Source organism: Anomaloglossus baeobatrachus, chromosome 1 (genome assembly GCF_048569485.1).
Source record: "Anomaloglossus baeobatrachus isolate aAnoBae1 chromosome 1, aAnoBae1.hap1, whole genome shotgun sequence".
NCBI classification, from domain to species: domain Eukaryota; kingdom Metazoa; phylum Chordata; class Amphibia; order Anura; family Aromobatidae; genus Anomaloglossus; species Anomaloglossus baeobatrachus.
Genome location: NC_134353.1, coordinates 744,681,164 through 744,753,252, shown reverse-complemented (window position 1 = coordinate 744,753,252; position 72,089 = coordinate 744,681,164). Strand labels below are relative to the sequence as shown.

The window sequence follows — 72,089 nt, the reverse complement described above, 5'->3', positions numbered from 1 at the left end:
AAATCCACACATAAAACTCATCGTACTCGCAAGAGAAATTAACATGTTGCAAATTTCAAAACACGCACCGCAAGTCAGTTTACACAATGTAAAAAATATAACACTATTATCTACCATTCAAGACCATTTCCTCTCTCAGATGGTAGATGAACCGACGAGGGGAGATAATTTGCTAGATTTGGTCCTGTCAAATAGACCGGATACAATTTCAGATCTACAGGTCCGGGAGCACTTGGGCACCAGCGATCATAATATGGTAAGCTTCAACGTAATATTCAATAGAACATTTCAAAGGGGAAATGCTAAAACCTGGAATTTTAGGAAAGCTGATTTCAACAAATTAAGGGAAGAGCTTAAAGGTGTAGATTGGGACAAAGTCATGGTAACTGGGGATACTGAACATAAATGGGGAAAGTTTAAGGATATACTACTAGAGTCCTGTAAAAAACATATACCCTCTGGTAATAAAACGTCCCGGAATAAAAAGAAACCACTATGGATAAATAAGACTGTACAAAGTATAATAAAACAAAAACAAAGGGCGTTTAAAATCTTGAAGGCTGAGAATACAGGAATAGCATTTCAGGAGTATAAAGATATCAATAGGCAATGCAAAAAAGAAATCAAACAAGCAAAACTAGCTACTGAAACAAAAATCGCCAATGACATTAAAATAAATCCCAAAATCTTTTATAAATACGTTAATGCCAAAAGGAAAACAAAGGATAGTATTGGCCCCTTAAAATATAATAACAAGTTAGTTATAGAGGACAAACAAAAGACTGAGATATTAAATAGGCATTTCTCTTCTGTGTACACCAAGGAACTGATTGTACCAGGCATCATTCAATAAGTGAAAAATCAAAGTTCACCACCCGATATAATTAATTTAACACAAGAAGAAGTACGCCTACGTCTGAGTAAATTAAACATTGACAAATCCCCAGGTCCAGATGGCATTCATCCACGAATATTGAGGGAATTGAGCTCCGTAATTGACAGACCGCTGTATCTCATCTTTTTAGACTCACTTGTAACAGGGTTGGTGCCTCAGGATTGGAGGATTGCTGATGTGGTACCAATATTTAAGAAAGGTAAGAGGGTAGATCCAGGCAACTACCGTCCAGTAAGCATGACATCAGTAGTATGCAAAGTTTTTGACGGCATTTTAAGGGATGACATGAAAAAATATTGCAGAAAATAATATAATAACTGACAGACAGAATGGATTCATGAAAGATAAATCGTGTCTAACCAACCTGTTGGGGTTCTATGAGGGGGTAAGTGCAAACCTGGATATTGGTAATGCAGCTGATGTGATTTATTTGGACTTTGCAAAGGCATTTGATACTGTACCACATAATAGCCTTATACTAAAGCTCCAGAAGCAAGGACTAGGGGAAACTATATGCAACTGGGTAAGGAATTGGCTAAAAGATAGGAAACAAAGAGTAGTCATAAATGGAACATTCTCTAAATGGGCCAGAGTCAGCAGTGGGGTGCCGCAGGGATCTGTACTAGGACCAATTCTTTTTAATCTCTTTATTAATGACCTTGTGGATGGAATTGATAGTAAAGTGTCAGTCTTTGCTGATGACACCAAACTATGTAGGATATTAAAAACTGACCTTGATAGTATAATAATACAAAAAGATCTGGATAAGATGTCAGAATGGGCAGATACTTGGGAAATGAAATTTAATGTTGATAAATGTAAAGTAATGCACCTAGGACGGAGTGATCCTATAACTGCATATACATTAAATGGAAGTAAACTCGGGACTACAGAACAGGAGAAGGACTTGGGTATTCTCATTACAAATAAGCTGAGCAGCAGCACTCAATGTCAAGCAGCAGCTGCAAAAGCAAACAAGATTCTAGGGTGTATAAAAAGAGAGATTATATCCCGTGATCCCAACGTATTGTTACCCCTCTATAAATCACTTGTAAGGCCACATCTGGAATATGGGATTCAGTTTTGGGCTCCACATTTTATAAAGGACATTCAGAAGTTAGAGTCAGTTCAAAGGCAGGCAACTAGACTACTACAAGGAATGGAAGGCCTCCCATATGATGACAGGTTGAAAAAGATAGATATGTTTAGCTTAGCAAAAAGACGTCTCAGAGGAGATCTTATTTATATGTATAAATACATGTGTGGTCAATATAAAGGACTGGTACATGACTTATTTCTTCCGAAGACAATACTAAGGACCAGGGGGCACTCACTGCGAGTGGAAGAAAAGCGATTCCGACAGCTAAATAGGAAAGGGTTCTTTACAGTTAGAGCAGTCAGACTGTGGAATGCGCTACCACAAGAGGTAGTAATGGCAGATACTATAACCGCTTTCAAAAAAGGGCTGGATGATTTCCTCAGTACACACAACATTGTTGGTTATAAATGACTTTGTGACCAAATGTAGAACTGGTGGAGGAAGGTTGAACTAGATGGACCTAGGTCTTTTTTCAACCTTAGTAACTATGTAACTATGTAACACAATGGGTATGAGATGTCTATAAATCCTACCCACTTTGCTGGAACTGTAAGACACTACGTTTTTTTCTGCCTAAAAACTCACCAAAATTTGTGGGAATTAACCTTAGGCCTTTTTGAAACGTCCGTGTCTCCAGTACGTGTTTGGTCCGTTTCCTCACGTACCGGAGACACGGGCACACGTAGACCCATTAAAATCAATGGGTTTGCATTCACGTGCGTGTTCTGCCATGGACCGTGTGTCCGGGTGGAGCATACATGTGTTCGTGTGCTCCACACGTAGACATGTCCATTTTTCTCCAGCATCACGGGTGTCACACGGAACGCAAAAGGGACCAAACAGAGGTGTTCCGTGTGACACGCACCGAAGAAAACACACGTGTCTGAGATAAAAATAACAAAACTTTACTCACCTTCTCCAGCCCCGCTGTCTCTGCCGCTGCTGTCACTTGCTTCCGACCGCCGCTCATTATGCTCATTGCATATTCACTTCACTGCGGCTGGAAGCAGCAGCAGCGGGGAGTCGGCAGGACCAGAGACCAAAGATCAGCACCACGGACAGCAACGCCAGGGACAGATGAGCAGAAAGTTCCCATTCTCCATGTGTTATCACGGATAACACACGGAGAACACACGTGTGCCATCAACACGGGTCACGGAGGGCAATACGCACCTTTGACACGTCCGTGAAAAACGTGCGTGATTTTCACGGACGTGTGAAAGAGGCCTTAGATGTAGAATGTCCATATTTTGTGTTTTTTGTAACGTCCCACTCACAGTGAAGTGAGGAAGTAATCAGTGGGAGGATCAGTAAACAGGCAATATGCTAGGTGGCACTAGGGATACTAGAGACTGAGGGAAGTCAGGCAGGCCAGGATCAGAATCAAGAGGACTCGAAATGACTCAGGGAGCAGACAGGAGAGAGGTTGGGAAACAAGCTGGGGTTCAGGTAACCAGGAGAGTACGCACAAACACAAGGGGCAGGCAGAGAGTTGTCAGGAAGGAAGCCGAAGTCGGGAGCCAGACGGGAACGGAAAAGTCAGGGAGAGCAGGCAGAGACAAGTCAGAGGTCAGTCCGGGGTTGAGTGCCAAGATCAATCGCTGTAACCAGGAGCCAGGTGCTTACCACAACTTAACCAGAGAATATGACTGGCGCCGCTCCGGGAACAAACACTCCCAAATAATGCAGAGCAATTGCCCGAAAGCTGCACGTGTGAATAAGCCCCTCTCACCGCCGGCAAACGACTAAGTGCAGGGAAAGGCCCGTCACAGGCAAAGAATATCATGACGGCTGCACATGGGTAAACACAACAGAAAGTCCCGGCACAGAAGCCACACCGCAAGTCAGGCCCGTGACATTTTTATTGTGTTTCCACTGCGTAAACACACTAAAAACATATCTAATCCTCACATGATGGTACTATGAAAGGTTTGTCAAGGCCATATATTAGCAACTTTTCAAAACAAAGCAGCTTTATTTAAAACATTACATACCAATAGTGATGAGCAAACACGTAGATAATCGAGTTAGCTGAGCCAGTATGGGGGAAAAAAAATCAGTATCAGCAAGTGAACTTAACCCTGAACAACGAACCCCATACAAGTCAATGGGGATGAGATGTTCAGAGCTGTAAAATGGCCATAGTAGGCGCTAGGGTGCTACAAATTGAAGTTAAATGGTAGTAAGAGTTAACTAGTTATATGTGCCGCCCCCGTGCCAGCAGCCGCTGCTGCTCGGATCCGAATCTACGGTACGGCTCGAGGGGTTCTCCGGACCCGGGGGTCGCACGGACACTCCGAATAAAAAAGGGGATGTATTTATATATTGGTTGTAAAATATCTGTGACGCCACCCACGGTGTGTGGTGAGATCAAGAGTAGAGATTGGCATAAACATCTGCATATCGTTAATTCAAATATAGTAATGCACATATACATACATATTTATCATATATAGCGCAGAAAGGACTATATTATATGAACCAAATCGCTAAAGGAACAACCAAAAAAGAGAAAAGAGGCGATCAACGGTTCAATACTTATTTTATTAATATTCATAGAACATGTGGACAAGTGAAGGGAGGAAAAAACGGTGTACATCACCGCAAACAATATAGGTATAGATGATAATGTGTCAATTATATCCCAAATTCATAATGTAGGGTCATATCCAGAAAGGGTGAAGGTCCCATCATTTGGAGAAAAGACCACATCAAGCCGCCACATCAAAACAATTCCTGCTAGATAGATACAATATATAGTATATATCTATATAAATAGAAGCAGGAAGGGTGAGACAAGACCCTTCAATGTGGAAGAGACTCCTTAGTAATCATATAGTCTATATCATCCATAATAGTACACATCCATGTGCTCATACATCACATGAAAAACCCCAGTCAATATACATGAAAGTAACAAATGAGAAGAACAGCAATATGGGGATACCTCACAGGATAATTGCAAGCATGTGTCTGCACATACACACATTTAATCCCACATGGAGATCAATGAATTGATCCCACGTGGAAGTCAATGAACTAATCCCACATGGAGGTCAATGTGTGCATCACAATGACAAGAGCAGCAATATGGGGATACCTCACAGGATAATTGTAAGCATGTGTCTGCACATACACACATTTAATCCCACATGGAGATCAATGAATTGATCCCACGTGGAAGTCAATGAATTAATCCCACATGGAGGTCAATGTGTGCATCACATAGCATGAGGATCAAAGAGATACTGGTGTATACATGTGCACATAGACGTGTTAACAGACGAAGCTGCACCGAGAGGACACACACAGGCTACACCATCCCACATGGAGGTCAATGTGTGTATCACATAGCATGAGGATTAAAGAAATTACTGGTGTATACATGCGCACATAGACGTGTTTACAGATGAGGCTGCAGCAAGAGGACACACACAGGCTATACCATCATAGCATCGTAAGAGCAATAATACAAGGCTCATACATATATATAACCTCACAATGGTGGCCAATCGTGTGTTCACCCTGCGGCAGCAGCGGCAATCACCAAACCACAGCACGTGCAGGTGTCAGTGTGAAATAAGTTATATAACACCACGGGGTAAAAAACCAATAGTACCACCGGGTAACCAAAACTATAGCACCGACACCCCACACATGCTACCGGCCGGCGACCGCCACCATACTAGTACAGCACGATAGAAGCATATGGGAAGAAAAATCCCACAATGGGGGACATCAAGACACTTCCTGGATCAGCCAAAACAAGGATAAGGCATTACCTAAGATAAGTAGTTTGCGGAGGGAATGCGCCCGATGCGCATTTCGGAGTGTACCTTCGTCAGGTGTGTATCCTGACGAAGGTACACTCCGAAATGCGCATCGGGCGCATTCCCTCCGCAAACTACTTATCTTAGGTAATGCCTTATCCTTGTTTTGGCTGATCCAGGAAGTGTCTTGATGTCCCCCATTGTGGGATTTTTCTTCCCATATGCTTCTATCGTGCTGTACTAGTATGGTGGCGGTCGCCGGCCGGTAGCATGTGTGGGGTGTCGGTGCTATAGTTTTGGTTACCCGGTGGTACTATTGGTTTTTTACCCCGTGGTGTTATATACCTTATTTCACACTGACACCTGCACGTGCTGTGGTTTGGTGATTGCCGCTGCTGCCGCAGGGTGAACACACGATTGGCCACCATTGTGAGGTTATATATATGTATGAGCCTTGTATTATTGCTCTTACGATGCTATGATGGTATAGCCTGTGTGTGTCCTCTTGCTGCAGCCTCATCTGTAAACACGTCTATGTGCGCATGTATACACCAGTAATTTCTTTAATCCTCATGCTATGTGATACACACATTGACCTCCATGTGGGATGGTGTAGCCTGTGTGTGTCCTCTCGCTGCAGCTTCGTCTGTTAACACGTCTATGTGCACATGTATACACCAGTATCTCTTTGATCCTCATGCTATGTGATGCACACATTGACCTCCATGTGGGATTAATTCATTGACTTCCACGTGGGATCAATTCATTGATCTCCATGTGGGATTAAATGTGTGTATGTGCAGACACATGCTTGCAATTATCCTGTGAGGTATCCCCATATTGCTGTTCTTGTCATTTGTTACTTTCATGTATATTGACTGGGGTTTTTCATGTGATGTATGAGCACATGGATGTGTACTATTATGGATGATATAGACTATATGATTACTAAGGAGTCTCTTCCACATTGAAGGGTCTTGTCTCACCCTTCCTGCTTCTATTTATATAGATATATACTATATATTGTATCTATCTAGCAGGAATTGTTTTGATGTGGTGGCTTGATGTGGTCTTTTCTCCAAATGATGGGACCTTCACCCTTTCTGGATATGACCCTATATTATGAATTTGGGATATAATTGACACATTATCATCTATACCTATATTGTTTGCGGTGATGTACACCGTTTTTTCCTCCCTTCACTTGTCCACATGTTCTATGAATATTAATAAAATAAGTATTGAACCGTTGATCGCCTCTTTTCTCTTTTTTGGGTGTGTGGTGAGATGTAGCACCACCGCTGCCGTTGAGGGGGCTCCCGGGGACGTTGGGCTGGCAGTTGGATGTTAACCCCTCCGTGGGTAAAGATGGATGTCCCGGGGCCCAGTGTCTCTATGCTGAGGATGGTGATTGCAGGGGCCGGCGCACCCGGTCAGGCCGGGGGTGTTACTCATGGTCGAATAAAGCACCCAAGTCCTGTGGTAAACCAAGGTGATGGTGGCCGGCTGCCGCAGACGGGTGTATCAGGTCCCACACCCGGGCTAGTAGTCAATGCCTTCATCCTCTGCACTTCGTGTTGCTCAAAGATAGACTTCCCAGTGTGTAACACGGGGAGTCCGCTCTCGATCCTTCGGTTGGGAGCCGTGCCCGTCTAACGCTGACCCTTGGGCTCTATGGGCCCTGGCGGTTGCCCTATCCCTCTCTGTGGGTGGTTGTCTACTTTTCAGGACTTAGGTTGGGACAGGACCTAGAATCCTGCCCTCAATTGGTTAATTAGCTTGGCCGTTGGTGCCGGTCCTGGCTTCAGGGTCCAAGTACCCCCTCTGTGCACGGTTTCCTGTTCGGTTCTCCGGTGTCGGCACCCGCGGGCTACAACCCTGTCCCGGTCCACCTCGGATCTCCGGCAGCCGTAATCACGTCTCCTGCTGGCACTGGCTACTGTCTACCACCTAGCCAAGGTGTCATGGCTCCGACCCTGGCACCTGTCAGCTTGCAATTCAAGCCTTGACTGCCTGAGCTCGCCTCCTCCACTCCACTCTGAACTTGACTCTAGACTTATCTGACTGTTTTTCCCGCCCTGGGTTCTCCAGACTCCTAGGTGGGCGTTCCCTTAATGCCTGGTCCCGCCCACTGGTGTGCCTGTCCTACCCTGAGGGGGGTGACTAGGGTTTCAGGTCGGCTGATTTAACCCTGTGTGGGATACGTGTTTTGCGGGGGCCTATGTGTACATCTACCTGGTTTTCCAGGGCGCTACATATACATAGCGTGTTTCCTGGAGGATCATGCTGCAGTCAGACTCACTTCCAGGCCTGCTTATTAAGGTTCATGAATATTAACTGCTTCCCCCGCCAATGCTCTGTGCCAGTGTCTGTGATTGGCTACAGACTGCTATACATGCCCTCCAACCTTTGTATAAATGGCCATTTCTATATCTTCCCAGTAGCCATGTCAAAGAAATCTGATAATACTGGGGACCTACACTGGACTGAAGCCTCTCTCTGGGTGTAAAAGCTCCATGTGTTTGGATGAGTAAGAACATCTATACAGGTATTAAAAAAAGCTGCCTTTCAATACAACATGGTCTATCTGGCTATATGAGCCCCAAGTCCCATTTGGGATGCCCCTGATGAACCCCCTGGCATTTGGAAAGGGAGGAGCAACGCGTCTGGCGTGAGGCTACTCAAGCTAAGTTATCGTGTCATTTGGCACATCTATTATGTGGTGCAAAATTATTTGCCATTGGGCATATTGTGCATTTTGCTATTGAGCGCTATTTGTCATTTGGCATGTATAATAATATTTGCAATATGATCTGTTATTGCATATGACGTTGCTAATAGAGGGCACGTTATTTGTATAGCCATGTCTACACTCTGTTTTTTTACATTGTTCAGTGTTGGGATACTACTAGACGGGTTTTTAGACAGGGAGTATCCCAGACCCATTTTCAAAACAGCTCTGGAACTGACATGGGGACAGAGGAGGGGTGAGCGCCTTACTGCGAGGGAGAAACGAGATGGGACTAGTGACCAAATTAGATTAATCAAAACCTTTGTTAGTCAAAATCAACGGATTTATATATTGAAGAGACATTGGGGAATCCTGTTGCAGATCCGGATATAAAAAGGTTTATACCCCCAAAACCATCTATCATGTATCATATAGGTCCCTCCCTCAAGGACAAACTCATATACAGTCTCTACCAATAACTAACCCCGGAGGGGACATGGTTAGACAGACATATTTGTGGTTTTTACAAATGTGGAAACTGTAGCTTTTGTGACCAAATGAGACCAGGCAAATCAATACGAAGGAGTTCTTTATCAGGGATTTTGCAAATTGAAGACCTCTGGGGTTGTGTATGTAGTTATTTGCACTTGTCCCCTCGATTATGTGGGTAAAAGCTGAGAAGGAGGATGGGAGAACATTTGGGCGATATTCGCCATAATTATGATACCCCTTTAGCGAGATATATGAATGGAATATACAGGGGGACGTTCGACAAATTTCCTTCTGTGTAATAGAGGTGGTACAATAATATAACCGAAAGAGCGGGGTGGTAACCACAATAGACGGATACTACAGAGAGAGAGTGAGTGGATATTCAGAATGGATTCTTTAAGCCCCAAAGGTATGAATGAACAGCTGTCGTTTGTGAACTTTATTTAGGGTCCCTAGTCGATATTGCTTGGTTTTGAATCTGATAAATGTAAGCAGCTGTGGCCTCTGGATTAAATATGGGGGCCAATTTTATCAACTATCTGGTAAGGGTCCATGTTCCATTTAACCCTTTATCTATTATGATGCCAGTATTATCAAAGAGAGGTGAGCCTTATCTGTTCCTGTGCTTTAACCGGCTTTTTCATTGGTAACTATAGACGCCATGGTTGGTGCTGGTCTGATATGCTCCATACCTGACGCGCGGGTGTGCCTGCGCATTGCAGTCCTAGTTCTGTGTTTGCGCGATTGGCCCTCCTGCATGCCAGGGTGGAGCGCACATTTGGTCATGCGCATACCGCGCTGACTTCCATTCTAATGCGCCTGCATGTGATCCTTGTGCTCCAGGGTAGAACGCACACCGGGAAATGTGCTTTGAATGGTGATGCTCTGTCATAGTGCGCCTGTGCATTATCTCACTTCTGGTGGCTTTATGCTTATGCATGAATCCCTTGATGGTTTGGGGCACATGTGCAACTAATATGTGGCAAGTATAGCGCTGATCTCAATGGCGGTTGCTTTGATTGGTCTGGAGAGGGGGCAATGGTACCCTGGACTGCCCTGAATAATGGGAGGTGTTGTTACACACTCCCTTACACAATTAGTGAGAATCAGTATGGGGAAGGATTATGGAAATGTGGTGCCATTTTTAACCCCTTCAGTTTTCACCTTAAAGACCCGGCCATTTTTTCCAATTTTGACCAGTGTCACTTTGACAGGTTATAACTCTGGAACGCTTCAACGGATCCTGGCGATTCTGACATGTTTTTTCGTGACATATTGTACTTTATGTCAGTGGTAAATTTAGGCCGATATGTTTTGCGTTTATTTGTGAAAATTTCGGAAATGTGGCGAAAATTTTGAAAATTTCGCAATTTTCAAAATTTGAAATTTTATGCCCATAAATCTGAGAGATATGTCACACAAAATAGTTACTAAATCACATTTCCCACTTGTCTGCTTTACACCAGCGCAATTTTTGAAAAAAAAAAAATTCCGTTAGGAAGTTAGAAGGGTTCAAAGTTCATCAGCAATTTCTCATTTTTCCAACAAAATTTACAAAAAAAAATTTTTTAGGTACCACATCACATTTGGAGTGATTTGAGAAACCTAGGCGACAGAAAATACCCAAAAGTGACCCCATTCTAAAATCTGCACCCCTCACTCTGCTCAAAACCACATCCAAGAAGTTTATTAACCCTTTAGGAGCTTCACAGCAACCAAAGCAATGTAGAAGAAAAAATGAAAATTTTACTTTTTTAACACAAAAATGTTACTTTAGCCATAAAAATTAGTATTTTCACAAGGGTATCAGGAAAAATGCATCATAAAATGTATCGTGCATTTTCTCCTGAGTACGCAGATACCTCATATGTGGTGGAAATCAAATGTTTGGGCACACGGTAGGACTCGGAAGGCAAGGAGCGCCATTTGAATTTTTGAGTGCAAAATTAGCTGCACTCATTAGCGGACGCTATGTCGGGTTTGAAGACTCCCTGAGGTGCCTAAACAATGGAGCTCCCCCATAAGTGACCCCATTTTGGAAACTAGAGCCCTCAAATATTTTTTCTAGATGTTTGATGTGCACTTTGAACCTCTGGGGGCTACACAGAAGTTTATAACGTTGAGCCGTGAAAAGAAAAAAAATCTTTTTTTACCACAAAACTGTTGCTTCAACCAGGTAGCTTTTTTTTATCACAAGGGTATCAGGAAAAATGCACCATAAAATGTATTGTGCATTTTCTCCTGAGTACGCAGATACCTCATATGTGGTGGAAATCAAATGTTTGGGCACACGACAGGACTCGAAAGGCAAGGAGCGCCATTTCACAGCAAAATTGGTTGGAATTATTAGCGGACGCCATGTTGCGTTTGGAGACCCCCCCTGAAGTGCCTAAACAATGGAGCTCCCCCACAATTGACCGCATTTTGGAAACTAGACCCCTCATGGAATTTATCTAGCTGTTTAGTGAGCACTTTGAACCCCTGGAGGCTTCACAAACGTTTGTAATGTTCAGCCGTGAAAATATTTTATTCTTTTTTTTACCACAAAATTGTTTTTTCAAACAGGTAGCTTTTTTTTCACAAGAGTATCAGGAAAAAATGCACCATAAAATGTATTGTGCAATTTCTCCTGAGTACACAGGTACCTCATATGTGGTGGAAATCAATTGTTTGGGCGTACGGCGGGGCTCAGAAGAGAAGGAGCGCCATTTCACAGTAAAATTGATTGGAATTATTAGCAGACGCCATGTTGCATTTGGAGACCCCCTGAGGTGCCTAAACAATGGAGCTCCCCCACATGTGATCCCATTTTGGAAACTAGACCCCCCCCATACAAAAAAAATTAGTTTGGCGAAATAAAAAATACAGACATCAGTAAAAAAAAAAAAATGAATTAAAAAAAAAATATGAGCGCCTGCCACTAAGACCAGTGCCAAACGTGAGAGCAATGCACGAGTCTCGCATCGCATCATCCACTCCAGTCTGGAAGCAAGCAACTGCGCTGGATAATGCGATGCGAGAGGGCGGGGCGGCAGATGAGAAAGGGCGCAGCGGATGGAAGATGGGAAAGGGCGCAGCGGATGGAGGAGCGGCAGAGGATGGGAAAGGGCGCAGCGGATGGATGATGGGAAATGGCGCAGCGGATGGAGGAGCGGCAGAGGATTGGGGGGAGGGAGGTGAGATGGGGATACCTACCTTACAGGATGGATCTAGGCAGCAGGATCACAGCATACAGAAGAGGCAGCAGATGAAGGAGGCAACAGATTGAGGAGTGTGAGAGGGGGCAGTAGATGAAGAGGATGGGAGAGAGCAGGCAGCAGATCGGGGAGGGGGGCAGAGTCTGATGGGAGAGAGAGATGGCACATGGAGGAGGGTGGGCGCCGGGGGGAGGGGGGCCCCCAGAACATGGAGGGGGGAGGGTGGCTTGCAGCACATGTGGGGGGAGGGTGGCTTGCAGCACATGTGGGGGGAGGGTGACTTGCAGCACATGGAGGGGGAGGAGGTGTAGTGGTGATGGAGAAGGGGCAGCCGATGAAGGAGGCGGCGGCCGATCGGGAACAGTGGGGGCCGATTCGGGGGCAGCAGCGGCTGAAAAAGGTGGGTGCGACGGTGGCGGGGACAGTGGCGAGCGTGGCGGCGGGGACAGTGGCGAGCGTGGTGGTGGGGACAGTGGCGAGCGTGGCGATCGGGGACAGCGGTGGATCGGGAGCAGCGGCGGGGCGATCGGAGACAGCAGCGGGGCTGGCGGTGGCGATCGGAGACGCAGCGGGGCTGGCGGTGGCGGGCGGTGTGATCAGAGACAGCGGCGGGGCTGGGGCTGGCGGGCGGGGCGATCGGAGATAGCGGCGGGGCTGGCGGTGGCGGGCGGGACGATCGGAGACAGCGGCGGGGCTGGTGGTGGCGATCAGAGCCGCGGCGGGGCTGGCGGGGCGATCAGAGACAGCGGCGGGGCTGGGGCTGGCGGGGCGATCTGAGACAGCGGCGGGGCTGGTGGGGCGATCGGAGACAGCGGCGGGGCTGGGGCTGGCGGGCGGGGTGATCGGAGACAGCGCCGGGGCTGGCGGTGGCGGGCGGGGCGATCAGAGACAGCGGCGGGGCTGGCGGGGCGATCGGAGACAGCGGCAGGGCTGGGGCTGGCGGGCGGAGTGATCGGAGACAGCGGCGTGGCTGGTGGTGGCGGGCGGGGCGATCGGAGACAGCGGCGGGGCTTGGGCTGGCAGGCGGGGTGATCGGAGACAGCGCTGGGGCTGGCGGTGGCGGCGGGGCGATCGGAGACAGCAGCGGGGCTGGCGGGGCGATCGGAGACAGCGGCGGGGCTGGGGCTGGCGGGCGGAGTGATTGGAGACAGCGGCGGGGCTGGTGGTGGCAGGCGGGCGATCGGAGACAGCGGCGGGGCTGGCGGTGGCGGGCGGGGCGATAGGAGACAGCGGCGGGGCTGGCAGGGCGATCGGGGACAGGGGCGGGCGGCAGGGGCAGCAACTTACCGATGGGCACCCGCAGAGACCGCTCTCCTCGGCTTTCAGGGAGGGACACAGGTCACCGGCACCAGATCCACGGTGATTGGAGAGATCGGTCACAAGACCGGTCTCTCCAATCAGAGCTGGGGGCGGGTGAAGCACTGATCACCCAGCTCCAGCCAATAGCCACTGATCAGGGCTGGATTTCAATGTTCCAGCCATTTTCAATGGCTGGAACATTACAGTGACTGTAATTGGCTGAGCGGCGTTCGTCAGCCAATCACAGCCTCTGTAGGTTCGGGGAGGAGGCACCACCCCTCCTGAGGTCAGGCAGAGGCCCCCTCCTTCCCGAATCTACTGTTTAATTAAACAAATTGGACTCCCCGGGGCTCCGGGACCGCGATTTCGCCATGACGTACTGGGTACGTCATGGGTCGTTTAGCACCATGTCACCATGACGTACCCAGTACGTCAAGGGTCATTAAGGGGTTAATTACGGCCTGAGACTGCCATTAACCTTTCATGTGGAATTTTCAGCTATCATGCTGTAACCAACATCTGTTAACAATGGTTTGGATGCTATCCCATCATCAGCCTCCTGATGAACCTCAAACGAGAAACGCGTTGAGGTGTCAACTTAGGCAGACTATCAACTGCCGTGGCAAAGTGATGAGTACTACCGTAGCAGTAATGCAATGCTAGAGTTTCCTTATTTATTGTTAGCATTTTAGATTGCAGATGTATGTATTTTGTATTTAAATTTAAACAATATGGGACAGCCCATGTGATGATGTCATGTCTTTGGAAGCTTCTGATAGGTTTATTGGCAACATCAGAGTTAATTAGAGACCCACCTGTGGATATATTTCAATGTAGACCTAAAACATACTGCTTCTATGTGTAGCATCATGGGAAAGTCAAATGAAATAAATCAAGAACTCTGGAAGAGTATTGTGGACTTGCACAAGTCTGGTTTATCCTTAGGTGCAATTTCCAGATACCTGAAGGTGCCTTGTTCATCTGTACAAACAATTATATGCAAGTACAAACAAGATGGGAATGTCCAGCCATCAAGCCTCTCAGGGTGAACATTGGTTCTATGTACCAGAGATGAATGTGCTTTGGTCAGAGATGTGCATATCAACCCAAGAAAAAAAAAAAGACCCTGTGAAAATGCTGCTGGAGCTGGTAAGACTGTGTCATTATCCAAAGTAAAACGTGAACTATATCAACATTGGCTGAAAGGCCACTCTGCCAGTAAAAAGCCATTACTCCAAAATAAACATTAAAAAGCCAGATTAATGTTTGTAAATGCACACAGGAACAAAGACCTTAATTTTTGGAGACATGTTCTGTGGTCTGAGAAAACTAAAATTTAACTGTTTGGCCATAATGGCCAACGTTACGTTTGTAGGAAAAAGGGAGAAGCTGCTTTGAAGCCCATGAAGACCATCCCAACTGTGAAACACAGAGATGGCAGCATCATGTTGTGGGGTCGTTTTGCTGCAGAAGGGACTGGGGCACTTACACAAAATAGATGGCATCACAAGGAAAGAAGATTATGTGGCAATAGTGAGGTAACATCGCAAGACATCAGCCAGGAACTTAAACTTTGGGCAGAAATGGGTTCTCCAAATGGACAATGACCCGAAGCATACTGCCAAACTGGTTACAAAGTGCCTTAGGGTTACAAAGTCAATGTTTTGGAGCGGCCATCACAAAGCCCTGATCACAATCCTCTTGAAAATGTATGGGCAAAGCTGAAAAGGCAGGTACGAGCAAGGCGACCTCCAAACATTGCTCAGTTACACCAGTTCTGTCAGGGGGAATAAATAATTTTGGTAATCCCAATTGACCTAAACGGGAAAGGTTTATTCTGATTTCATGTCAAATAGTGAGAAAAACATGCACATATGTCTTTTTAAATATTGTATGTAAACTTCTAGTTTCAACTGTTCGTACATTTTGAAGTCACAGTGCTCGGGCACAGAATATGTCCATATGCTGTGGCTTCAGACAGAAACTGACTTAGTTGCAGCAGCGATGAGCGGTGACATTATTCAGTTTATCTACGGTCATAGCTGGAGGTTCCCATGGTACCCCACCTGTGACCACAGGTAAACTGACCTCAGGTGACTTCATTAAACTCAGTGGACACTTTTGAGGAACCCTTACCTCAGGTAAGGTCACTGAGTTCTAAAACCTGCATATTCTGGCAGAAAATCTTTGTTTCTTTTGCCAAGAGATGCAGATTCTGTGCTAAAATTTATATTCCATATTCCTGCACCAAGTCTGCATCTCCTGGCAAAAAATTGCATCAATACTGTATGCATTATGAAGTGGTTTTGATGTGATTTGTTTGCCAAGAGATGCAGATTTGGTGCATGAATATGGTGTATAGATTTGAGCGATTTTCTACTAGGAGATGCAGCTCTATAAACTCAGTGACCTCACCTGAGGTGAGGTCACTGAGTTCAATGAGGTCAACTGAGGTCAGTTTACCTGCAGTCACAGGTGCGGCACCGTGAGACCCTCCAGCTGTGATAGCAAATAAACTGAGTGATGTCACCACTCATCACTGCGGCTCAGTCAGTCTCTACCTGAAGCCACAACGTGCGGACATGTTATAAGCCCGCGTGCTGTGAGTTCAGCATGTATATAGCAGAACCATAATCATTGTGGGACCTTGTGTGGATTACGTCAGAACTGTGTGTCTGGGGTTAATAAAGTGGTGAAAGAGGGGGGTTTTTTGTATTTCATTTCAAATAAAGAATTTTTTCGGTGTTTGTGTTTATTTCTTTTCACTTACATATTAGTAATGCAGTGATCTCATAGATGCATCCCATTACTAATATAGAGCTTAGTGGCAGCTGTGAGCTGTCATTAACCCCTGATATTACCCTGATTGCCACCGCACCAGGGCAATTGGGATGAGATGGGTAAAGTGCTGGGATTGTCGCATCTAATGGACTTGATGATTGTGGGCGGCTGCAGGCTGCTATTTTTAGGCTTGAGGGGGCCCAATAACCATGGGCCTCCCCAGCGAGAACACCAGTCCCCAGCTATCAGCTGGATATCTGTGGGTTCACCTATCACTATTGAGTAGTGCTTTCAGCTCAGAACTGACAGTAACAGTGGGACTCAGCCAAACCCCATTTACTGTTTGGAGAAGCCTAGCCAGAAGTGGTTTTCTTGGAAGAATTGCTGGCAAAAGCCATTCCTTCAACATGCAAACAACATGTAATGCTTTCTGCCACACTGAGACATCAATGCATGCACCAAGTTTGTTTAAAAAAAAAGTCTACTGTAAATGTTATTTGTGCTAAACCCAATTAAATATAATAAACTATGGTTTCATCTATGGAAATAATGTGTGTAAAAATGCAAAACGACTCCACTGTTGTTTTACATCAGCATGCATCTGCATCTAGCCACAGCACGTACAAAAAATAGAAGAAAATTAACATTTCCATTTAATGTCCAACACATTACAAAACCTGGATCCTTACGTGATGTAACATTTCTAATTTTCTCAATCTGATCCTGTATATAAAAGGTGTTTGGCCACCAGATGGATCATTTGAAAGGACTGAACACTACAGAGTCCACCTACATCATGAATAGCAGCTGCTGCACTTTTGAGGAACCCATCATGGATGTTATTCTACCTCCTTTGCTTCTTTTGGAGTTCACTTGTGGCATAATTGGTAATTCTATTGGACTGTGGATGATTTACAAAGAGGTGAAATCCTGGAAACCACACTCCGTTTATATGCTGAGCTTAACGTTGGCAGACTTTGTGGTTCTTCTATGTCTGCTGTTACGTGCTGATTATTACACCCGTAAAAAAAACTGGATATATGGGGATATCCCTTGCAGACTAATGCTCTACATCATTGCTGCGGCCAGAGCTGCCGCCATGATTTTCCTATCACTCATTGCTCTCACTCGCTATTATCGAATCCTTTTCCCATTTCACAAAGTGAATAATATCTCAGTGAAGCAGGCCGCCTATATCTGCAGTACTCTGTGGGTATCTATTTTTATACTGCACTCGTAGATATTACCTGATCCACACTTTTTCTACCTAAACAACGCAATACAGTGTGAAAGTTTTACTATATGCCCACGCTCCTCGACTGCCTGGCAGGACGTGTTCTATGTCTCATTGTCATTCCTGTCCCTGCTGACTATCTCATACTGCACAATCCGGATAGCTTTCCACCTAAAGGACAATACTATTGATACCAATGGAAAGGTAGGCAGAGCAATGAGATTCCTTATATTAATCGCAACTGTGTTCAACGTGTGTTACCTGCCCGGCGCTTCTGTCAGAGTTGCCATTTGGGTATTGAAGATCATGAAATATGAAGACTGTATACACTTTAGATATTCCAATCTTGCCTTCTTCTTCACCATCTGCCTTACTTACTTCTACAGTGCAATCAATCCCGTATTATATTATTTTTCAAGCCCATCTTCCCATAAGTTATTTCCATGTCTCTGTAAAGACACTGCTTATAAGGATAGTGAAGCCCAGTAAGTATATCGGACTGCACTGGAAAAGACATAGGGTCAGATTCATGAGTGCACTTTTTACTTCTGCTTAGTTATTGGTATTTTTGCCTTTACAAGTTTAAAAGGGCTATTCAGGTTTCACCAAAAAACATAGTGTTCAAAACGTCAGTATCCCTCATGGGTTTTTGCAGGCTCTCAGCTACCTGTCATTAAAGAGGACTGTCATGTACTTATAAGTATCTTTTCAGGTACATTTTCACGTTTACGTTTCAGGCTTATTACTAGATGATCAGACGCACTTAATGTTACTGTAATCAGTTCTACTCTTTTGTGATCATTAATGATCAGGACAGATTTTATTCACTGGAAGTATACAGTTATTCCTATTACAGGACTGCGGGCAGAGATCCTAAAATACACAAAGAACCAATACAGAAAATTGCTTAACCCTTTGCATGGTGCATAGCGGTAACACCCCTTTAAGGGTTAGGCAGTTGTTTAGCCCTAGTGTGAATGAGTGTTTTAATTTTACTTATATTATCAATATGTTTATCTATTGTATATTCCTATGTATGATTATGTCACTATTAAAGCTCTAGGACTGGAACTTTCCATCTGGAATATCTGAGATCAATGGTGGATGTATGTATGAATCTAAAATGAATGATGAATGTGCTACATACAAGAGATACCCTGTTTTTCCAAAAATAAGCCCTAGCAGGAATTTTAGGCATTTTCGGTGTAAGGCTTAAATATAAGCACTACCCCAAAAATAAGCCCTAGTCGCAGTTCAATAATGAAGTGTCCATGCAGCTAAAAACATTAAAGAATACCGCAGGACACTTCATTCTAGAAAATAGACACCCCTCAAAAGAAAGAAGACAGAAGAGAGAAGACCCTGCAATCACACTCACTAGACGCCGGAGGGGAGGACCTGCAGTGGATCGCATACCCACATACATCAGATCACACACAATCAGACATCAGATTGCACACACACACTCACCACATCCAGTGATACCGATTGCTTCTGGCTGGCAGGGAATCCTGGGATGCAGTGCAGTGGAACGCATAGAGGACCTGGGGTGGAACGCAGGTCCTCGCACTCCACCGCACTGCATCCCATCTTCCCCTGCTGCACGCTGAAGATCGCATGAGGACCTGGGAGCCATGCAGACATCTGTGGTTTGGTAAGTATGATTCTCCTGGGAAGGGGGGGTCTTCTTTTCTGGGGGGGGTAAACTTACCCCCAACCATGTTTCCCCAAGAATAAGACCTACCCAAAAATAAACCCTAGCGCTTGTTTCGCGGCAAATAAAAGTATAAGGATTATTTTTGGAAAAACATAGTATGAAGGAACCAGGAGAAAACGTGGATTAAACTGCGCTGCTATACAAGAAAGAAGTTCCAAAGTGCTTAAAAGGCGATAAAGGTGTTTGATCCAATGTGTTTCAAAGTGAATCTCCACTTCTTCATCAGGAGATACACCGAATTACAAAACACTGGAAGTTGTCTGATTTAAATAGATGGGAAAAAAATAAATAAAAAAAGAGCACCAAGTAAACACATGACACTGAGCCAGGGTCCAAGGGGCTACCGACAGTCCTGCTCTGATGTTCGTAATACATAAAGCCATAAAACTTTATTACTAAAATAAATATAAGTAAATAATTGATTTACAGTTAAGAAGAGAATAAAAAGAAAAGAAAAAAGTAAAAGAAAAGAATAAAAAATATAAGATGATATGACTAAGGTTTTCAACCAGAAAAAAAGGAAAAGGAAAAAGGGTGGTGTAAGAAAAAGAAAAACCTGCTCACTGATATACAGTGGGTATAGAAAGTATTCAGACCCCTTTTAAATTTTTCACACTTTGTTTCATTGCAGCCATTTGGTAAATTCAAAGAAAGTTAATTTTTTTTCTCATTACTGTACACTCTGCACCGCATCTTGACAGAAAAAAAAACAGAAATGTAGATTTTTTTTGCAAATTTAGTAAACAAGAAAAACTGAAATATTACATGGTCATAAGTATTCAGACCCTTTGCTCAGTATTGCGTAGAAGCACTCTTTTGAGCTAGTACAGCCATCAGTCTTCTTAGGAATGGACAAGTCAGATGGAGTGCAGAGTGTACATTAATGAGAAAAAAAAGAACTTTTTTGAATTTACCAAATGGCTGCAATGAAACAAAGAGTGAAAAATTTAAAGGGGTCTGAACACTTTCAGTACCCACTGTAATACAAGGTATGGAAGGACTATTGCTTATTAAAAATATAAAATGAACATAGCAGAGTAATATGAATTTGGGATGGAATGAAAGGGATTTATGATTAATCCATTTTTATTGAATTTTCATATATCACAATTGAACAAGGACATGGAAGGGGAAAAGAAAGAAAGAGCGAGGGGAAAAGAAAAGGGAAGGGAAGAAACATCAAAAATAGGACCTTGCAGGGTCCAGGGCTCAGATATAATGAATTACATTAGTTTACTTAAATGCAAATCGAAATCTTATCATTTACACTAATGAAACAACAGCACCCATTATAGAATATTCCTGAAGACCTTTTTTCAGATGCCATTTTGCTTTAGGGTGCGTATCAGGTAATGTTAATCTAAATTCTATGTTTCCGTCTGGAGGAGGTCCTGGGTGCAGCCCATCCATTGCATTTAACTACCTTAACAGTTTCTCCCAATCTCTGCTTCCACGCCTCATAATTAAAGAAGGAAATGAGAACAAGAGAAGAAAGAGGTTAACAGAAAAATGGGAAAAAGCCAAACCATTGTATATATCACATGGCCCTAAGGATGGCTGAGTGGAGAATTAGGAATGGAAGAGTAGTAATCAGGTGTTGAGAAAGGGAGAAGAAGTCTTGTAGTGAGAGAATATAGAAGATAAAGAAGGAATATGAAGAAAAAAAAAATTTATAAAGATAAAAAGAGGGGTGGGGAGAGGAAGGGGGTGAGAAGGGGAAGTGTAAGAGGGACACCATCAGACACCAGTACCTTCCTCACTACGCCAAAATCCTCAAGAAATACTGGGTTTCTTTTAACAGAATCCAAGATTGCCAAGTCTTGACATAGTTATCATTAGTATAGTTAGCTGTAGCAGAAAGTTCCTCCATGAGAGCAATGTGTAAAAATTCCTTAAACCAATCCTCAGCAGAACAAAGGGATTTTAAATAGATATTATAGAAAAATAAAACAATTTGAAAACTAATGTATAAACATAAAAAAAGGAATAAAATTAGTGATACTATAAAATAGTCAGAAATTTAAGGGCCTATAGAACCTCTTCTGTAACTTTGTTCAAGCCTTTAGGCTTTAAAGTATCAAGTTTTTAGATACAATAGACCTCCTTTCTATTATACGATTGAATTCTATTTGGTGTATTGCTCGATATATGATCAATAGGACTAATATTTAATTGTTTAAAATCTTTATTATGAAATACCGTGCAATGGCGTGAAAGACCATGTTTCAGGAACTCCTTTAAAATATTGGACCTATGTGAGTTAAGTCTCTTGTGAAGGGGTTGCGTTGCTCGCCCTATATAATATTTAAGACAAGCACACTCTATTAGATAGATTACAAAGCTGAAAGTGCATGTGAGATGGAAGTTAATACTAAAGGTCTCCCCCGTAGAGGTAGATGTGCATGAGTCTCTTTACCATGGCAGATCGATCTACAGCAGAGACAATTGTTCGTACTGCATTTAACACTAGAAGTCCCAGAAATTTCGAGCTCCCCCCTGAAGTCCTGAAAGAGGGTCAAATGACCCTTAGTCAATTATATTATCAAATACAATAAACTGAATAGAACTAACTATAAATATGTGACTCTTCAGATTTTGTGTTATACCATGCCTGATGAAGAGACCTGAGTAGTCTCGAAAGCTTGCTATTATTACCATCTTTTCAGTTAGCCATTAAAAGGTATCAACCACTGAGGACTTCAGTTCTTTTAAACAATTTTTTTAGAACTAACTAGAAACTAAATGGCTAAATTCAATTGAAAACAACAACCTCCTGTGGTGCGACAGTAATGGCCTTAATTACAGAACAAAAGACGGTGATTATAGGATGTTAGCTAAAATCTCTCAGGTCATCTCTGGGTTCCAAAGGTAGAAATGTTAAATGACCCCTCTCTGGGACTTCTAGTGTTAAAAATACCCTGTTTTGCAATCGAATTCCTACTAATGTTATATACTGGGTTATCAAAATCGGGTCTGAGATGACTAGGTGCTACAAGGTTTCTGATTACAAAAAGTGTGTCCATAAAACACATGTGGAGTTCCATATTCATAATAATATGTACGTTTTATTAAATACAAAACAAACATACGGAAAATGTTAAAAATGTACTCATACAATAACTTGATATAAGTAGAGGGCTTCAATAAGTATCCCCTCAGATCAGTGGCAGTATGTAAATTTAAGAATCAATTTTTCATACATATCAAGTACATATTCATTAATGTGCATCATTATGAATGCCCATCAATGTGCATCATTATGATTCAATCAATGCCGAGTTCCTTCAAAAGCTGTGTGACAAGTGTACCTAAAATTGATTTTTTTATGCCTCTTGAAAGGCAAAGGGTGGTCACAAGAAGTAATTATATGATTTAGATTTCTCTATTGTTCATTCACTTTTTATTTTATTAATTGATAAAAATAAACTATGAATACCGTATTTTTTGTATTATAAGATGCACTTTTCCTTTTAAAAATTTGGGAGGAAAATGATGGGTGTGTTTTATAATCCGAATGTAGCTTACTAGGGAGTGGTGGAGACAGGGTAGCAGGAGGCAGGACCAATGCTGTGGCGGCTATGCTAGGGCTGTGGCCACTGTGCTGAGGCTGCAGTGGCTGTGTTGGTGATGGGACTGCAGCGGCGGCTGTGCTAGGGCTTGGGCTGGAGAGGCGGCTGTGCTGGGGCTGCGGACAGTAAGGGCTTAAAATAATGGTGCCCTGAGTCGGCGCATGCGCAGATGGACCTCTTGGCTCTACATCTTATCTGCGCATGCACCGCCTCTGGACCATTGCTTTTCCAGCAAACGACTTAAGAAAAATGGCGGCCGGAGGTGGCACGTAAGTAGATGAGATCTTGGCTTGTCATTGAGCCGATAGCTCAATCTGCGCACATGCCAACTCCGGGCACCATTTCTTTGATGCCTTCTCCGCCTGCTGCCCCAGCCCAGCCACCGCAGCACCAGTGCCAGTGTGACACTCCGGACTAGTCAGGTCGACCCAGGTAGTCACACACAACACCACACCCCCTCCCGATTAGGTGACATCAGTCAAACTAAAAACCTTGTCACCACCCTCCATGTTTGATGTTCACACCAGGGGGCGGAGCCAGGCAGTTGGCTCCGCCCACCGAGGAGTTCACAGGCCTGGAGGCGGGAAAACACACAGTCTAGAGACGTCTAGTTCAAGTGCAAGTCTAGAGCAGTCAAGTTCACGGGTAGTCCTGTGTCCAGGCTGCCAAGAGACTACCAGGTGGCTGGGTCGGGGCCCAGTCACCATTGGCAAGGAGGCAGACGGTGGTGGCCACCTGCAGGAGACCGGGAACATGACCGGTGGAACCGTAAGGGACCGGGACAGGGTAGTGGCCCGCCGGAACCGAACCGGGGAGCCAACTGGATACCGGAGCACCAGGCAGGGTACTCAGACCCAGTACAAAGCCCTGAACCACAGGGCCGAGTCGAATCAACTGATTGCGGACTGGACCTTAGTGCCTATCACAAGTCCCGTTAGAAGACAGCAGCCCAACCATACAGGGTAAAGCCACCGCCAAGGCATAGAGACCCAAAGGGCCAGCGTCTGCGGGCAAACGGGCTCCTACGGCATATACAAGTCGGGGAGCGGACTACCGGTGTCTAGGCATAGGAGTCAAACATTTACACACAGAGGTGCAGGAGAAAGGCGGAAACCACCAACCTATTCTGGGAGAAGCTGCAGCCGGCTGTGGGCCCCATTCATCACTCCGTTTGGTTTACCAGAGACTCCAGTGTCTTGTGTCAGAGTGAGTACACCAGTGCCATCAGGCACCGCATCGCACTGCACTGCAACACTTCATCCTGCACCCCGGCCCTCGCCTACCGTGCCCCAGGACCAACACCCCCTACCCACGGAGGGGTCAACACCTAGCTGCTCCATTACACCACTCCTGGGAGCCCCCATACCTTCACCGCAGCGGTGGTGTCTACAATCACTACAACCCGTGGGTGGCGTCGCGAACTAACATCCCAAACCAAACCACCGCGGCCCCGGCCGTGGGACTCCCGACCCAAATCCCCGCGTGTAGCGCCAACTCCCTTGCAGAGCGACGTGACCCCCGGGTCCGTGAGATGCTCGAGCCACCACCCACAGTACAAGCACGGATCCGAACGGCTCGGCGGTCACAGCCGAGCCCGCGGGGCGGTACACCAGCACAGCTGCCCCAGCACAGCCATCACTGCCGACAATTTCTAGGACAACAACCGCACCTTGCACACTATTGTCCTGCTCCACCACCGCCCTTTCCTCCTGTGACACTGACACACCCTACCAGGGCCAGTTGGGGGACACTCGGAACCGGGCCACGGTTCTCGTCTTAGGTCACGGCGGCAGGGCCCGACTCCGTGACCCTGGCGATGTCGGTAATAATAATTAAAGATATGGGAATGATGAATCATGATACCACCTGTGGTATACGGCCAAGTATGGCTGACGCTGCTTAGATGGGACCACTGGGGTAGATGGTGACGCAGCTAAGATGGTACAGCTCCCCACAGGTGGAACTGGGACCCCAGGGCAACCGTTGGCAGTTAGCCAGGGAAATGTTGGGACAGCGCAGGGTTGGCGGTGCAGGCAATGAGTGCAGGAAACAGCGGAATGCAGTAATTAGTTCTTTAATCACAGTTGTCAGTTCCAGATTATCACGGCTGGCCGGTCAAATGCTGCCCTTGGAATGCTAAGTCCTGTGGTGACGGGATCCAGCCAATCCCCAGGTAATTCGTGGGCACAAGACCGGTGTTCCTTTTTGTGTCCCTTTCCTGGTCGTCTTCCTTCGCTGGCTTCAACCTCCTGCCCTGCATCTCACACAAAGTGCCTTGAGCCGGTGTCTGTGGATCTTGTTTGGGAGGCTCTTCTGCCCTTGTCCCCTGACCCTCTGTGGTCACCTTTTCAGCGGATTCACGTGTGGTTGTGGTTTCAGCACATGAAGTTACTTCAGCCTCCGGTTTGCTGGCTGAGCCTGATTGTTCTCAACTAGTCTAGGGGCCGGTCCCCTTTGCTGCCTAGTCCCTCCACACTGATGCATCGGCTGTGGAAGCGAGTCTACGAGTGGATCTCTCACTTCCCATGACTCTAGGACCCCTTCTTCCTTTCTTCCCCCTTGTCCTAGGACGAATTCCTCCAGCTCCAGTCCTCAGGACCTCCTCCTCCACGTCCTACTTGGTTCTGCACTCCGTTCCAAGTGTCCACGCACTAACTAACCCACCCCCAGACTGGCTCTGGGACCGTGCTCTCTCTAAGGAGCAATCTCGCCCTAATCATGACCTGAAGTGGTGTAGCTATACTAAGAGTGTGTGTGTACTGTGGTCTGTGTGCTCATCCTTACCAGGGAATGGGATATCACACCTCTGGCTGAGGTGCAGTACCTCTGTGGCGACTGGACCCTCCGGGGTGTCACACTCCCCCACAGCAAAACCCAGTACATCCTTGGGCTGGAACAGAGAAAAACACAATTGGTGTTAAGACATGAAAATAATTTTAGCAATGCATTTTAACAGGTAACAGTTAAACATTTCATCCCTTTATGGGAGGCTCTATTCCTTTAACGTTGTAAACAAAAACCTTGCAATAAAATATAACATCTGCATTATTAACATTTTGTACAGCTTTTCAGGAGTTTATGATGATCCACTCTCCGAGTGTTCTTTTTCACCGCTCCAAATGCAAACAGCAGCATAACAAGGGGGGAGGGGACCCGTCACCAAAAAAACCCCAACATAAGCTCTGGGCGTGGTGACAGAGCATATAATGACCACCTCTTGGTTCTTCGGCCACGCCAAACGGCTTTTAACTTTTTAACTTTGTGGTCTGTTAATTCTGCTAGGGAGCACTGTACCCAGTGCTAACTATTTACAACAAGTTCAGTTGTTCACTGTCCACAACCTAACAGTCCTTAAAATATTTACGGGTCAATATTTCCGATTCAATAAACTTTACAGTATTCTATACAACATGTTTACACATTTTACACCTTGCAGTTATCTATGGTGTCTGGGTTTCCTGGTTACACCTTAGGGCTGGCCCTTGGCCCCAGTAACGGGAGACCTGACCGTGTGCAGGAGCCTGTGGGGTTGCTAAAGGTCCCACAAAGTTGTCTTCGGCTACCGGGGCAACAACTAGTTTTTTAATCGTTAGCTCTCTGGGGCCAGTCTCTTCCTCCAATGGGGTCAGCGTCACCGATTTTGATGCTGCGCGTCCCTCCACCACTTTCTCCAGTAGGAACTCTCACCATCTCATTACTGCCTTCACCTGGACCTCCAGCAGCAGATGGCTGAGCTCCTCCATCTCCCGCTCCATGAAGTCCGGGACTAGTGCGGACAGTGTCGCTGGTATCCCTTCTAGACAACTGAGGGAATCCATGGTTTTCACCCCACGCTCCAGGTTTCTCTAGTCATCTCTGGCCATCACACACACTGGTCCTTCGACGACATAGGTGCTCCATTCCACTCCCTTACTCCTCTGTCTGCTTCCTGGGGAGGCGGGGCTCCTGAGCCATTTAATAAGTTTTATTTCTCTGCAGCCTCGGCGGTGGGTGGGCACGGCTCTTCACGCCGTTTTGCAGGCCAACCCACAAAGGGAGGACACACCCATCCTCTCTGATTACACATGGCGCCTGTTCATTTTGGTAGCCACTATTACACAGTCTTTCATACAGTCCTTAGGCACACAGTACCTGTTGTAACAGGCACGAAATCCTGTTTGGGACACTAAGTTGACACGCCCCACAAGGGTCGGTTGGGAGACACTTGGAACTGGGCCACGATTCTCATCTTAGGAGGTCACGGTGGCACTAACTAACCACACTCCCAGACTGGCTCTGGGACTTTGCTCTTCCTAAGGAGAAATCTCGCCCCAACCATGGCCTGAAGTGGTGTAGCTATACTGTGTGTATACTGTGGTCTGTGTGCTCCTCCTTACCAGGGAATGGGATATCACACCTCTGGTGCAGTACCTCTGTGGCGACTGAACCCTCAGGGTCACCACACTCCCACTCTATCACTGCTGCCACTCCCCTCTGATGAGACAGGACTGGATTATAAGATGGACCCCTTTTTTCACCCTTCTTTCTCTAAACTTGGGGTGCGTCTTGTAATCCGGTGCGTCTTATAAACATAAACTGAAAAATACGGTACTTCTATTTTTTCAAGCATTCTTACATTGTAATATATTTTCCACAACTGCCTAAAACTTTTGTACAGAACATAATTAATGAAATATAGAGGTATGGTATGGCCAGTATGGGTGTGATACAATCATAAACATGAGGCTTTATTTATTTTACTCACTTAAATACCACCATTCTTTCCACATCACTTTACAGACATCATCTATCTAAACTCCCTATCAGTATGTCTTTGGAGTGTGGGAGGAAACTGGAGGAAACCCATGCAAACAAGGAGAGAATATACAAATTTCTTGTAGAAGTTGCTAACCACTGAGCCACCGTGCTGCCCTTATGGTGAGATATGGACACAAGCCTATGGCTCAGATGTTGCATTTTTGTCCTGTCTATTTCTTTTTTACAGTCAATCTTTAAAAAAAATGCTTTGCCACACTGTAACATCAATGCCCGTGCCAAGTTTGTATAAAAAAAACTATTGTAAATGTTATTTTTACTAAGCCAAATCAAATATAATAGACTATGGTTTCATCTATGGAAATAAAGTGTGTAAAAATGCAAAACGACTCCACTGTTGTTTTACATCAGCATGCATCTGCATCTAACCACAGCACGTAAGACGATAGGACAAGATTAACATTTCCATTTAATGTCCAACACATCACAAAACCTGGATCCTTGTATGATGTAACATTTCTAATTTTCTCAATCTGATCCTGTATATAGAAGGTGTTCGGCCACCAGATGGATCATTTGAAAGGACTGAACACTACAGAGTCCACCTACATCATGAATAGCAGCTGCTGCACTTTTGAGGAACCCATTTTGGTTGTTGTTCTACCTCCTTTGCTTCTTTTGGAGTTCACTTTTGGCATAATTGGTAATTCTATTGGACTGTGGATGATTTACAAAGAGGTGAAATCCTGGAAACCAAACTCGGTTTACATGCTGAGCTTAACGTTGGCAGACTTTGTGGTTCTTCTATGTGTGCTGTTACGTGCTGATTATTACATCCGTCAAAAAAACTGGATATATGGGGATATCCCTTGCAGACTAATGCTCTACATCCTTGCTGTGGCCAGAGCTGCCGCAATGATTTTCCTATCACTCATTGCTCTCACTCGCTATTATCGAATCCTTTTCTCATTTCACAAAGTGAATAATATCTCAGTGAAGCAGGCCGCCTATATCTGCAGTACTCTGTGGGTATCACTTTTTATCCTGCACTCGTACGTACTAACTGATCCACACTTTTTATATCTAAATAACACAATACAGTGTGAAAGTTTTACTATATGCCCACGCTCCTCGACTGCATGGCAGGACGTGTTCTATGTCTCATTGTCATTCCTGTCCCTGCTGACTATCTCATACTGCACAATCCGGATAGCTTTCCACCTAAAGGACAATACTATTGATTCCAATGGAAAGGTAGGCAGAGCAATGAGATTCCTTATATTAATCGCAACTGTGTTCAACGTGTGTTACCTGCCCGGCGCTTCTGTCAGAGTTACCATTTGGGTATTGAAGATCATGAAATATGAAGACTGTATACACTTTAGATATTCCAACCTTGCCTTCTTCTTCACCATCTGCCTTACTTACTTCTACAGTGCAATCAATCCCGTATTATATTATTTTTCAAGCCCATCTTCCCATAAGTTATTTCCATGTCTCTGTAAAGACACTGCTTATAAGGATAGTGAAGCCCAGTAAGTATACCGGACTGCACTGGAAAAGACATAGGGTCAGATTCATGAGTGCATTTTTTAATTCTGTTTAGTTATATTTTTGCCTTTTTGTGTTTTGTACCTTATTCTTTTAATTTGAGCCTTTTTTAAAGTTTATAAAAAAAATTATATGTATTTGCCTGTTGTTTTTTTGTCATTGGTGGTGGGCTTTAAGGCTTCCACATTTTTTTTTTAGCTCATTCATCAATTGCCACTTTTTAAAAAGTCGATACATTTTGGCATAAATGTCCTCCAGTCGTCCCTGGGAGTGATTTTATGTGCGCCAGATATTTGGGCATAAGTTTTGTGACATTTTAACATAACATGCGACTTTTTGTACAAAAAAAAAATGTAGAAAACAAGTTAAATTTAAATTAAAAATAAATTGTATTTTTGAATTTGCGTCAAATTCATTAACCACATGCAGCATTTGGAAGAATTTGGCAGTAAAACATATCAAGAAAAAAAATTAAAATTGACAAAAAAGCAAATGATGAATTTGTCCCATAAAGTGACATTTAGAATATATCTTAAGACAACTATTTCTAGATTGTTTAAAGAATAGCGTACAAATAAGGTGGCTATGGAATCCATAAAAACATTAAAGGGACTCTGTCACCAGGTTTTTGCTCTGATCTGAGAACAGCATAATGTAGAGACAGAGACGCTGATTCTAGTGATGTGTCATTTACTGAGCTGTTTGTTGTCATTTTGATGAAATCAATGTTTTCTCTTCTGCAGATCTAGCAGTTATACAGAGCTCATGAATATGCTGGACTACCTGGCAGCAATGGTAATCTGCTACTGATTAAACAGGGAGTTTATCAAAACTACACTAAGCAGCCCAGTAAGTGACACATCACTGGAATCAAGGTCTCTGCCCCTCAGATTAGGTGGCAAAAACCTGGTGACAGATTCCCTTTAAGCACATGTAGTGTAATGAGTAGAGTTGGATCTTTTTCCTAATAATTCCTATTTTTCTTGCAGCCTTATTAGCTACTGTTTTAGAAGACTGATGGTATAAAATACATTTGGCTAGCTAAAACTGAAAAATATACAACTTTAAAGGACCATTCAGGTTTCACCAAAAAAACATGCTATTGAAAACATCAGTATCCCTCATGGTTTTTTTTCCAGGATCTCTGCTAGGTGTCATTAGAGGACCGTCATGTACTTACTTTCTGAAAATAATATCTTTTTAGGTGAATGGCTTATTACAAGATGATCAGGTACACACAATGTTACTGTAATCGGCTCTACTTTTTTATGATCATCAATAATTAGGACAGATTTTCTTACCAGGAAATAAACAATTATTCCTATTCCAGGACTGTGGGCAGAGATCCTAAAATACACAAAGAACCAATACAAAAAGTTGCATAATGCTTTGCATGGAATACAGCTGTAACACCCCTTTAAGGGTTAGGCATTGTTAAACATAGAACTGACATAGATCGCCAGTATGTTATAAATAGCCTTTCTTATTTATGAAGGACGGCTCCGTCACGAGGCTTAGGAAAGGAAAAAACATGAATATAAAACAAGTTGGATTTTATTCGAATATCAAAAAGAATGAAAAATGAAATAGTTCATACAGAAAGAACAATGTTTGTTAGTGAAAGATGAATATATTTAAAGATTCAATTGCATCTTAGATAGCTTGTTCCATGAAAATGTCCCAGCAGTGGTAGGAGACTTCTCTCGTCATGGAAGGTCCTCGTCTTAGGATACCAGCCTTGTGAGAATGCTTGGAGGTTCTACCTCTCATCAGTGTAAATACATTTACCTTGCTGACTAGCATGAACAGCATGAGCTGCTTGTAACTATACATGGTGATCACGTTTAGTCAAAGACGCAATATTCAACTTGTGTCCATCCACGGTTCTACAATAATTATGCTGAACTGATGTAACCATCCATATTTTTGGTTCCCAAGACATATTACTGGTTTCCATAACAAATATATGTGGTCGCATGAAATACAGTTTTAACTTGACCTAACAATTTTTTCTTCGACCTGTAAGGCTATTTGGAATATCTGCGATCAATGGTGACTGTATGTATGTATGTATCAAAATGAATGATGAATGCGCCACGTAAAAGAGAGATACAAAGGCAAAGAAACAACAAAGTCACAGAAGCAGCCACAATAAAACCCATTTTACAAATCGGTGAATCAAGAGACGTATTTTAAGTTTGGGGAGCTGAACTGATCAAAGACCAGATTCACAAAAAAAAAGAAAAACAAACACAAAACAGAAAAAACACTTTTTTTTTAATAAATCCCTTTTAAACACCCTCACAACCTTGCGATTTTGTGCTTGCTTTCTCCTCCCCTTCTTCCAATAAGTTTTTTATTTGTCCGTCAACATAGCTGTTTGAGAACTTTTTTTTTGAGGGACGTGTCTTACTTTTGAATCCCAAAAATATATTAGTGTGCACTCAGCCATAATTTTCTTTAGAGGTGCTAATGAGGGGACCATAGTCCACAGCATATATATATATATATATATATATATATATATATATATATATATATAATAACACTGCACTCTCCTCTCTTTATCAATGAGACAGAGTTAAAGATTAGCAAAAATCAGTGTGAGTTTATTTTTGGAGACTAATATATTACTACCTATATTAGTTGCCAAAAATAAACACACACTAATTTTTGCAAATCTTTAACTCTGTCTCATTGATATAGAGAGGAGAGTGCAGTGTTATCTTCTTACTTTTGAATGACACCATAATTTTACCTATAGTGTACTTTGAAAGCAGGAAAAAAATTGTGGATTATAATTGCAAAAACAGTGCAATTCCACAAATGTTTTTTTTTTTTATATTTACGATGTTCACTACTACAGTAAAACTGACCTGGCAGTATGATTCCCCAGGTTAGTACGTCGATTCCAATATAGATTTGTTTCATTTGTATGGTGAAAAATTCAGACGTTTGTAAAAGAAAATAGAATAAAAAAGGGAATTACAAAGTTGTAGGGCATCATGAATTCAATACGAATCGACACCTTGCATACAGAAACGCTATGATTAGAATGTGTAAAACTCACAAGGCTGCGGACGTGAAGCGATACCTCATGGAGACCTTCCTACAAGTCATTGGGTATGGTGCCTGCGTGGAGTGGCCTCCACGCTCACCTGACCTGACCCGACCCCATTGGACTTCTTTCTATGAGGTCACATCAAACAGCAGGTGTATGCGATCCCTCCACCAACATTGCAGGACCTACGACAACGTATCACAGATGCTTGTGCAGACGTGTCACTTACCATATTGCAAAACGTGCAGTAAGATACAGTATGCTGTCCAGAGTCCAGATGGGCATTGCAGCTGATGGTGGCCACTTTGAGCATCAAAGTTAAATGAGCGCCATAGGCGTGACCAGCATTCAATGTTTTGGGGGGGGGTCATGGGTTTCATATCACAGCATTTCTGTATACAAGGTGTCGATTCGTAATGAATTGATGATGCCCTACAATTTTTTAATTCACTTTTTTCTCTATCTCGTTCCGTTTTCAAGATAAAAATGCTAACTCTGTTGTTTTCCACCAGGTGGTGCAATAGGTAGTTTCATTGCGGAGCTCATGTCTACTTTACTATACCTAGATACCACTTCTATGCCTATAGCTGTCGCTGTTCTCAAGTTTATGGCAGTGGACAGGATATGGGTGGACACACTGTATATCTACAATAATATTACCTTTGGCACCATTTTCAGAGAACTGTAACATTTTCATTTTTCAGGATCTGGGGCTCAGTGATGATTTTTTGTGCCCTAAGCAGATGTTTATACTGATACCATTTTTGGGTAGAAATAATGTTTTGATCGCCTCTTATTGTATTTATTGTAATGAAAAGAAAACGTAATTCTGCCATTTTTATCTTTTTTTTGTTAAGCCGTGTACTGATCAGATTAATTTATTTTATATTTTGATAGATTGGAAATTTCTGTACTCCGCTGTACCAAATATGTGTAATTTTTATTTTATTTTAATTATTTTATTTTCAATGATGCAAATGGGGGATGACTTGAACTTTTGTGTTTATTTTTCTTTTTTTCATATTTTTTTAATTTTTATTTTTTAATTTTTTTATTGTATTTACTACTTTACCTATGGGGCTTGAAGCTGCTATCTTTTAATTGCTTTTGCTATACAGATTAGGGCAACAGCAGTGCTCTGTACAGCAGAAATAATGATCTTCTATGAATACCGACTTACATTCGCCGTGCACAGGTAGAGCGTCATGACAGACACAGTGGTCATCAGGTGACCCCTGGCTCTCATGACAACCCATCATTCCCCCGAGATGAAGTAATAGGCGCGCCGATGGGGAATAAAGCGTTCCCCTGCCGGTTTGTGTTCAATCTCTGTGTAAGAGATTGACAGCAGGATCTAGCCTAACACCTGCAGGTAGATCACCAATCCAGCTGCAGCTGTAGAGGCACATGATGGCTGATCAGATCAACCGAAATGTGGAGGGAAAGATGCAGCCTTGATATGCGAGCCTGCATCAAACACGACCTATGACATACCAGTACATCATAGGGTATGAAGGGGTTAAAAAGTCGAAAATTTCAAGCATTTTTCATAGCTTTTTATTTTAATAGCAGAGTTTATGGTGGCAACATTTTGTACTTGTGTTATGCTTGAGAACTGAAAAGCCCATGTGAAAAAACCCACCATACCCCATGCATGCTGTATTCAGCAATGCTCATCACAGGGAAGGGGAAGTGTCTCAGACGATCAAAGGAAAGTGTTATGTCATCTGAGAAGAAGGTGACCACTGAAGATGTTTAGAGGGTGCATTATCCTGTTCCCACCAAAGCCTGTTTTCATCTTCCTGACCAGACCAAAATTCTAAAATGTGACAGGTGTCACTTTATGTGGTAATAACTCTTTAATCCTACATAATCCAGTGATATTGAGAATGTTTTCTGAGAGACTGTACATTAGATGAAAATTTAGAAACACTTAACTTTTTTTTTTTTTTTTAAATATGCAAATGTAATGCCCTTAAAGCAGATTGTCATACCGCACAAAATTAATAATTAACATCAGTATCATTTTTTTTATTTCTTTATTTGTTAGACTGTTAAAGGGTTAAAATTTTAGCAGCAATTTTCCATTAATTTATTTTTCAATGAAATTTATAAAACATGGACTACTTTATTGTTGAAGTAACTTTAAGGGGCTTTTAGGTCAGGAGACCCCATTTTAAAAACTACACCCCTCAAATTAAAACTATATTTAAGAAATGTGTTATCCTTCTTGAGCTTCACTGGAATTAATGCAATATGGAAGGAAGAAAATTAAAAATGACATGTAATTTTTTTGTACTAAAATATTATTTTAGCCCAAATCTTTAATTTTCACACAGGTAAAGGGATACAATGGACCCCATTATTTATTGTTCCATTTCTCCTGAGTACACAGATACCTCATATAAGGTCAGAAACTCCTTTTTGAATGCACGGAAGGAGTCCTATTTGACTTTTAGAGCATAAATTTGGTTGGAATATATTGTGGATAGCATGTTGCATTTGAAGAGCCCCAAAAATGGCAAATCAGCAGAAGCCCCCCACAAGTGACCTCACTTTGGAAACTACATCCCTCAAGGAATTCATCTATTACTGTCATTAGTAATTTGAATCTATTGGTTCTTCAAGGATTTTTTTTTTTTTTAGCAGTGGGACATGAAAATTATGTTTCTGCCACAAAAAAATTTGAGTTCGCTGCTCAAAATTTTTCATTTTCATCAAACCAATTGCATTAAAAATGTTGAGGTCCATTCTCTTCTGAGTTTGCACATATCCTATATGTGGATGCATACAAATTTGCATGTTTTACAGAATTTTATACCACTGGACATGAAGAAGAAAACAATTACATTTTCACTCTATAAGGTTACACAATTTTCCCCGAACATCCCAAATGTGGCTGTGTAGTACTCTTTGACCATACAGTAGGGCTTGGGAGAAAAAGAGCACTACCTAATGTTTAATGCTCAGATTTTCCTAGAATAATTTGCAGTCTCCATTTGCAGAGTCCTTAATTGCTAGAAGAACAGAAATGCCCCACAAGTGACCCCATTTTGGAAATTACACCACTCTGGAAATTCATCTACAGGTGTAGTGACTAGACTCCAAATGTGCTTTCCAGAAACAAGCACGAATGGTACTGCAGAGTAAAAATTGAAAATATTCCTATGTTGTTCCCACTACATTGTGGTAGGCTTGTGTTTCTGGAAACACGTACCCCAAAATTAATAAGTGGACTCTCCCCGATACAGTGATGCAATACATAGGAATGATAAATGTGGGGCTCTCAGGGAAGTTGAACATTTGGATTTAGGAACTCCGATATCATGGATTTTTGTTTTAGGGTGGGGCGATTATGTTGCTTTTCCAGAGTTTTTCTCCTACTGGTAACATGAAAGCCCCATTTTTTGGTTGAAAGAAGTGGGCCGTAGCAGGAGCTTGTTTTTTTTGGGGTTGAGTTGAAGTTATTGATGGTACCATTTTAGGGGACATAACATTTTGGATGGCTTTTAAGACTCAGTTTATAGTTATCCTGTGTACTACATTAACATTTCTTTCTACACGTCCGATATAAGTAATTCAGACAGAACTATTCACTATAATTCAGCAGGTAGAGTTATGCTAGACTCTATCTAGCCAGAACTCCACTATTCCTAAACGCGTAAAAAAAAGTACTTTGCAAATATTTTTTGATCAAGAAATGAAAAAGCCATCCACCTCGTTGTGGTTGAATGGTTTTTTAATTTCTTGATCAAAACATGTTAACTAATTACCTTACATTTTTTTTAACCTGTTTAGGAATAGTTGAGTTCATGTATTTATTAATCGCAGTGACCTGATGTATAGTGTATGTATATGTCTGTATATTGGCTACATGACGTATTTAATATTACAATATATAATATATTTTTTAAGTGTTTACTGTTGGGTTTAAAAAAGGAGACCATTTTAAAGATCGGGTCGTTCTATGGCACAGCAATAACAAAATTACTTCTTTTAATTTATGCTTTTATTATGGGACGTTAACATTTCATTACCCGATTGCTGATGTAATAACATGCAATACTTCTGCAACATCACTTATGTGTCAATGTAACACTGACAGAAGGCCTGTTAGACCCTACATATTGAACCGGAAGTCGTTGCATAACCTCTGGCTGACTTGACAAGCATTGGCTCCATGTGATCGCAGAGTCACAAACTTCTGAATGTCAAGATCGCTTCCCAAGAAGGTAACAGCCAGGGGCAGTGCTGGCACTAGCCCTGCTGCTATAGCATATGCTTGGCCATCAGTTAAGTAAAGCTCCCGATGGTGATTGTGTGGGCACAGCTTCTGTACCCAAATTATCACCTTGACGTAAATGTACATCATAGCGCAGGAACACTTTTGAGATCATGATATACAATTACAATGTCGAGAAGGGGTTAATACACATTCACCATGCTGTGTGAGATTTTTGATGGCCAGAGAATTGCTGTAACCCCTTCGCCCTATGGCCATTTTTCAGTTTTGTGCTTCTGTTTTTTCCTCCCCTTTTTCCAAGAGCCAAGACAGTAAAGAGAGGCGTTGCTTTATGGCAGCTGAAATGAATGGCACTTATGTAACAGAAATGCCATCAACTATTACAGGCTCCTGGAAGTAATGTGATACAGTCAAGGAGAAGGCCTTATTCAGGCCATTAGCAGTAAAGGACTAGCTCACATTACATTTCTGATATTTATTTCCTTATTCCTTTATGAAGGCTTATTTTGTTTTGCAATACGAGTTGTAGGTTTGAATGACTTTACCATGTGATGTAATGAAAACTGGGAAAAAAAATTCCAGGTGTAGAGAAATTGAAGAAAAAAAAAGGCAATTATTTTATTAGTTCTGTTTTAACGGCATACTTTATGTGGCAAAGTCACTCTGAATCATGATTCTCCAGGTAAGATTATGTTAATACCAAACTTTTAAAGGTCTTCTCATTTAAGTGAATAAAAATAAATTCTGAAATCTGTAAGAAAAAAAAAGGCCCAAACAAACAAAAAAAACCCCACAAAAAACACACTAGACACTATTTTTGGTTATATTTGTCATTGTGACTTTTTTTTTATTTTAAATTAAAAACTAAATAAAAGCTGCCAAAGCAGAGTATGTCTACCAGAAAAAATAAAAATGTTTATGTAAAGGTCACAAAAAAATAAGATTAAACAAATTATATATATTATATTACACACACACACACACACACACACACACACACACACACACAGGGTACAGAAATTATTCAGACCCCATTAAATTCTTCACTCTTTCAGTGCAGCTATTTGGTAAATTCAAAAAAGTTCATTTTTTTTCTCATTAATGTACACTCTGCTCCTCATCTTGACAGAAAAAACACAGAAATGTAGACATTTTTGCAAATTTATTAAAAAAGAAAAACTGAAATATCACATGGTCATAAGTATTCAGACCCTTTGCTCAGTATTGAGTAGAAGCACCCTTTTGAGCTAGTACAGCCATGAGTCTTCTTGGGAATGATGCAACAAATTTTTCACACCTGGATTTGGGGGATCCTCTGCCATTCTTCCTTGCAGATCATCTCCAGTTCTGTCAAGGTGGATGGTGAACGTTTGGTGGACAGCCATTTTCGGGTCTCTCCAGAGATGCTCAATTGTGTTTAGGTCAGGGCTCTGGCTGGGCCGGTCAAGAATGGTCACAGAGTTGTTCTGAAGCCACTCTATTATTTTACCTGTGTGATTAGGGTTATTGTCTTGTTAGAAGGTGAACCTTCAGCCAAGTCTGAGGTCCAGAGCACTCTGGAAGACGTTTTCTTCCAGGATATCTTTGAACTTGGCTGCATTAATCTTTCCTTAAATTGTGACAAGTCGTCCTGTCCCTGCAGCTGAAAAACACCACCATAGCATGATGCTGTTACCACCATGTTTCACTGTTGGGATTGTATTGGGTAGGTGATGAGCAGTGCCTGGTTTTCTCCACACATACCGCTTAGAATTATCACCAAAAAGTTCTACCTTGTTCTCATCAGACCAGAGAATTTTACTTCTTATAGTCTGGGAGTCCTTCATGTGTTTTTTTTTGCTAACTCTATGCAGGCTTTCATATGTCTTGCACTGAGGAGAGGCTTCTGTCGGGCCACTGTGCCATAAAGGCCCGACTGGTGGACGGTTGCAGTGTTAGTTGATTTTGTGGCACTTTTTCCCATCTCCCTAATGCATATCTGGAGCTCAGCCACAATGATCTTGGGGTTCTTCTTTACCTCTCACCAAGGCTCTTCTCCCAAGATTGCTCAGTTTGGCTGAACGGCCAGGTCTTGGAAGAGTTCTGGTGGTCCCAAACTCCATCCATGCAAGGATTATGTATATCACTGTGCTCTTCGGAACCTTGAGTACTGCAGAAATTCTTTTGTAACCTTTTTTGAATTTACCAAATGGCTGCAATGAAGCAAAGAGTGAGAAATTTACAGTGGTCTGAATCCTTTCTGTACCCACTGTGAGATATATATATATATATATTATTATTATTATTATTGTTTATTTATAGAGCACCATTGATTCCATAGTGCTGTACATGAGGGGGTTACATACAGAATACATGTACACGTTACAATAGACAGACTAGCACAGGGGGAAGAGGGCCCTGCCCTTGCGGGCTTACATCCTAAAGGATTTTGTTATATTATATTATATATATGTACGTACACACACACACGCTTGTAATAAAAATATGATATTGAGAATTATAATTTTCTGATGTTCACCTTATTAGGATCTGCAGGAAACTTAAAGCATTTATGGTAGGACTGGGATACATAATCCATTATTTACAGATTAAGGAAGAGTAGAGAACGTGAGAGACTCCTGTGATAAGGTTGTGATTGGCAAATTCCAAAATAAGAAGTAAGATTGGGTATTCACTCTGCAGTTTGGATACTGAATCATCATCAAACAGTCCCATCCATTTGAGCAATAAAACTTTCATGGCATTGGGAAATAAAGCAGCAACCAATTCCTCAGCAGGCGGTAAGTCTGAAATGCGGTCAATATGTTTCCTCTTAAACTCCTCCACCTGCTGACTGATGCGATCGTTCTCACGGTGATATCGGCTTCCTAACCAACTGCTAACTTCAAACAATACTTGGTTGTCGAACACATTCGAGGCATCCTTCTGTGGATTGTCCTTGTCCTGTATGTGGCTTACAGCTTCTAGAAGTTCCATAATGCTATTAATTGTCTTATCCAAGCAGTTATGTCCAGAGAATATTTGTCCTACAACATCCAACAAAGCCAGAATGGTCTTCATCAGTTCACTCTCTAGGTTAATCTCTAAACACAAACACAAGTCCAAGAGAGATTTAACCCTCCGGATAATTACGTCACTGCCCACCGTATCCTGTGGAGGACAATCACTAGACCCATCTTGACTGGTCATGCAGTAGTTGTGCTCCGAAACCCTAGATGGGACTTTAAGGACCTCACTGATTTGGGAAGTAGTCTTAACTTCAAATTTTCCACATTCCTCAGCCTGGTTACATAACGGAACAACGTAATTTTTGCTTTCCAGGCAGGTACTTAGGTGGTAACATTTGTTCAGAGGCTCATCTTTAAGGCGGGATTTCCACAGCTCCTAAAAACAAGAAAAAGAAATGTAAAGACAGATATGGCACCTGAAGCATCATAAAAATATTTTAGTCACATGGGGCTGTGCTTTAATACTAGACCAGATGCTGTTCCTAAAAGAGTTGATATATGGTCTCTTACATTACTTGTAAAAAAGTAGTGTGTGATATGTACCTTGGAATAACATCACTGCATCTAATTAGAGACCTGCTAGTAGTTGGATATTATATACTAGATAGTATGGATTATATACATATGGTATATGCTTATATTTATAGCCATTCAACAGGTACCTGAAGACTTTCAATGACTGCAAGCTGTTCTTCTCTGCTGTACAAATCAAAAGCCACTTTAAAAAGTCCTTGAATACTATAAAACCAGAGACTGTTCAGCCCGGCAGGCAGCCTCAGCTTGTCAATCTTGAACTCTGGAAAGAAAAAGCATTTGTATGATACTCCCTTTCTTTATAAGCCAATAGTTCTGCAATATTTAGGTTCAATTTGTTCAGTCTTGGTGTGGGTTTCTTCATTCATACTCCATAATTTAGGTTGTTAAGCCTGCTTTACACGCTGCAATGTATCTTACGATGTGTCGGCGGGGTCACGTGGTAAGTGACGCACATCCGGCATAGTAAGTTACATTGCAGTGTGTGACAGGTACATGCGATTGCGATTGAACGGTAAAACGTTCATCGCACGCACATAGTACCTTTCTCTAGAATTGCACGTCAGATTTTTCATCGTACCCGGGGTACCACACATTGCAGTGTGTGACAACCCAGGAACGATGAACAGATCTTACCTACGTCCTGCGGCTCCCGGCCCACAATGCGGAAGGAAGGAGGTGGGCGGGATGTTTACGTCCCGCTCAGCTCTGCCCCTCCGCTTCTATTGGCCGGCTGCCGCGTGACGTCGATGTGACGCCGAACGTCCCTCACACTCCAGGAAGTGGACGTTCGCCGCCCACAGTGAGGTCGTATGGAAGGTAAGAACGTGTGACGGGGGTTAATCGTTTGTGCGGCACGTTCAAAAAATTGAATGTGCCACACATACGATGGGGGCGTTGCAAATCGCATACGATATCGTATGCGAAATTGCAACGTGTAAAGCAGGCTTTACTGTAACTGCATCAAAGTGAACAAATACGGAATAAGTAATTCAAACAAAATCAAAAGGGCCGCAATGATTTCCATTGTAATAATAGACAAACGAAAACCAGACGAACCCCATATAACTCAATAGGGCCCCTCTGCTTGTGCACAACCCCTTCACCCCTGGGTGTTTTTCCGGGGCTTTTTTTTCCTTTCCTTATTTCGAGAGCAGTAACGTTTTTATTTTTCCGGCAATCTTGCAATATAAGGGCTTGTTTTTGCTGGACGAGCTGTACTTTTAAATGAAACCATATGTTTTACCATATAATGTACTGGAAAACAGCAAAAAAAACTGCAAAAAAAAAGTGCAATTGCACAATAGTTTTTGGGATATTTTATTCACCATGTTCACTATATGGTAAAAATGATGTGTCAGTGTAATGCCTCAGGTCAGTACGTGTTTGTAGACACAAAACATGTATAGGTTTACTTTTATCTAAGGGGTTAAAAAAATTCACAAGGTTGTCCAAAAAAAAAAAGTTGTGCACGTTTTGCGCCATTTTCCTAAAGCCCGTAGTGTTCTCATTTTTCGGGATCTATGGCTCAGTGATGGCTTATTTTTTGCGTCTGGAGCTGACATTTTAAACTATACCATTTTTTACAATTTGCTACGTTTTGATCGCCTGTTATTGCATTTTGCGCAAAATTTGCGGCGACCAAAAAACATAATTTGGCGTTTGGAATATTTTTGCTGCTACGCCGTGTACCGATCAGATTAATTGACTTTATATTTTGATAGATCGGGCGTTTCTGAATGCGGCGATACCAAATGTGTATATTTTTTAACCCTTTAATTTTCAATGGGGCGAAAGGGGGATGAATTGAACTTTTGGGTTTTTTTTTTTAATTTTTTCAAGTTTTTTATTTTACTAGCCCCTTTAGGGGATTATACCAATGAGCAGTCTGATTGCTCTTCCATTTCTCCAGATCACAGATACACAGCTGAGATCTGGAGAAAAGCTGCTTTACTCTCACACAGCAGTCTGCTGGCAGTGAGAGAAATTGACTCATGATAGCTACCGGAGTCATCACATAACCCTGTGCTACCATGGCAACCACTGGAAGTCACGTGATCACGTCATGTGACTTTCGATGGGGCTGGGTAAGTTATGCTTATGGCGGCGCGCTGGTAAACCCGCTGTCAGAATTTGACAGCGAGATGTAAAGGGTTAATAGGTGCGGGCGGAATGCTAGCAGGCACACGTCAGCTGTTGAAATCAGCTCACATCTGCACGGATCGCCGCGGACTGCCCAAGGCAGGGGGTGTGGATTAACCACACATGATCCATGACATACCCAGTACGTAATGTGTCGTGAAGAGGTTAAAACAGCAATGCACAATATGTTAAAGGTGTGATTCACCACTCACCATTAGTGGCCACATTGCTGTAAGTCTCATAGGAAAGGCTTTTGTTAAATAGCTTGTGTAGTCCACTCTGCCTCTGAGCGGCGCTATTGCGGTCTGCTCATCCCCATCACGTGACCCCCGGGGATTCGTGACCTCTGCGATCCGGTGATGTCACGTCAACTTTCAGTTGATCTGACATCACCGAGGCGGGCACCAGTCTCCCTGAGTGAATGGGCTATGGGCGGAGTTTCACCGCTCGTCACAGTCCAGCATCGCTGCTGCTTGCGGCGCTCTGCAGCAAAGGAGAGCGCGTGTGGGATGCTGGGCTGTGACGAGCAGTGAAACTCTGCCTACAGCCCAGTCACTCAGGGAGACTGGTACCGGTCTCGGTGATATCTGGTCAACTGTACGTGACGTCACGGAGCTGAGAGGTCACTTGATGTTGATGGGAAGACTGCAATAGCGTCTTCCATGAGCAATCCGTTCTTATTTATTTTTACTCAGCAGCTGCTAATCATGCACAGGACCATTTACAGTTTCCTATGTTACAGAACTGCAATGTATGATTAAAAATTGGATGCTAAACTGTGGCATCTGTCCCCCCCCTTAGATTTGAAAGGGTGAGATTCATCTAATTTCACATGCTGTGATTTTTTTCACAGACAGATTCTACCAGTGAAAAATAAAAAAAAAATGGTCATCTGCACTGTCCTATTGAATATCAAGGGTCTGAATGCTATCCAATAAAAAAAAAAATCAAATAACACTCCTCCGATTTATCCAGTCGTCTGAATAATGGGTCCTAATACCAGCCTTTACATACAAAAAAGCTATATGTATAGGTATAAAGGACCTGCTGCTGAATGTAGGAGAACCAACAGTTACCAGTACTAAAGTTCAGCCTTGCTGCCAGTCCCTTCTTTGCAAACTTGGCATGGAGTTTTGGATGATTTTCCGTTCGAATTCCAGTCTGTGAAACAACATCACTACCCAAGAAAACAGGGATCTTGTTATCCTGTGAAACAGAAAAAAAAATTAAATGAAAAGACACTTTAAAACAGGTTTTCTATTTTTCTCTCCCCCCTCAGGAGGTCATGTTAAAAATAGTGTAGTCTAAGGCTGCTTTCACACTACGTTTTTTTTAACATGCGTCATGAACGTTTTTTTGCTGTAAAAACAGATCCTGCTTTTACAGCAAAAAAACGCATGCAAACGCATGTGTTATTTTGCAGGACCCTGTCACTTTAAGTTTATGGGCGGGCATTGGAGTCATGTGATCGGGAGTCAGTGGAACTGAACGTGAGACTGGGAGCGGGCTTCTGACAGCTGCGGAGGCTCGTAACCAAGGTAAACATCGGGTAACTTGCTTGGATACCCGATATTTACGAACATCCGCAGCTGCTAGGAGCAGGGCTGCCTGCTCCCTGCACACGTAACCAACGTAAACATCGGGTAACTAAGAGAAGTGCTTTGCTTGGTTACCCCATATTTATCTTGGTTACGAGTGTCCGCAGCTCTCAGGCGGGGGAGAGAGACAGAGGGAGGGGGAGAGAGGGAGGGGGAGAGAGGCTGGTTATAGTGCATGCTCAGTAGAGCAAGCAGGATCCTGTCTATCAGCATGCCAGCGTTCACATACGTTTGCGTGCAGTATAGTCAGGATCCAGCAATTTGCAGTACAAGTAGCCTTTTTGAAAAATGTTAAAAAACTGCAACCTACTGGATCCTTACTATAACGCAAGAAAACGCAGGTGAACGCATGTTGACGCGAGTCCATTGCAAATGCATTGAAATGAAAACGTATTTGCACTGGATCTGTTTTTGCGTTAAAAAAAACGTTCAGGACGCATGTTAAAAAAACGTTGTGTGAAAGCAGCCTAAGCAATAACCTTGTCTTCAGATATGCCAGGTACAGTATGGAACACTGGACAGAACTCAAAGTGAACCTGTCAGGTGCAATATGCACCCAGAAACACGAGCAGTTCTGCGTGCATAATGGTAATCCCTGCCTAACTGTCCCTGTATTATTTAGTATTTATTTAGTAGTATATATATATATATATATATATATATATATATATATATATATATATATATATATATATATATATATATATATATATATATATATATATATATATATATATATATAAAAGAGTGGCATGCTAACATGCTATTCAATGCCCAGAGTCATCAGCGGTAACGCTCGTACCTGAGTCTATTGTCACCTCTGCAGATGCCAGGTTTAGGCTCAGTGCACTTCCCCAGGCACTGGTGATACGCACTATGAAGCTGGGTAGTAGACTGCGTGTGGGTGTCCGCCTCCAGAAAGCGTATACGCCCTAAAATGGTGACTCTGTCTGCACCATTATAGTCAATGGCCCCATTGGCGCATGCGACCGAAACCCATTTAGTGGGGAATTTGGACGGAGGCCCAGATGGGACCAGTAAACGTAGCTAATAATGCAGTCTGAAAGCGGCCTAAGGGCATGTGCGCACGTTGCGTTCTGGTGTGACAAATAAAAAGCAGCGTTTTGTCACTGCATGTGCATTTCAAAAAGCATACAAAATGCTGCGTTTTGGATGCATTTTGAATGCAGAATGGATGCGTTCTGGATGCTTTCTCTGCCATAGAAAAAAAATGGGAAAAGCATCCAAAACGCACAAAAGAAGTGAAATGTTGCTTTTTAGAACGCATCGATTTTGGCAAAAATTTGGCATCCAAAACACTGTGTTTCAAAACGCAACGTGCGCATGGATTTTCCTTAATTGTCATAGACTTTGCGTTTAAAACGCTGTGTAAATGCATGAAAAAACGCAACGTGTGCACACTGCCTAAGAGATACGTTGCCGCCAGGCGTATCTGGAAGCGGCTCTCACACAGAACACAGGAGCACTCTGCCAGCTAACTGCTCCTGTGTACGGCAGAGTCAAGAGAAACGGCTGTTGGCCAGAGGACTGGCTAAGCCATCATCCGACCAACAGCCATTTGCAGTGAATGGGGGAATTTAGACTCCGTTTACCATCAGTTTACAATGGCAGAATGAAAGGCATGAGCTGTCTGCAGGACGTTCTGCCTTTCTTGCTGAATACAAAATCTAAGACATAGATATGAATAGAGCCGAATATATGTGCGGTTGTATTAAAAAACAATAATACATTTTAGTGTATATAGGAATACATTAGTTAATTTTCATCTATTGAGAGAAGATAACCTGCATTTATGAGACAATCGCGCTTCCCAGTTTGATGTAAATAAAGTAAGCTAATTTCTCATAAACAGTGATGAAAATTTATCAAAACTGCTGCAATGGCAAAGTGAGCCGCAATTATATACCGAGGCTAAAAACCTATATGTACCGCCCCGGGGCTCGGCCGGCAGCCGAGCCGCTTGGATCCGGGCTCGTCGGTGGCTGGCTCGAGCGCCTCCGGACCCGGGGGTCACGTCGCTCTGAAGGGAAGCTGGCGCAACATGAGGGGGGTGGTCTTCGGTAGGGAGGTTCACGGCCGGGGCCGTGGTGTTTAGGGATTTAAGTTCGTGACGCCACCCACGGGTTGTGGTGAGTGTGGCCACCACCGCTGCAGTTAACTAGGCTCCCGGGGACGGTGTTGAGCAGCCTGGTGATGACCCCTCCGTGGGCAGGGAGTGATGGTCCCGGGGCCCGGTGGTTGCGAGGTGCGGGCGTGTTAGTGCGGTGCGGTGCGCGGCCCGAGGGCACTGTTGTACTCACTATGACCGATACACCGGAGTCTCTGGTAAACCAAAAAGATGGTGGTCGGTGCCCGCAGCCAGCTGCGTCTGGTCCCCCACCCAGTTCGGTGGTTCTCGCTTTTCTCCTGCACCTCATTTTTGTAGATTTTGACTGCCTATGCCTCAGCGACGGTAGTCCGCTCCCCGGCTTTGGCTGTACCGGGAGAGCCAGTTTGCCCGCAGACGCTGGCCCGAGGGATCTCTCTGCCTGAGCGGTGGCTTTCTATCCCCCACGTTGGGCTGTTGTCTTCAGTCGGGACTTGGGTGGAAAAGAACCTAAGGTCCAGACCCCAATCAGTGAATTCGACTTGGTCCAGTGGCTTCTGGGCCTCGTTCTGGATCTGAGTACCCCTCCTGGTGCTCCGGTTTCCAGTTGGTTCCCCGATTCGGTACCGGCGGGCCAATACCCGGTCCCTTACGGTTCCACCAGCCGTCTTCCATGCTCCTGCAGGCGGCAACCATTGTCTGCCTCCTGGCCACAGGGTATCCGGGCTACGACCCAGATCCCTGACAGACATTTACTCCTCCTAACTACTCCACTCTCCTAACAGATCTGTTGTGTTTTTCCCGCCTCAGGCTATCCGAACTCCTCGGTGGGGGTGGCCAACCGCCTGGCTCCGCCTCCTGGTGTGAACGTCAAGCCCTGAGAGAGGTGACTCAGGGTTTTTAGGTTGGCTGCTGTTACCTTGTTAGGGAACAAGTGTTTGTGCAAGGGCCTGTCTGTGACTACCTGGATAGTCCAGGGCGTCACATATACAGACCATAAAGATCTCACAGACGACGGCTTGCTATAATTGCATCCAGTATAGTCTGGGCAATCCTGCAGGAGCTATGGAATGTCCACTCATCTTCAGGCCAAGCTCAGCTCAGGGGGCATCCAATGTAATGAAATGCATAGCAAGGGAACCTGTGATGTCCCCAAATGCTATTAACCCGCTTTAATTAGGGTTAATTAATAGTGTTATATTGCTGTCTGGCCGCCTAAGGCCTCATTCAAACGTTCGTGTTTAAACACATAAGTATAAAAAAATGGTACTGGTGCCATGAGTGTTTTGCATCTGTGTGACATCAATCTGTCCGTCCGTCCTGACCATCAGTGTTTTTCATGGTATGGAAAATAAAATAAATTTCAAAGAGTCTCATACTTTGCAATGTTAAATTACGTACACTCATGCAACCTGTGTGCTGTATGTGTTGTTCACAGACCCATAAACTTGTATTGGCCTTTGTCATCCGTGCTGCCAGAAAAACCTGACATTTCTCAGTGTGATTTGCACGGACACACAATCTGTATTAAAAAACAGACATGTGAACAGCCCTTAGATTAAAAAAGAGAATTTTGTTTACTTACCGTAAATTCTTTTTCTTATAGTTCCGTATTGGGAGACCCAGACAATGGGTGTATAGCTTCTGCCTTCGGAGGACACACAAAGTACTACACTCAAAAGTGTAGCTCCTCCCTCTGAGCTTATACACCCCCTGGAGAACCAGATCTAGCCAGTTTAGTGCAAAAGCTGAAAGAGAATAGCCACTGTGAGGCAGTGACAGGGGTAATATTTGAAGACCGCTATGTGTCCCCCAGAATGTGTCTGGAAACCCTCTGAGTGTGCTATAGCTATTACTGGGAGTATAGCACAAAGGGTAACAGGGAGACAGATCCCTCCTCCCAGTCCAGGTTTTGTAGCAATCCTCATGTCCGGCATTTTCGTTAAAATCATGCAGAGCACAGCAGGGTGTGTCTCAGTTGAGAGCCAGGCTTGGTGAAGCTAACACATGCTGTGTGAGCTGGGCTGGCTCTGTGTGGAGTGAACACAGGCCAAGAGTGTGAGCCTAGGAGAACCTTACACAGATCCCTGCGGTTAACGGGGTCCTAAGGTAACAAGACTTTTTGATGCAAAGAATTTGTCTATATGCACCGGCTGTGATCCGGAAGAGACTTTGACAGTGGGAAATTGGATCTATTTATGCTGCAACAATAAATAGACTGTTGGTGTGAACACGCTGCTGCCTCACTGCCTCACGTTTTTGCCCAAGCAACGCTGCTACCTCACATTATGGTGGAGAATGCGGGCATGGCAGCCTGGTTGCTAAGGGCAATGGCCTAAGAGGTACTTACCCGGAAAAAAAAAAAAAAAAATTTACTGACTGTTTGCGGTGGATCGGCGGGTCCACGAAGCTTACAGGCGTTGCAGCCTGGTTGCTAGGGGCAACAACCCAGTTTTCACATGTTTATGATCAAGCCTGCAAAGTTACAGTTTAACTCAGCAGCCACTATGGAGGATCTTGTAAAGCAGCTGGCCCAGTCTACTGCTCAACTACAGCAGGTTTTTGCACAAACCAGTGCACAACAGCAACAGGCTAATGCTCAGCACCAGCGGGCGTTAGCTCAGCAACAGGAGACAAACAGCTTGTTGACTAAGCAGCTTTCTGCTCTGCGAGAAGCGCTCCCAGCGGTAACTCCAGGTCATCCAGTCCTTCCTGCGGCCTAGGACAGAGTAAGGGCGGCACTTACGAAGATGAGTGCAGAGGATGACCCAGAAGCCTTTCTCTCCGTGTTTGAGAGGACCGCTGAGCGAGAGAAATTGTCTACCGACCGTTGGACTGATGTCGTGGCCCCGTTCTTGGTAGGTGAACCCCAAAAAGCCTACCTGGATCTCAGCACGGAGGATGCCAAGGACTATGGCATACTGAAAGGTGAGATCCTTGCACGAATGGGGGTTAACACTTATCTCCGGGCCCAACGAGTGAATCAGTGGTCCTTTGAGGAGGGAAAACCTGCACGCTCACAGGCCCATGTCTTACTGGACCTTGTAAAAAAATGGTTGCAGCCGGAGACCTTGAACCCCGGACAGATGATTGAGCGGGTGGTGATTGAACGGTTTGTGCGGACTTTGCCAGCCCCCATTCAACGGTGGGTGGGACAGGGGGACCCCGGTACCCTAGACCAGCTAGTGAATTTGGTGGAACGCTACACAGCTACCCAGGAGTTGGTCCGGGACTCTGCTTCACGGCGGGCACTCCGTAGGGATACGCCCCCTTCACAGTTGGTAAAAGACTCCCGTCCCTCCTCGGGTGCTGCCCCGTCTTCAGCCCTGGCAGAGAGTAAACCCCAGACTAAGGTCAGCCGGAGTCCCGGTTCCCCAAAGTCAGACACCCGAAACAGGGACACCTCTGCTGTTATGTGCTGGCGGTGCCATCGGCTCGGGCATGTGATGGCACAGTGCCCACTCACATCAGAACCCATGGACTGCCGGTACGCTCGCCGGGTATCAATGTATGCCCATACTGTTTGTACCGCAAGCACTGTTACTATGGGGGAGGAGCCCCATCTCTACAAAGTACGTGTTAATGGCTATACAGCAGAGGCTTTGTTGGACTCAGGAAGTGTAGTGACTCTTGTACATGCCTCCTTGGTCTCCGGGGAAAACCCTACGGGACATAAAGTAGGGGTACTTTGTATTCATGGAGACCTACGTGAATACCCTATGGAAAGGGTCACCATTGCTACCTCGTGTGGAGAGGTTCAACATGAAGTGGAGGTGATGAAAAGACCTCCATATGCTGTTATTTTGGGAAGAGACTTGCCCCTGTTCTGGACATTATGTGGGAGGCGACCTAGCCCTCCGAGGTGTATGATTCAACCAGGCCCTGAGCCGGACGATCCCGACTCAGGGATACCTGCCGTAGGGGTCACCAGTATAGGGACAGAGTGTAACCCTGCCAGGTTTCCCCTAGAGCAGGGGTGGGGAACCTTTTTTCTGTCGGGGGCCATTTGGAAATTTCTACCAACCTTCGGGGGCCGCACAAAATTATCAATGTTTAAATGACCCTGCTATATTGGGTGAAGCAATTAATTAACTGGGGGCATGGGGCTGGGGGCACAGACACCACACGCGGGGCTGGGGGCACAGACACCACACGCGGGGCTGGGGGCACAGACACCACACGCGGGGCTGGGGGCACAGACACCACACGCGGGGCTGGGGGCACAGACACCACACGCGGGGCTGGAGGCACAGACACCACTGGAGGGGCTGGAGGCACAGACACCACTGGAGGGGCTGGAGGCACAGACACCACTGGAGGGGCTGGAGGCACAGACACCACTGGAGGGGCTGGAGGCACAGACACCACTGGAGGGGCTGGAGGCACAGACACCACTGGAGGGGCTGGAGGCACAGACATCACTGGAGGGGCTGGAGGCACAGACATCACTGGAGGGGCTGGAGGCACAGACATCACTGGAGGGGCTGGAGGCACAGACATCACTGGAGGGGCTGGAGGCACAGACATCACTGGGGGGGAGGCACAGACATCACTGGGGGGGAGGCACAGACATCACTGGGGGGGGCTGCACACAGGACTGGGGGGGCAGCACACAGGACTGGGGGGGGAAGCACACAGGACTGGGGGGGGCAGCACACAGGACTGGGGGGGCTGCACACAGGACTGGGGGGGGCTGCACACAGGACTGGGGGGGGCTGCACACAGGACTGGGGGGGGCTGCACACAGGACTGGGGGGGGCTGCACACAGGACTGGGGGGGGCTGCACACAGGACTGGGGGGGGCTGCACACAGGACTGGGGGGGCTGCACACAGGACTGGGGGGGGCTGCACACAGGACTGGGGGGGCTGCACACAGGACTGGGGGGGCTGCACACAGGACGGGGGGGGCTGCACACAGGACTGGGGGGGGCTGCACACAGGACTGGGGGGGGCTGCACACAGGACTGGGGGGGGCTGCACACAGGACTGGGGGGGGCTGCACACAGGACTGGGGGGGCTGCACACAGGACTGGGGGGGCTGCACACAGGACTGGGGGGGCTGCACACAGGACTGGGGGGGCTGCACACAGGACTGGGGGGGCTGCACACAGGACTGGGGGGGCTGCACACAGGACTGGGGGGGCTGCACACAGGACTGGGGGGGCTGCACACAGGACTGGGGGGGGCTGCACACAGGACTGGGGGGGGCTGCACACAGGACTGGGGGGGTGCACACAGGACTGGGGGGGTGCACACAGGACTGGGGGGCTGCACACAGGACTGGGGGGCTGCAAACAGGACTGGGGGGGCTGCAAACAGGACTGGGGGGGCTGCACACAGGACTGGGGGGGCTGCACACAGGACTGGGGGGGCTGCACACAGGACTGGGGGGGCTGCACACAGGACTGGGGGGGCTGCACACAGGACTGGGGGGGTGCACACAGGACTGGGGGGGTGCACACAGGACTGGGGGGGTGCACACAGGACTGGGGGGGTGCACACAGGACTGGGGGGGTGCACACAGGACTGGGGGGGTGCACACAGGACTGGGGGGGTGCACACAGGACTGGGGGGGTGCACACAGGACTGGGGGGGTGCACACAGGACTGGGGGGGTGCACACAGGACTGGGGGGGTGCACACAGGACTGGGGGGGTGCACACAGGACTGGGGGGGTGCACACAGGACTGGGGGGTGCACACAGGACTGGGGGGGTGCACACAGGACTGGGGGGGTGCACACAGGACTGGGGGGGTGCACACAGGACTGGGGGGGTGCACACAGGACTGGAGGGGGTGCACACAGGACTGGAGGGGGTGCACACAGGACTGGAGGGGGTGCACACAGGACTGGGGGGTGCACACAGGACTGGGTGATGGGCTGCACATAGGATTGTGTGGGGGTGCACACAGGACATTGGGGGGCTGCACACAGGACTGGGGGAGGGGTGCACACAGGATTGGGGGGGTGCAAACAGGACTACTGGGTGATGGGCTGCACACAGGACTGGGGGAGGGGTGCACACACGACATTGGGGGCCACACTGCGCTGAGAGTTTCATGCAACTCTGGGGGTGAGGGTTTAAAGAACTGGTGTGGGGAGGCACAAAGCATTGGGCAGGGCACATAGCAGCAGAGGGTCGGCGCTGGACTCACAGCAGCATTGCACTCACATCACCGGAGTGCAGGAGCCGGACACACTGCATCAGAAGGAGAAGGCAGGCACTGATCTCCGGAGGGCAGGGGGCGGACACACAAGGCTGGAAGCTGAGGCTGCTGTAGACCCGCCCACAATTGGCACTGGCCGACGGGAGAACACATTGCAGCACAAATAGCAATGTGTGGATTTAAAGGGCCGGCGGCAGCAAACTGCGGTGACAGCACCAGCACTGCCTCCCCCGGGAATCTGCCCGGGGGCCACATAAAAGGTCATGGCGGGCCGCATGCGGCCCGCGGGCCGGAGGTTCCCCATCCCTGCCCTAGAGGGAATGGCAGGAGAGGTTGAGCCACCCGAGGCAATCCCGGAGTTGAACGTGTCTCCAGATAATTTCGGAACAGCGCAGCTCCGGGACCCCACATTGGCTCCTGGACGTGGAAATGTACAGGTAATTGATGGGGTACCCCAGCGGCCTGGTGCCAGGCTGGAAACTCCCTACATGGCTCTAAAGCGAGAGTTGCTCTATCGGGTTGATACAATCCGGGGGGAAATAGTGGAACAGTTGGTGGTCCCTCAGCCGTACCGCCGTCAGACCTTGGAATTGGCTCATAACCACCTAATGAGTGGGCACCTAGGTGAAGAGAAAACGCGGGAACGCATGTTTCAGCGGTTCTACTGGCCAGGGGTCGGCGCAGAAATTAAGAGGTTCTGTGAGTCCTGCCCAGTTTGTCAGTTGACCGCACCAACGCACCGTTTCCGTAGTCTTCTGATACCTTTACCCATTATAGAGGTGCCTTTTGAGCGGATTGCTATGGATCTGATCGGACCCATTGTAAAATCAGCCCGTGGTCACCAGCACATCCTGGTAGTGATGGATTACGCGACACGTTATCCGGAGGCCATTCCACTACGTCACACCTCGGCGAGGCTTATTGCTCGGGGGTTGTTTGCCATGTTCTGTCGCGTGGGGTTACCCAAAGAAATCCTGACCGATCAGGGCACTCCCTTTATGTCTAAAATTACAAAGGAACTGTGCAAACTCCTCCAGATCAAGCAGCTACGCACGTCAGTGTACCATCCCCAGACTGATGGTCTAGTGGAACGTTTTAATAAAACTCTGAAGGCTATGTTGAAAAAGGTGGTCTCCAAAGAGGGGAAAGATTGGGACATGTTATTGCCCTATTTAATGTTCGCTATCCGCGAGGTCCCACAATCTTCCACCGGGTTCTCGCCATTTGAGTTACTGTATGGCAGACATCCGCGGGGACTGCTGGATATAGTTAAGGAAACTTGGGAACAGGAGCCCACCCCTCACAAAAGCACAGTGGAATACGTTATGGGTATGCAGGATCGTATCACGGCAATAATGCCCATTGTTAAAGAGCATTTGCTGGATGCTCAGGCAGCCCAAAGTACTCAGTATAATAGAAAGGCCTCCATCAGGTCTTTTAAACCGGGAGATCGTGTCTTAGTCCTAATACCTACAGCAGAAAGTAAGTTCTTAGCCAAATGGCAAGGTCCCTATGAGATCCGGGAGAAAGTGGGGGAAGTAAACTATAAGGTGTATCAGCCAGGTAGAAGAAAACCAGAGCAAATCTACCATGTAAACCTGCTGAAGGCATGGAAAGACAGGGAATGTATGGTGGCTGACGTAACGTTGGACCTAACCTTTTCAGGTGCCTTGACAACAACAAAGGAGGAGTCCCCTGATGATGAATTGGGAGTGAGGATAGGGGATTCTCTCTCAAAACAGCAGAGACGGGAGTCTCGGAGGTTAGTGCAGCGGAATACGGATGTGTTCTCAAGCCTACCAGGCCGAACAACCGTAATCCACCATGATATTGTCACCGAGCCTCAAGTAAGGGTACGCCTGAGGCCATACCGGGTACCAGAGGCTCGTAGGCAAGCCATTGCGGAGGAGGTAAAAAAGATGCTCCAACTAGGGGTTATTGAAAAATCCACGAGCGAATGGGCCAGTCCCATTGTGCTGATCCCGAAACCAGACGGTTCTTTAAGATTCTGAAATGACTTCCGAAAGTTAAATGAGGTTTCGAAATTTGATATGTATCCCATGCCCAGGGTCGACGAGCTGATAGAGAGACTGGGACGGGCCCAGTACTTCACGACTCTTGATCTCACTAAAGGTTACTGGCAGGTGCCGCTGACAGAGGCGGCAAAAGAAAAGACCGCTTTTGTCACGCCAGGGGGGCTCTATCACTATGTCGTCTTGCCATTTGGTTTACATGGGGCTCCGGCCACGTTTCAGAGATTAATGGACATAGTGTTAGAACCCCATCAACCATATGCCTCCGCATATTTGGATGACATCATCATCTATAGCAGTGACTGGAGCACCCACTTATCTCAGGTACAAGCGGTAGTGGATTTGCTCAGAGCTGCTGGTCTGACGACGAATCCAAGCAAATGTGCTATGGGTCTCAAAGAAGCCCGTTACTTGGGGTATGTGATAGGCCAAGGGGTTATCAAGCCACAAGTAAACAAAATCGAAGCCATTCAAAACTGGCCTCGTCCCCTTACCACAAAACAGGTAAGAGCCTTTCTGGGTATAATGGGGTATTACCGACGATTCATACCCAATTTTGCTGGAAGGTCGGCGCCTTTGTCCGATCTTTTAAAAGGGAAGAAGTCGGTCATGGTCCACTGGAATACACAAGCAGAGGAAGCCTTTCAGGTGCTAAAGGTAGTCCTATGTGGTCAGCCTGTCCTTGTCAACCCTGACTTTCAAAAGGAGTTTATAGTACAGGCAGATGCCTCTGAGGTGGGTCTGGGTGCAGTTCTGTCCCAGGAGGTAGATGGAGAGGAGCACCCGGTCACCTATTTGAGTAGAAAACTCACCCCGGCAGAGAAGAACTATAGCATAGTGGAGAAGGAGTGCCTGGCCATAAAATGGGCTCTGGAATCCCTCCGCTACTACCTGCTGGGGCAACACTTTCGCCTGGTGACAGACCACTCCCCTTTGGTCTGGATGAGGAATGCTAAGGAGAGAAATGCTAGAGTCACCAGGTGGTTTCTCTCCTTGCAGAACTTTCACTTTTCTGTGGAACACCGGGCTGGTAGGTTGCAGGGCAATGCGGATGCCCTGTCCAGAGGTCCCTGTATGTTGGCAAAAGTTCAACCCCGCCCGTTTGAACTGAGGGGGGGGATATGTGAGGCAGTGACAGGGGTAATATTTGAAGACCGCTATGTGTCCCCCAGAATGTGTCTGGAAACCCCATGAGTTTGCTATAGCTATTACTGGGAGTATAGCACAAAGGGTAACAGGGAGACAGATCCCTCCTCCCAGTCCAGGTTTTGTAGCAATCCTCATGTCCGGCATTTTCGTTTAAATCATGCAGAGCACAGCAGGGTGTGTCTCAGTTGAGAGCCAGGCTTGGTGAAGCTAACACATGCTGTGTGAGCTGGGCTGGCTCTGTGTGGAGTGAACACAGGCCAAGAGTGTGAGCCTAGGAGAACCTTACACAGATCACTGCGGTTAACGGGGTCCTAAGGTAACAAGACTTTTTGATGCAAAGAATTTGTCTATATGCACCGGCTGTGATCCGGAAGAGACTTTGACAGTGGGAAATTGGATCTATTTATGCTGCAACAATAAATAGACTGTTGGTGTGAACACGCTGCTGCCTCACTGCCTCACGTTTTTGCCCAAGCAACGCTGCTACCTCACACCACCCACAAGTAAAAACAGAGCAAGAACCGGAACAACCGGAGACTCTGTCCACGACAACAGCCGGTGATAACACGCGGAACAAGAAATTGCCAACAGGCAACAGGGAGGGTGCTGGGTCTCCCAATACGGAACTATAAGAAAAAGAATTTAAGGTAAGTAAACAAAATTCTCTTTTTCTTTATCGTTCCTATGGGAGACCCAGACAATGGGACGTCTCAAAGCAGTCCATGGGTGGGAATAAACAAAAAAAAACTAAGAAGTAGGTGGAGCCTAACTTCACAAATGGGCGACAGACGCCTGAAGGATGCGTCTGCCCAAGCTCGCATCTGCCGAAGCATGAGCATGCACTTGGTGGTGCTTTGAAAAGGTATGCAGGCTAGTCCAAGTGGCAGCCTGACAGACCTGCTGAGCCGTAGCCTGGTGCCTGAAAGCCCAAGAGGCACCGACAGCTCTGGTCGAGTGTGCCTTGATCCCCGGCGGGGGAGGCAGCTGAGAACACTGGTAGGCATCCGAAATGGCCGACCTAATCCAACGGGCTAAGGTCGGCTTAGAAGCAGAGAGGCCCTTACGCCGACCTGTGGTTAGCACAAAAAGAGAGGTGCACCGCCTAAGAGCAGCGGTGCGAGACACATAGATCCGGAGAGCACGCACCAGATCCAAAGTATGCAACGCTTTTTCAAAGCGATGAACAGGAGCCGGACAAAAGGAAGGTAGGGTAATGTCCTGGTTAAGGTGGAAAGGAGAGACCACCTTAGGAAGAAAATCCGGAGTCGGACGGAGAACCACCTTGTCTTGATGAAAAACCAAAAAAGGTGACTCCGAAGAGAGCGCAGCCAAATCAGAGACTCTCCTGAGGCCACTAGAAAGACCACTTTCTGTGAAAGACGAAACAAAGAAACCTCCCTAAGAGGCTCAAAGGGGGGTTTCTGCAAAACCGTGAGAACCAAATTGAGGTCCCAGGGATCCAAGGGCCGCCGGTAAGGCGGAATGATGTGAGACGCGCCCTGCAAGAAGGTGCGGATCTGAGCCAGCCGGGCGATACGCCGCTGGAACAGCACTGACAGAGCCGAGACTTGTCCCTTGAGAGAGTTGAGGGACAGTCCCAGCTGCAGACCAGACTGTAGAAAGGACAGAAGGGTCGGTAAGGAAAAAGGCCAAGGAGGATGGCCGGAAGAGCGACACCAGGACAGGAAAATCTTCCAAGTCCTGTGATAGATCTTGGCAGAGGAAGACTTACGGGCCCGAGTCATAGTGGAGATGACCTCAGGGGGGATACCAGAAGCCGTCAAGATCCAGGACTCAAGAGCCACGCCGTCAATCTGAGAGCCGCAGAATTCTGGCGGAAAAACGGACCTTGTGAGAGAAGGTCTGGACGGTCCGGAAGATGCCACGGCACCTCTACGGACAGATGGAGCAGGTCTGGGTACCAAGCTCGCCTGGGCCAGTCCGGAGCAATGAGGATGACTCGACGGCCCTCCAGTCTGATCTTGCGCAGAACTCTGGGCAAGAGCGCTAGAGGGGGAAACACGTAGGACAGACGAAACTGGGACCAGTCTTGAACCAGAGCGTCCGCGGCGAATGCCTGAGGATCGTGGGAGCGAGCCACGTAAACCGGAACCTTGTTGTTGTGACGGGATGCCATTAGGTCCACGTCCGGAGTGCCCCACTTGCGGCAGATTGACTGAAACACTGCCGGATGCAGGGACCACTCGCCACTGTCCACGGTTTGACGGCTGAGATAATCTGCCTCCCAGTTTTCTACGCCTGGGATGTGGACTGCGGATATGGTGGACTTGGAGTCCTCCGCCCATTGAAGGATGCGTTGTACCTCCAACATTGCCAGGCGGCTGCGTGTCCCGCCTTGGTGATTGATGTAGGCAACCGCTGTCGCGTTGTCTGACTGGACTCGGATGTGCTTGCCCGCTAATAAGTGGTGAAAAGCTAGGAGAGCCAGAAGAACGGCTCTGGTTTCCAGCACATTGATCGAGAGGGCTGACTCGGATGGAGTCCAAGTGCCCTGCGCTCGGTGGTGGAGACATACCGCTCCCCAGCCGGATAGACTGGCATCCGTGGTGAGAATCACCCAGGACGGGACCAGGAAGGAGCGCCCCTAAGACAGAGAGAGGCCGAAGCCATCACTGAAGAGATCTCCTGGTCTGTGGCGACAGAGCCACTAACCTGTGCAAGGAGGAAGGTCGCTTGTCCCAACAGCGGAGAATGTCCAGCTGCAGAGGACGCAGATGGAACTGGGCAAAGGGAACAGCCTCCATTGACGCCACCATCTGACCCAGCACCTACATCAGGTGCCTGATGGAATAATGGCGGGGCCTCAGCAGAGAGCGCACCGCCAGTTGGAGGGACTGCTGTTTGATTAAGGGCAACTTCACAAGAGCCGGCAGAGTCTCGAACTGCATCCCTAAGTACGTGAGCCTCTGGGTCGGAGTCAGAGTGGATTTGGGCAGATTGACAAGCCACCCGAATTGGGCTAGAGTGGCGAGAGTGAGCGAGACACTCCGCTGACAGTCTGCGCTGGATGAAGCCTTGACAAGAACGTCGTCCAGGTAAGGAATCACTGACAACCCGTGAAGGTGCAGAACCGCAACCACTGCTGCCATGACCTTGGTGAATACCCAAGGGGCCGTGGCTAACCCGAAGGGGAGAGCCACGAATTGGAAATGTTCCTCTACGATTGCAAAACGTAGCCAACGCTGGTGAGAAACTGCAATTGGCACATGCAGATAGGCATCTCTGATGTCGATGGATGCCAGGAAATCCCCTTGGGTCATTGAGGCAATGACTGACCGCAGAGACTCCATGCGAAAATGCCGCACCTGAACATGCTTGTTGAGAAGCTTGAGATCCAGGATGGGCCGGAAGGACCCGTCCTTTTTAGGGACTAGGAAGAGATTTGAGAAGAAACCTCTGAACCGTTCCCGGGCGGGAACCGGTACAATTACTCCGTTGGCCTGCAAGGATGCCACGGCCTGAGAGAAGGCGGCGGCCTTGGAGCAGGGGGGAGTTGACAGAAAAAATCTGTTTGGTGGGCTGGAAGAGAATTCTATCCTGTAGCCGTGGGAGAGGATATCCCGCACCCACTGATCGGAGACATGTTGAAACCACGCGTCGCCAAAGTGGGAGAGCCTGCCACCGACTAAGGACGTTGCTGGCGCGGACAGATAGTCAAGAGGAGGCTGCCTTAGTGGCAGCCGCTCCTGCGGTCTTCTGTGGCCGCGCTTTTGTGCGCCAGTTGGATTTTTGGTCCTTGGCTGAGTTAGCGGACGAGGCCGAGGGCTTAGAGGACGACCAGTTGGAGGAACGAAAGGAACGAAACCTCGACTGATTCCTACCCTGGACAGGGTTCCTGGTTTTGGTTTGTGGCATGGAAGTACTCTTCCCGCCAGTAGCTTCCTTAATAATTTCATCCAGCTGTTCACCGAACAGCCGGGACCCAGCAAAGGGGAGTCCAGCAAGGTACTTTTTTGAAGAAGCATCTGCCTTCCACTCTCGAAGCCACAAGATCCTGCGGATAGCGAGGGAATCAGCCAAAGCCACCGCAGTGCGGTGAGAAGCCTCCAGCATGGCAGACATGGCATAGGATGAAAAAGCTGAAGCCTGAGCAGTTAAGGTAACCATCTCAGGCATAGATTCCTTGGTGAGGGAATGCATCTCCTCCAGAGAAGCAGAGATGGCTTTGAGAGCCCACACTGCTGCAAAAGTCGGGGAGAACGAGCCCCCTGCCGCCTCATATACAGATTTGGCCAGAAGGTCAACCTGGCGGTCAGTGGAATCCTTAAGCGAGGTGCCATCAGCCACTGATCCAACGGTCCGGGCTGAGAGTCTAGACACCGGGGGGTCTACCTTTGGTGAATGAGCCCACTCCTTGACCACCTCAGGTGGAAAGGGAAAACAGTCATCAGAACCACGCTTTGGGAAGCGTTTGTCAGGGCAGGCCCTGGGCTTGGTCACAGCGGCCTGAAAACTGGAGTGGTTAAAGAACACACTCTTTGTCCTCTTAGGCGAGGTAAACTGGTGCTTTTCTGCCAGAGAGGGTTGTTCCTCTGATACTGGCGGATTGAGATCCAGTACAGAATTAATGGACGCAATCAAATTACTAACATCTGAGTCACTTTCGGACAGATCAATGGGGCACATGGAGTTAGTCTCCGAGCCCCCTGTAAAGGCATCCTCCTCGTCCTGCGAGTCAGCTTCTGAAACAGAGCCGCGGGACGAGGAAGGAGAGGGAGCCCTGCGTCTCTTCTTAGAAGGACGGGGTCTGGGACCAGATGATGAATCCTCTGTGAGCTCCGGTCCTGAGAGAGACCTAGCAGCAAAGGCACCCTGTGAAGGGGGCTGATGCATGCTCAGCAAAGTCCTGGACAGATGTCCCATGGAGTCAGCAAAAGACTGGGAGATAGACCTAGATAAGGATTCTACCCAAGCCGGGGGTTCAGCCACAGGAGCCAGAGCAGCCTGAGAGACCCCTGGGGGTACGATTCCAGGCTGAGGCATCGTCAGGTTAGAGCAGGCATCACAATGTGGATAGGTGCTCGGTTCCGGCAGTAGGAGCTTACATGCAGTGCATACTGAAAACAGCTTTGGAGCCTTGCTCCTCGTGTGAGACATGCTGCTGGAGTGGGGGCTCTGCCAGAATGACCCCCAGAGAGTATATACAGAGGTCCACAACCAGAGGTTGTGGCTTACCAGACCGCTGGCGGTGTTGTGTGCCCTCCAGATCCCGAAGCCCGGACCCCCAAGCAGGGATGCTGCAGACCAGTGCTGATCGCAGGGAAAACGCTGAGAAAATGGCCGCCGGAGCGAAGAGAGGGGGCAGGACTCACTCTGGGAGCGGGATCTGGAGGGCCATAGAGACTTATAGGGGAGGAGACATGTACTCAATGAGGAGTGTCTCTCCCCTATGCAGAACGGCCGCTAGGCGGAGCCGCGCTGTCTCTCTGCATGAATGACATGCGAGGGCAGTGAAACCGAAACTAGGCCTCCGGCGAAGCCGGGGCCTAAATTTGAGCGGTGCGGCCGGCGCGCAGGCACCATCGGCGCGGTTCTCAGGCGACAGCCAGAGAACCCGCCGGAAATGTCACAAAATACACTCAGCACACTCTCCCACAACAATAAAGTACAGGGACCCCCAATATATAAACGTCTCAGGTACTTAGCTTGCTGAGACGCAGGGTTCCAAGTCCCTGGGGATGAGTGCTCCGGTCCAGCAGGATCCTGAAGGGCTGCGGATGGAGACCGGTCTCCTGCCAAGCATGGAGAACCGTGCTGGCTCCCACTTCAAGCCAGAGCCCAGGAGGGATGGTGAAGGAGCACGGCATGTAAGGCTCCAGCCTTGGAATCAACCTTAACAGCACCGCCGACACAGTGGGGTGAGAAGGGACATGCCGGGGGTCCAGCTTGGACCCGCTTTTCTTCAAACTCTTTCCAAAAATCAAAAATCAGATGAGAATGCATGTGTGGATGTATGCCTCCTGAACACAAAGCGATAAACTGGCTAGATCTGGTTCTCCAGGGGGTGTATAAGCTCAGAGGGAGGAGCTACACTTTTGAGTGTAGTACTTTGTGTGTCCTCCGGAGGCAGAAGCTATACACCCATTGTCTGGGTCTCCCATAGGAACGATAAAGAAATGGGTATGTGTTGTACCTGTGAAACAAACAGATGTAATGACATGTGAATGAGGTCTTACTAAAAGTGCAGCTACAGGGGGAAAATTAACTTTATTCACTGAGGGAGCCACCAGCTTTCAGTCAGAGGCGTGCCAGAGTGGCTACAGTATTGTGAGCGGCGCCTGTAAGCATGTGTTGGCATGCTGATTGACAGTGCTCTCTGCAACGCATCTGTGCATCGTGAGCTGGTATTCAAAGCACCAGGGTGTTCATACAGCCATCGCTCACAATGTACTGAGCGGTGACTGGCCGCACCGACACACCTGTATGACTGAAAGCTATCAGGTCCCAGGAAGAATAAAATCAATTTTCTCCCATTAGCCTCACTTTTAGTGCAGAGTCCAGACAGTATTATAATACTTTAACCTGCAGATTAACCCTACAGTGCTGGCCAAAAGTATTGGCACCTCAGTTTCTTCCTGAAAATGATTGCAATCACAAATTCTTTGGTATTATTATCTTCATTTATTTTGCTTGCAATGAAAAAAAACACAAAAGAGAATGAAACAAAAATCAAATCATTGATTATTTCACACAAAACTCCAAAAATGGGCCAGACAAAAGTATTGGCACCCTTAGCCTAATACTTGGTTGCACAACCTTTAGCCAAAATAACTGCGAACAACCGCTTCCGGTAACCATCAATGAGTTTCTTACAATGCTCTGCTGGAATTTTAGACCATTCTTCTTTGGCAAACTGCTCCAGGTCCCTGAGATTTGAAGGGTGCCTTCTCCAAACTGCCATTTTGAGATCTCTCCACAAGTGTTCTATGGGATTCAGGTCTGGACTCATTGCTGGCCACTGGAGACTACTCCAGTGCTTTCTATCAAACTATTTTCTAGTGCTTTTTGAAGTGTGTTTTGGGTCATTGTTGGGTCATTGTCCTGCTGGAAGACGGATGAACTCTGAGGGAGACCCAGCTTTCTCACACTTGGCCCTACATTATGCTGCAAAATTTGTTAGTAGTCTTCAGACTTAATGCCACGCACACGGTCAAGTAGTCCAGTGCCAGAGGCAGCAAAGCAACCCCAAAACATCAGGGAACCTCCGCCATGTTTGACTGTAGGGACTGTGTTCTTTTCTTTGCATGCCTCTTTTTTTCCTTTAAACTCTATGTTGATGGCTTTTCCCAAAAAGCTCTACTTTTGTCTCATCTGATCAGAGAACATTCTTCCAAAACATTTTAGGCTTTCTCGGGTAAGTTTTGGCAAACTCCAGCCTGGCTTTCTTATGTCTCGGGGTAAGAAATGGGGTCTTCCTGGGTATCCTACCATACAGTCCCTTTTCATTCAGACGCCGACGGATAGTACAGGTTGACATTGTTGTACCCTCGGACTGCAGGGCAGTTTGAACTTGTTTGGATGTTAGTCGAGGTTCTTTATCCACCATCCGCACAATCTTGCGTTGAAATCTCTCGTCAATTTTTCTTTTCCTTCCACATCTAGGGAGGTTAGCCACAGTGCCATGGGCTTTAAACTTCTTGATGACACTGCGCACCGTAGACTCCGGAACTTTCAGGTCTTTGGAGATGGACTTGTAGCCTTGAGATTGCTCATGCTTCCTCACAATTTGAATTCTCAAGTCCTCGGACAGTTCTTTGGTCTTCTTTCTTTTCTCCATGCTCAATGTGGTACACACAAGGACACAGGACAGAGGTTGAGTCAACTTTAATCCATGTCAACTGGCTGCAAGTGGGATTTAGTTATTGCCAACACCTGTTAGGTGCCACAGGTAAGTTACAGGTGCTGTTAATTACACAAATTAGAGAAGCATCACATGATTTTTCAAATAGTGCCAATACTTTTGTCCACCCCCTCTTTTTTATGTTTGGTGTGGAATTATATCCAATTTGGCTTTATGACAATTGTTTTTTTCTTTTCATTGAAGACAAATTAAATGAAGATAATACCAAAGAATTTGTGGTTACAATCATTTTCAAGAAGAAACTGAGTATTATCTGACAGAATTGCAGGGGTGCCAATACTTTTGGCCAGCACTGTATATAATGGTTCACATGTCTGTAGCTCCTTTGAGGTTTCCACCTGAAGAACAAAGTGACCGTCTGGATCAATATAGTGAATGGAAAATTGAGGGTTCTGTCAAAATTCTGTTTTTCAGGCCTTCAGATGAAAGTCCTGACAGAGCCACAAACGTTGTAGGCCAAATGTAATGTGTACCTAGCCTAAAGCCTGCTTTACACGCTGCAATTTCTGGTGCGATCGAATGTGCGATCGCACCCGCTCCCATTGTTTGTGCGGCAGGGGCAATTTCTTGCCCGTGTCGCACAAAGTTGTAATCCCCCGTCACACGTACTTACCTTCCAAACGACCTCGCTGTGGGCGGCGAACATCCACTATCTGAAGGGGGAGGGACGTTCGGCGTAACAACGACGTCACTACGCGGCCGGCCAATAGAAGCGGAGGGGCGGAGATGAGCGGGACGTAAACATCCCGCCCACCTCCTTCCTTCCGCATTGCCGACGGGACGCAGGTAAGCTGTGTTCATCGTTCCCGGGGTGTCACACGGAGCGATGTGTGCTGCCTCGGGAACAATGAACAACTGGCGCGCAGAAGGACGTTCGATTTTTAGAAATTGAGCGACGTGTCAAAGATCAACGATAAGGTGAGTATTTTTGCTCGATCACAGACGCTCGTAGCTGTCACACGCTACGATATGTCTAACGATGCTGGATGTGCGTCACTACCGATGTGACCCCGACGACATATCGGAAGATATATCGTAGCGTGTAACGTGCCCTTTAGGATAGCATTCAGCCCTGTCAGGGTGGCATTCAGCTCCCTCTAAGTATCCTATAGTCACTTCCCAGGTTGGCTCTCAGATATAATATAAAACTTATACAGTAAAAAAAACAACAATAAAAACTAATTGAAGTGCCACTTTAAGAAACAATTCCTAACATTCATATACTTTAACAGTAAAACACCTCAAAATACCAGTTGGGAATTGAATTTTAAGCAACTGCCTAACATAATGGAATGGGGGGTGGGGGGGTTATTCCTAGTCTGCAGCCCCTGACAGTCAGTACAGAAGTAACCACTTGTAATAGGAGCTGTTCCCCTATACTACATGAGGGACCATTGGGGGAAATCCCTGCCGGTGATGTGGATACCGACCTCTGCCTTCTGTCCATGCTGCAGCTGGAACGAGCAGGGAGGACATATGTACAAGTATCTAAGCCGTCTCTTGCCGGTCTCCCATTCGGGAAACTGCACTTTCCTGCCTTCGGGCGACATTTCCTGCTGCAGCAAAACCAAACAGAATCGATATTTATAACGAGTCTGAAACCAGTGCTGTCACTATACACAAAGACTAATAAAGTTATTCAAGCTACTATGACGTACACTACTTCTGCCAATTAACACGAGGAATGTATCAGCAAGAAACATCTGCCCGGAGATGCTGAGGTAGCCATGATAATTACTGGCAAATCCTAGCAGCGAGAGTAATTCTGTCAAGTGTAATTAGCAGTTATGGCCACAAGAGGGCAGCTCCGCTGTTAGTTCTGGTAATTACGGAAAATACACATGAAATGTTCCCTACCCTGAAGTCTACAGTCATTTCTTTACGTAGAAGAACCCACTGTTCAGTCTTGTAATTTCAAGGGCATAATGAAAATGTCTGCCCTCTCACTCATTTAATATTTTTTGTTAAGTATTTCCAGTACCGTAAACCTCCAGAACTTAGAATGTTTTTTAATTCCCCTTGAATGGCCACTTTATTAAAGACACATAGGATTGCAGCTTCATTTCATGGAAATCAGTCATGTGAGTACGGGCACGTTTTCCATGGATCAGTTTCTGGGTGAATCCACAATGCAATGGGAAAAACAATAAATCTAATATATAAAGCTGTATGTATGTGTGTGTGTGTGTGTGTGTGTGTGTGTGTGTGTGTGTGTGTATGTCCGGGATTGGCATCTGCACCGTCGCAGCTACAGCCACAAAATTTTGCACACTCGCACGTCTGGACCCCGAGAGCGTCATAGGCTATGTTGTGAGGCGAAATTTTAACCCCGCATGTTCCAATTTACCAATAAATTTTGCCCCTAGCTACATAATGGGGAAAAAGTGAAACGAAAACTGTATCGGCACCATCGCATTTACAATCACGAAATATTGCACAGACACCTCATGTGACCGAGGGAACGTCGTAGACTATGTTTTGACGGGAAAATTTAACCCCGTGCTTTACAGTTACTCTCCAAAAAACATGCCTCCATTAAAGTAAATGGAGCCTGGACCTACAGGTTATTAGTAGGAGCTGTGATTGGTTGCTATAGGAACAAAAGACATTCATAGTATTATAAGAAGCTTATATGTGAGGTAATAAGATGTCGGTGGGGAGACGGATAGAGAGAGACAGACAGAGACAGACAGAGAGACAGACAGAGAGACCCGGAGACAGACCCAGAGACAGACAGACAGACCCGGAGACAGACAGGGAAAGAGACAGAGAGATAGAGACAGACAGGGAAAGAGACAGACTGAGACAGACGATGAAAGAGACAGAGACAGACGGTGAAAGAGACAGAGACAGACGGGGAAAGAGACAGACAGAGACTGACCTGGAAAGAGACTGACCTGGAAAGAGACAGACCTGGAAAGAGACAGACCTGCAAAAAGACAGGCCTGGAAAGAGACAGATGGGGAAAAAGACAGATGGGGAAAGAAACAGATGGGGAAAGAGACAAACAGACATGCAGACAGGGACAGAGTCAGGCAGACAGGGAAGGAGGAGACAGCCAGAGAGACAGACAAAGATAGATGGGGAAAGACACAGACCTTGATAGAGACAGATGGGGAAAGAGACAGAGAAATAGAGACAGACAAAGACAGTCAGACAGGGAAAGAGACAGACAGGAAAAGACACAGACAAAGAGACGGGGAGACAGACGGGGAAAGAGACAGACCTGGGAAAGAGACAGACCTGGAAAGAGACAGATGGGGAAAGAAACAGAGAGATAGAGACAGACAAAGAAAGAGACGGACAGAGACAGGCAGACGGGGAAAGAGACAGACGGGGAAAGAGACAGACGGGGAAAGAGACAGATGGGGAAAGAGACAGATGGGGAAAGAGACAGACGGGGAAAGAGACAGACGGGGAAAGAGACAGATGGGGAAAGAAACAGACGGGTAAAGAGACAGATGGGGAAAGAGACAGATGGGGAAAGAGACAGACGGGGAAAGAAGCAGATGAGGAAAGAGGCAGACGAGGAAAGAGGCAGACCTGGAAAGACAGACCTGGAAATAGACAGACCTGGAAAGAGAAAGACGGGGAAAGAGACAGACAGAGACAACCGGGGAAAGAGACAGATGGCGAAAGAGACAGATCTGGAAAGAGACAGACGGAGCACATGACTTGGCCAATTTAGTTAAATCTGTGTGGAATATCTGTGGTGTTGAAATATATGTTGTGAAATGCTTCTATTAGCTTAGTTTTTGCCTTTTAATAATTACATTTCTATCTATTTGTTTTGTGGGTTTTGTGTGCAGAATACATTTTTGTTAATTCATTCTATTTTGTTAACAACAGTTATTAACCCGGGCGAAGCCGGGTAGAAAATAAATAAAAAATAAAAAACTTGAGGTCTGTAAGCAACCTAGAGCAAGGCATTAGTTTACTTGAGTAAAAGGAAGGCAACCCGGGACAGCATTAATCGACTGGCTGTGTTGTTCCTCATATACACGTCTTCTGAACTTTTGGTCATGCTCAGTGTGTCTAATGAAGTCGGGAAGTGTATGCCCGGCTTCCAAAGGCACACTGATGGGGCCAAAAATGAGATTTCCATTAGCTGGTGGCGACACTCATCTGTGTCCTGCTCCCCAGCTGAGATTGAATGCAATTGTCATTACTGGGAGCAGCGCATGCGCTGAGCAAAAGTCCAGCTCTTGTAATGTCATCAGGACCTTACTACGCATGCACCTCCGGAGATGTGCTGTGTGAGATCTCAGGCAGGGAAGCAGGTCCCAAAGAAAAGTGTGGAAAGAGCAGCGAGTGCAGACCAAGCCCCCTGCATTCATGGCTCACTACCTTAAACATTGAAATAAGGATTTCTCTGCTATGGTATCAAGGACTGATAAATCAAGGCATGGGTTTAGTCTGCTTTATAGTGACCTTAACCTTTAAAGGGATTCTGTCAGCAGGTTTTTGTACCCTAAAGGGCTCATCTGTAGTGGTCATTCAGCAGGATGCATGCATGACCATCAGTGCTTTTGACATTCTGATTTGAGAGAAATGGGTTCTGTGATTGACAGGCCACTGAAACGAGGGATCTACCAGCTAGACAAAGGAGGTGGGCAGTGGGCCGGAGAGCTGCAAGTGCAGTGTTCCACCTCAAAGCACTTCTGGCTCATTTGCCAACAATTTAAATACTGAATTTCTCAGAAACCACAAAATGGATTTCACTCTACAAAGTGAGGACTTAATCAGCATGAAAGTGCCTGTACACAAACGCCATCAGATTGAGGTGTAAATTTCTCATGACCGGTCCCTTTAAGCTCAGGGGTCCAAGGGTGGCCCTACTCTGGTATTGAGCTTTCTCTGACTGCCTTCCATGTTGCATACAATCACATGACTGTAGGGCTGATAAACACAGAAGAATCAGGAATTACATTGAGAAAATAATCTACTGTGGAAATAAAGAAAATAAAAATAAAAAAAATAACGCAAAAGGTGGATGATTATTGTGAACAGTCCAAAAACACGTACAGTACTGTGACATTTCCATCTATTCCGAAAGGCACAAGATAATGCATTTCTATACACTACTATATATACACACACAACAAAAATAGAGTGTACAGTGGAACCTTGGATTCCGAGCATAATTGGTCTGGGAGTGTGCTCTTAAACCAAGTTACTCTTATATCAAAGCAAATTTTCCCATAGGAAATAACTGAAACACAGACAATTCGTTCCACAACCCAAAAATATTTACTGTATTTATACAAACTTATTACAGTAATACAAAATAATGTACTGCATTCATATAAGATTATTACAGGACACTAATACAAAATACTGTACAGTAAAAAACATATAAAGCAAATTAAATTGCACCTTAGCTTACAATAAAATTGTTGGTGTGCGGGAGGTGCAGTATAAGCAATGTGCTGTATAGGTTAGGAGAAAGAGAGTGCAATACTGTATCCACAAATGCAAATTGATAGACATGCTATTGTGACGCCCTGGACCCCAGGGGTCACAGATAATAACATCTACCACATACACACACACCCCCATCCCCTGTGAGGTCACATACATGTCACCCGAAAGGGAGACCTGATGCCTCCCCCAGGGCCAGTAGAGCACACCAGGTGGGCGGAGTCAGGTGGAAAGACACGCCCACCGAGGAGACTACTGTCCTGGGGCAGGAAGTTCGAGTTAGTTTCTAGATGAGTTTTGGAGTTGACAGTGAGTGGTAGAGGAGCAGCTGTCAGGGACCCAGGTAGGAGCCTGGGCCCCTTAGAAAACGTCAGGCAGGCAGACGGGGGTGGCCGTCTGCAGGAGTACCGGTACAGCAACCGTCGGAATCGTACGGACCGGGCCTGGGTTGAAGCCCGCTGGTCCCGAACCAGGGAGTCAACCGTGTACCGGAGCACCAACAGGAGGGTACTCAGACCCCGTCCTAGCTTAGAAGCCACTGAGTATAGGCAAATTGACTGATTGCTGGCCAGACCTCATGGATTCATCCACAACCAAAGTCCCGAAAGAAGGCAAAAGCCCACCGAGGCCGGGTGAGCGCCACCAGCAAGGGCCAAACACCCAATGGGCCAGCGCCTGCGTGCAACCGAGGGCTCCTCCGGCAGCTCAACGCCGGGGAGCGGGCCACCACTGCTTAGGCAGGTGGGGCCGAAACACAAACATCTAGAGGTGCACAGGAAAAGGGGCCACCATCAACCCCACAGGGGACACCAGCAGCCGGCCGCAGGGACCGACCACTACCGAACTTTGGTTTACCAGTGACTCTGAGTGTGAATCAATCGTGAGTACACCAGTGTCATCCGGGCACGATGCTACACCGCGGCACGGCGCCCTGCACCCCGGCGACAACATCAGCCCTTACAGTCCCCCACCAGGCCCCGGGACACACCGCCCCTACCCATGGAGGGGCTAACATCTCAGCTGCGGCCGCAATGTGTCGCCCTGGGCAAGCCAGGGGACACAGGTCACACCACCACCACACCCCACACTCCAGGTAGGCACATCTGCTAACCAGAAACCCTTGTTGCCTTCCTCCAAGAGTCTGTTGATGCACACCAGGGGGTGGGCCAGGCGGTTGGCTCCGCCCACCAAGGAGCTCACAACTCTGGAGGCAGGAAGTTACCAGGCAGATTAGCTCAGGAGGAGCTTGAGTAAACATCGAGATTAGCCCAGGCAGGGGCTAGAGGAAACAACCAGAAGTGAAAGTGAAGGAAAGGAAAGTGGAAAAGGAGGAAAGCAAGAAGTGGAGAGAGCGCAGAGAGTGCGCAGAGCCTGAGAGCCCAGCTGTGTGTAGGGCTAGAACAGCAAGGTCAGCGACGGCGGTGACTGTCCGGAGGGGGACCGTTCGGAAGTTCCTGGAAGGACCCCGTTGGCTGTGTGCCCGGTGGTCTGGAGCAGTGTTCCGAAGGACAGTCAGCACCAGGGCAGGGGCCTCTCGGACCCCGGCAAGGCTAGGAGTCGCCCAATTTGCCGAATCCGTCAGTGAAGGGGACGCAGATCCCCCAGCAACAAAGTCCCGATTGACGGCAACAGCCCGACCATTACCGGGGAGACGCCGCCACCGCCAAGGCACCAGTTTCCCCAGGGCCAGCGCCTGCGGGCAAAGTGTAGAGCTCCTCCGGCCCAGATTGCAGTCGGGGAGCGGGTAACCGGAGGGAATCCACCGCTATCATCAGTCAAACAGGTGCAAGGAAGAGAGACGTCACCGTCACCTACCGGGAGTGCAGGTGCAACCGTCTGTGGGACCGTCCTACCAGCCGTTGGTTTACCGTACAAACTGTGTCCGTGTCTCAGGCTGAGTGAGTACCACAGTGCCGCAAGGCACAGCGCTGCCCCCGCGTCCCTGCGCCCTCCAGGCCCTACACTTCACATCTCTTCACCGGGCCCCGGGATCACCAACCCCTACCCACGGAGGGGCAACACAACACCTGGCTGCTCCAATCACCATCCCCGGGACCCCCACACTGAGCAGCGGTGGTGCCATCACCGCAACCGTGGGTGGCGTCACGAACTATAATCCCAACAAACACCCCCCTTTCACTCACGGGCGAGGAGTGCCGCTCGAGACACCCCGGGATCCGGCCCACAGCTCGAGCCACCACTGAGCAGCTGCCGGACCCGAGCAGAAGGGGTGAGCGCGGTGTGCTGGCACCCTCCTCCCCGCCCGCGACAACTTGGCGTCACGAACAGGATCTTACCGCTCTGCCGTCTGGTAGAGGTGCGCCTTGTTACCGCCGGAGGTATCCGGCAGAAAAATTTCAGAAGCCGCCATCTTTGGCGCGAAAAGTTCCCGCTCGAGCGTCTTCTCGAGCAGTAGAGGCGCGAAGGCCAAAACTCCGCCCCGAGAGAGGAGGGGCCGGAAAGAGCTAAGGGGGACACGATGGCGGCCGGCCGCATGTAGCTGCGGCTATAAGAGCAGGGACGCCAGGACTCTGCAGACTGATTGGGTTCCTGGAAAAACCTCGTTACCAAGATGCAAGATTCAGCTCGCAACGAGGAAGCCCCCGCGCCCGGCACGGCGACGTGGTTGAGGGACCGGACCGTCCCGCTGAGTAACCGTCTGCAGGCCCATATGCAACTCCTCCTGGAGGAGTGGGAGACCGACATGGCGGACGTGGTGGCTGCTATGTGGAGACGCGAGGCAGAAGAGGATTTGGAGGAGCGGGTAAGTGACCCACGCCCCTGTATTCCTGAAGGATCGGCCGCTGTGGCTGAGGGGCCCGGCCGGCTCCCGCTCACCCTGCCTCTCTCCCCGCTACCCGCGATGGTGGCTGCCGCCCCGCCACTAGGCCCGCTACCTACCCAACCGGTAGCGATACCCTGCCTGGCCGCTCCGGCGGACCAGCCGGCTGCAGACGTCCAGGACGGCCCTGAAATGCACCAAGGGGAACCGCTAGAACCACGACCCCTTAACAGCGTGGTGCCTGAAGTCCCAGTAGAGACTGTGCCAGACCCTGAGCCCGGGACTGTGGCTTGGATGAAGGCTCGGGTGATACAATTCCACCAACGACAGCAGGATCAGATCTTCCGGATGCTGGAGCAGTGGACCAGCGTGGTGGAGGAGCTGATTACAACTGCCCCGATGGGCGAAAGGGGAATAGATGTAGCAGAACCGACTGGTGACCCATGTCCCTATGTCCTACCTGGACCGGCCGCTGCGGCTGAGGGGCCCGGCCTAGTCTCGGCCTATGCATCGCCCTTGCCGTCACTGATGGGGCGCCTCAACATAGGCTCACCTACTCTGCTGCTCCATGTTACTGCAGATGGGGATGAAGTGGTGGATGCTGGAGGCCAGGAGGCTGCGGCAGCTGGCGGCAACCCGCCTGACGCAGAAACAAGAAATGACGACTCCTGCCCCAGCTCTGGGCCCGCTGTTGCGGCTGAAGGAGCAATTGAGCGTTCCCGCTATGTGGGGGACCCTGTGGTTTATCATACTCTGCGTACCGGTGGAAATGGGTACCGGGTACCCCTGTCACAGCAGGCATGTCAGTGCATGTTTGAGGTGCTGGTGGCAGAGGATGGGTCCACCTTAGTAGAGGAACTGGAGTAGGGCAA

At 46.6% G+C, this 72,089-nt stretch overlaps 2 protein-coding genes and 1 pseudogene across 2 annotated transcripts; 2 read left to right on the top strand and 1 right to left on the bottom strand.

Moving 5' to 3' along the window:
- Window positions 1-17,060: 17,060 nt before the first annotated feature.
- Window positions 17,061-20,776, top strand: LOC142251273 (hydroxycarboxylic acid receptor 2-like; annotated as a pseudogene).
- A 7,375-nt stretch (window positions 20,777-28,151) lies between these two features.
- Window positions 28,152-29,078, top strand: LOC142251202 (hydroxycarboxylic acid receptor 2-like). The gene has a single exon (XM_075323828.1). It carries the CDS (start codon window positions 28,152-28,154, stop codon window positions 29,076-29,078), a length of 927 nt encoding a protein of 308 aa, XP_075179943.1.
- An 8,130-nt stretch (window positions 29,079-37,208) lies between these two features.
- On the bottom strand, window positions 37,209-64,627 carry LOC142299351 (uncharacterized). Its single transcript, XM_075341824.1, has 4 exons — window positions 64,445-64,627; window positions 43,155-43,284; window positions 40,065-40,198; window positions 37,209-39,778 (listed from the first exon to the last, which is right to left on the bottom strand). The coding sequence occupies exons 1-4, from the start codon at window positions 64,562-64,564 to the stop codon at window positions 38,972-38,974; spliced, it is 1,191 nt and encodes a 396-aa protein (XP_075197939.1). The 5' UTR covers window positions 64,565-64,627; the 3' UTR covers window positions 37,209-38,971.
- Between the last annotated feature and the right edge of the window lie 7,462 nt (window positions 64,628-72,089).

Bases quoted from the DNA above. Each gene is read 5' to 3' on its own strand.
- LOC142299351 (XM_075341824.1), bottom strand. From the start codon at position 64,564: ATGTCGCCCGAAGGCAGGAAAGTGCAGTTTCCCGAATGGGAGACCGGC. The intron at 43,285-64,444 runs GTCGGTATCCAC...TCTGTTTCACAG, and splicing joins AGCATGGACAGAAGGCAGAG to GATAACAAGATCCCTGTTTT. The intron at 40,199-43,154 runs GTAACTGTTGGT...TTTTCTTTCCAG, and splicing joins AAGGCTGAACTTTAGTACTG to AGTTCAAGATTGACAAGCTG.
- LOC142251202 (XM_075323828.1), top strand. From the start codon at position 28,152: ATGAATAGCAGCTGCTGCACTTTTGAGGAACCCATTTTGGTTGTTGTT.